Source organism: Lepidochelys olivacea, assembly GCF_965140295.1.
Source record: "Lepidochelys olivacea isolate rLepOli2 genome assembly, chromosome: 9".
In the NCBI taxonomy this organism is placed as follows: Eukaryota; Metazoa; Chordata; order Testudines; family Cheloniidae; genus Lepidochelys; species Lepidochelys olivacea.
This window is the reverse complement of record NC_140419.1, coordinates 101005979-101078067: the sequence shown is the minus strand read 5'-3', so window position 1 is coordinate 101078067 and position 72089 is coordinate 101005979.

Here is a 72089-nt window from a genome sequence, read left to right as displayed (position 1 = left end):
AAGCTGCAGCTCCAAATCTGGCATGTGCCAGCAAATTAATTCCTTGTGAAAGGGCCAAGTTCTGTGAAATAGTTGTGCCGTGAGGTTAAAAGGGCTGCCTCCTTGTATTGCCATTAGCCATCCTCACAAGGAGGTACAGGTCTACTTATTGACAAAGGTGCCCCAGCGTTATGAACTCATCGCAGTGAACCCCAGTGGTGCCAAACGAGTTTTCTAGCGTGTCTGCACAAATCTCTTTGAGCAAGAGGAGATGAATGAGAACTTGGGGCACTATGCAGGACTGTGACACTTAGCATAGATCATGGCTTTTCAGAGAGTGATTCAACACCTGGTATCCAGCGTTCATGGAGCGAGTCCGTGACTTGAAGTACATGGTCAGGGATACTGTTCCCAATAAAAAGGGGAAATGCTCGGGGCTTTGGAAATTCTGTCAGTATAGATGAAAGCTGCAGATTCAGTTGGTTTTTAGGATGAATTTTTATTTTGTATGGAAGATATTTGACTGAAGACAATTGTTTGTAATCCAGACAATTGTTTTTGTGAAATACCCAAAGACTGGGGGGAATTCCTGCTTTCAGTGACCCTTTTTCCAATCCAGAACGGGTGGTGAGACAGTCCTCACACCAGTATAAACCCCTATCAGTGCAATTGACACTGGGCCTTCAATGTCAAGATGCCACTCCAGTGTCCTCAGCAAGATGGCATTACAGTGGAGAGACTTGTCTGCAAAAGCTAAAAATCCCAGCGTAGGCCAAGAGCCTGGGTTCTTTGCATAAGCTTCTTGGTGACTGGGCCACAATTCTCCAGTCTCCTAAATTTATGCAGCAGAAAACTTAAAGGATCAGAGGCCAGAAGGCAAAGACCCACAACTTGTTTTAAAAACGTCATTTTGAAACCGTTTTCATGACTTTTTGGAGGAAGCCTGACTCCGGAATTCTGAACAGTTGGGGTTGGCCATGGGCTCTGCATGGGTTCCATCAACATGGAGTACACCCCAGGATCTGGGGCCTTGGAACCAGATTTCTTGTGGATTGTGACTTCACTAGTACAGCACACTATAAAGAGTAACTAAGATCAAAGGGGACTTGCAAGGTTTCTTTGGGTCCTGTTACTCAGCTGAGGGAAATCTTAATAAGGACTTCAGAATTTTAATGACAACAAGATGGAAAAGGTCCAGCAGTGGTGCTGTGACCTTACTGAAAACTTCTGGTACTCCAGAGTACTGATATTTGGTAGAACTTTGTATTTGGGTTCTACATCCTTTTTATCTCCTAGGGACAGAGCATTATCCTCTTCATGGCTACTAGAAATGTCATGACTGCTCCAATTTATGTTCTAATTCCATTTATGGTCTTTGGAGTATTTTGTTAGCCATTTCATACATATATTTAAATACAGATCAGTCTTCTGTAAGGCAACTTGGACAGAATCCTTTTAAGCATGAACTTCTCCTACTAGAAGCTTACTGACCTGTCAGTCAGTGACAGGTTACCATTGTGCACCTTTCTTCCTGCTTAGAATGCATTTGTCAGCTTCACTGATACTCTTTACTCTAGTCAGATTCTGACATCTGGGTATGATGACTTATAATATTTAAATGCATCTTTCAGTCCTTTAAAATGTGTCACTTTGCAAAGACTGTAATATAAGAAGTTTTCTCTCTTGCACTTTAAGGAAACTCTGTCTTAGGATCGCAAATGCAGCTGACAGCATGGGACTGTTTTTTCTCTTCAGAGAGTCACATCTGTTTGGAGCTACCATAGCTGGACTTTTTTCCTGTCAAGCCAAAGTAAGGCCCCTAAATTCTAGTCAGGGTCAGATCATACTCTGCTGGCTGAAGCCAGTCCAATTCCGAGCATCTTTTTCCCCTGCTCTTATAACAACACAGAACCATTCCAGGCTGAATTCTGCCTGCTCTGACTCCCCTCCGCTTCGTGACGTGAATGGAGCCCCATGGGGTGCAAAGCAGAGTGGTGCTGCCTCCATAGGACTGCGATGTACTTCCTTTTCAGCGGTGTTTCCTTCATACAAGGGTAACATTTTCCTCTGCAAACCAGCTATTGTGGCTGAACTGGCTAGACTATGAGGATGGCTATCCAGCTGGTACTTCAGGGAAGGTTCCTACTAAAGGGAAATTAGTTTTTATAGATGCTAAGCTTTTACTTCCTAATTTTAGCTACATTAGGATAGGGATAATCCTAATAGGATGGGATGGGGGGCAGGCATAGCTCAGTGGTTTGAGCTTTGGCCTGCTAAACCCAGGGTTGTGAGTTCAATCCTTGAGGGGGCTATTTAGGGATCTGGGGCAAAAATTGGGGATTGGCCCTGCTTTGAGCAGGGGGTTAGACTAGATGACCTCCTGAGGTCCCTTCCAACCCTGATATTCTATGAGTTTCAATTAGCTCTTCACATCCAGGGCTATCTGTCTTGTTTTGCTTAAGTGGACATTGGCTCTGATTTTTGTTCTTTTCTAAGAGCTGAACATGATTAAAAGGTCTCTCCTGTCTTCTGTTTTGCTTAGTATTTATACTCTGTGTCTCATTGTTTATCTGATTGCTCCAGATATTGACCTGACTTCTTGGGGAAGTGGTTTCTCCTTGATTAGCTTCAGCTACCATGGGGGGGTGGGGGAAGGTTCACTTCACTGTCTCTCCTATCACATCAGAATCACAACGCTTGGGTAAATGCATCCTCTCTCAGAATGACTACAAACGTTCCTATAAAGTTTTTCCTGCAGTGGTTACTTAGCAACAGTATCACCCTCTCCTGTCGCCAAGGTGATCTAGCAACTTGCTGCTGCTGGAAGGAGACCATTTTAGCAGCATCGAGACGGTTAAAAGAAGGAAACAAACACTAGGAAGCCAAGCAAATTACCCACGTCAGCAGCATTAGCCCATTGCACAAATTCTACAAGCAAATCGGAGTGAGGATTTACAATCCTTATCAACTACCTCCCATGTGGGAACGGCTGGTGCCAGGAGAAGCAGCCGGGCTCTTGGAAAAATGAGAAACCCAGAACTATGGAAAGGTGAGGAGAGTGGTAAACAGAGCAAAGACGGGGAAAACTGAATTGTGCTGGTCTCCTGGACTCCCTTGGGGTTTGTCTTGACCAGGATCCAAAGGTGTATTAATGTGTTCTAATGAATACCTTCTAAATATCTTCTGTAGACAAGGCAATGTATGCTTTAAGATATGGTAAACTAGTCAAGCTCAGACCTAGGTGTGAGCCTAAACTTCATCTTGACCAGCTTACTTTGTGTCAAAGTCCACACTGCTTCCCAAGCTGCACTACTGAGAGCCAGTGTCTCTCGCGGTTAGGGCAAAGGATTATGTGTTAGGAGAACCTACTTCTATCCTGACTCTCTCCCACTGATCTGCCAGTGACCTTGAGCAAATCTCTCCATGCCTGCTTCCCCAGGGATGAACTGTTGCTCACGAAGCACTCTGTACTTTAACTATTCCTTCCCCATGAGGATCTTGGACAGCAGCAAGGTTGGGTTTTTTACTATGTAAATAAAGCTGGTGGCCTTAGTCCAGTGTTCAGCATATTGCACAAACTTTCCCCCATAGTAACTGACACCAATGGACCCTCTTGCTGGCAATTTCAACACAGAGGTCAGGGACTGAATGAACTTTTCACCTTTAGAGATGGCCTCTGGGTCAGCGTTGCCTGTTCTGTGGGTAAATAAAGGACTTCATTCTCCAGGGCTCTACCCTGGCACCTGCCAGGAGCACCATAGACTCTCTAGAAACTAACTCACAACCTCTCTGATAAGGTTCTTGATGATCTTGAATCATTCTCCTTTTATTTCTGCCCCAGTGGGGACTATAATTGGTGAGAATTTCCCAGCATTCCCACTAATAGATTTACCATTGCACCATTTATCTGGGCCTCAGATCTCCCAGTCCAGGTTCCTCGCTGTGGCATTGCTGATCAGGATTCCTTGATGGTGCTTTGTCTGTTTCTCACGTCTGTCTCTGTTTCTCTGTGACTGGCTCGTGTTCAATAACCGGGCTGCTGACTCATCCTCCTCTGTCTTGTAGTGGGGCATGGACCAGTGTTAAAAGGCTGCACATCTGTGTCCCTTTGTTCTTCCCCCAGCATCTTCCCTGGTGGCCATATTTCTGCGTTTTCCACCTGTCCTGTTTCACTTTGCATTGTTTGGCATGCTACAGCCCTTGTGTGGGTACTGTCCCGTTTGGCTCCCTTTCTCATCCTTGGAGGCTCGGCTGCCATGCCGGTTACCTCCGGCTCTTTATTGCCGAGCAGAGACTGGCTTGTGCTAAGTGTGCAGGAACACTGCGGACTCCATTCACAGAGGGGAGCAGCGCTCTTGCTCTGTATTAGACACCTTCTGACCATGTGGCGGCCATTCTTCACAGCAGCTGTTTCTCAGCTCAGCTTGTCTTCCCGTTGGTTGGAAAGCGCAGAGACCAGCATTCTGCTATCTCAGGAATTGCTCTGTTTGATCTCTCCTGTGCAGTGTTAAAGCAAGCTTTGTGGCTGTCCTGTAATAACCTGTTCTGCTAATCAGTAGGTCTCAAACTCCCATTCATGTTCAGACTCTCTGCAACGACATTCATTTTGTGGCTGTTTTATTCCATTGCTTGTATCCGTTGTACCCAAAAAAAATTGCTATAGATCCCACAGAAAGTGTATATTCACTAGGTCTAGTCAGGATAGCCTCAACAAAATATAAGGAGGACTTGTGGCACCTTAGAGACTAACAAATTTATTTGAGCTATAGCTCACTTCATCGGATCAGAAAATGATGATCCGTCAGGAAGGTTTCTTAGGTCCAGGATAGAACTGAGAGACACACCATGGACTAGCCAATAGCTCAGTGGTTAGGTCTCTGTGTTACACCCACACCTTGAATACTGCATGCAGATCTTGTTCCCCCATCTCAAAATAGACCTCTTGGAAATGGAAACAGTACAGAGAAGGGCAACAGACGTGATGAGGGGACTGGAACAGCCTCCATATGAAGAGAGATTAAAAGACTGAGACTGTCAGCTTGGAAAAGGGATGATGGGGGGTGGGGGTGGGGGGCGGGGGAAGAGGATAGTCCCATAAAATCAGGACTGGGGGAGAGAAAGTGACCAGGGATGTGTTATTTACCCCTTCACATAACACAAGAACCAAGGGTCACTCAATGAAATTACTAGGCAGCAGGTTTAAACCTAACATAAGAAAGTACTTCATACAATGCACAGTCAGCCTGTGGAGCTCATTGCCAGGGGATGTTTGAAGGTCAAAAGTATACATGGAGTAAAAAAAGAATTTGGTAAGTTCCTGGAGGACAGGTCCATCCATGGCTATTAGTCAAGATGGTCCGAGATGTAATGCCATGTCCGGTGTGTTCCTAAACCTCTGACTGCCAGAAGCTGGGAGTGGATGAAAGGGGATGGATCACTCAATAGTTGTTCTGTTCATTCCCTCTGAAGCATCTGGCACTAGCCGCTGCTAGAAGACAGGATACTGGGCTAGAGGGACCATTGGTCTGACCCAGTCTGGTCATTTGTATGTTCTGTCTGACTTGGAGCAGGTCCTTGAATCTGGGTCTTCCAGATCCCTAACCACACTGGGCTACCAGCTATGCTAGCCTGGTCGTGGTCTCATTTTTTCACAAGTCTTTGATGAAAGGTCTCGGTTTTTTGGTTTTCATGGAAATGAAAACAAATTTGCAAAATATCAGATTACAAGGAACAGAATTCTTGTTTTCTGGCCAGTCCTATCTTCCCTGTCCAATTGATGCACTGTCTGGTGTCAGTGTTCGTCGATTTTTTTTGTTTGGTGTATATACCATTTTTAGTTTTATTCATACTTGGGTTTTTTTATTCTTTTATAATAAAGCTGATTGTGTGCCAGCCATGGAATGACAAATTATTTAAAATTCCATGTGGAATGGGACTGAACAAATGATCAATCTGCCCTGAAATGGCCCCTCTCTCCTGCTCCTAAGAATTGATAACACAAATTATTCCTGAGACATCCTTCTGTTGCTGATTGTATGCCTCATTGGAAAGTGGATCAATCAAAAATTCTCTTGGGAATGTTGCTATGGCTCTATTAAATTAACACTTCTACAGTAAGTGAGTGATATAGATGGCATTTCCTAGGGCTATGGATTTATTTTACAGTGGCCATTACTGCATGACATGCTAAGTTCTACGGGCACTGTGCTGAAATATCATTTTGTTCTCTAACTTTCCCTGCTAGATACACTGCAATCTCTCTCCATGCAGTCAGTAGGCCGAATGAAAATATGACCACTCTATGGTAGCCAACAGAAAGGGCCTAATCTTGCACTGAGAGATCCACTAATATGGCCCCATGAGCCCATGCAGTGCCTTATTAAAGGCAGTGGGATTTCATGCAGACATGGGGCTCATGTCACAACGTAGGATCTAAACCAGATGCTTAGTGTTTATAAACTCAGGCCTTAAGAGGCTACATGAAGCTCCAGAACACTGAGGAGGGAAAGAGCTTTACAATTGTTTAAAACCGCTGGTGCATTTAACAGCATATGAAATGGGCTTACCCTGCTTATTTCACACCCTTCTTACCACTCTGCTCCTCCACCCTTTTTCTCTGAAAGGCTGCTCATTGAAATAACTTATCGCAATCTGCCTGATTCACTCCTCTCTAGGTACTTATGTATGCAATAGAAGATAAAAAGAATTTGAGAGGAGCTTCCATGTTTAATGTAAACCTTCAAAGCATGCTGCAGAGCTTCCCCTCTTCCCCCCCCAACAATCCCTGGCAATTGGAGCTTGGAGACAGGGGGTGAGGTGGAGGAGAAGTGATGGAGGGGGAAGGTAACTGAGTTTGCCAGGAGCCTGGTTTGCTGGTGATGAGTGAAATGGTCTTGCACCACGCTCCCGCATGCTGGGTAGGTGTGTTGTGTATAGCCCTCAGGCAGCACTGGGCAGCTTTTCCAAACAGAGGCTCTCTTTTTTTTCCTTTCTGTTTCTGTGAAAGGCTGAAACATTCCCTGGGAATGTTTCTTTCACGCTTCTTCAAAAACCAGCTTTCCCCTGCAACAGCAAGGCTGGAGAGTGTGGTGGGGTTTTTTGTTTTGTTTTTTATCAGCTCCAATGTAATGAGCAGCTGGGTTGGGGGCTGGGCAGCTGGTTAACTATTTCACTGCTGGCTGTGTCTGGTGAATCCCTCTGCTGTCTCTCTGGGGCAGGGACCTGCTCTTTGTTATGTGCCTATATAGTGCCCAGCACAGTGAGGCCTCGTCCCTGACAGGGGACTTGAAGTGCTTCTCTAGTACCCATAATGAATACTGGGGAGCTGGTCGGTTTGAGTGTTCAACTCGGCGGCCAGGAAGAGGGAGAATGCAGGAGCACTCCAGGCACAGGCCTGTCCATCTCTTCCCCCCCTACAAGGGCTACATGTGCAGGGAGCCCAGGAGCCAGTCATTCTGCCTCTATCTCTGTCTGATCCCCTTGTGGGGCTGGAGCAGCGCAGAGGAAGTGGCTGGAAGAGAAGAACATGACCCTATATACCTGCCCCACGAGCCAATCCCTGACCCATCATGCAAGGCCAGATAACTGTGTGCAAACAGCAGCATGGCTAAAAGTAGCAGAAGGTTTAATGTGCTGTGTCCCAACAGGAGTGACCGCTGGCCGCTTCCAGGCTATGCCATGAAATGCCTGGCTTGGATACCTACAGAGTAATGAGAGCTGCTCATGAGCTTCTGTGTCTCTTCAGCAGTCAGGTTATACTCCAGCCCTGAGAAAAACATTCCCTCTGGCCCGGCCCTGTTGGAGAGTAGTGGGAAGTGACGCATGAAAGTGCAGGAGGGAGGCAAACCAAACCGGAAAAGGGGCGCACACAGCATCGGGAAAAGAGCTGTAGAGAACTGCACTGGGAACAAAATGGGCCCATCCTGCCACCTCTCAGCCTCAGGGGGTTATCGATCTAAGTTACACAACTTCAGCTGCGTGAATAACGTAGCTGAAGTCGACCTACTTAGACCTACTCACCCTGGTGTCTTCACCGCGGTGAGTCAACGGCTGCCGCTCCCCTGTCGACTCTGCCTGCGCCTATCGCGGCGGTGGAGTTCAGGAGTCGACGGGAGAGCGCTCAGGGGTCGATGTATCATGTCTAGACTAGATGCGATAAATTGCCCCTCCCCTTCCCGCCCCCCCCCCCCCCCGCTGGATTGATCGCTGCCCACCAATCCGGCGGGTAGTATAGACATGCCCTCAGAAGCCTTGTCTGATATCGAATGACAGCGACACAAAAGTTGTCCACGCAGAAGCTCTTTGTTTCTGAACTATCTGGTGAGCTAAGCAGAACAGGCACAAAATAAAACACCATGTAATTCAAATATCTGTAACCACTGTGGGTAACGAAATCAGAAGCTCATATGTCTCTAGTGATTCACTGAGAAAATGACTCCTCCATACTGAGCCTGGAGAATTACAGATGAACTATACTAATGTGATAGGTGGGGTAGGTCTGGTAGCAGCAAGTGGCCTGTGAATGATGGTACCTTAGAACCCTCATGGTCCCTCTGTACAGCATGTGTATTCATACTAGAATACATGATATAGGGTTAAATGAGAACCAGAAAAGTCTGGGTTTGCTATGGTTTGGTTTGCTGGATCTTTGCTCTCCATCAGCTGAGAATCTGGCCTTTAGTATTTAGGATGTATGCCATAAACTTTAAACTGGTCTCGTCTTATTTGGTGCGCATCACCAAAAGCCCTGTAAATCTACCAGAGCAGGGTCAGGAGTGGAAATACTGCAATGTGAAACATTAAGTTGCATGCATATATATATTGCAAAATAACTTCAATTCATTCAGCAGATGGGGAAGGTGTAAAGAAGTTGGCAAAAACATGCAACCCATAGGAACTGTCCCAGAAAACTTTCCTGTGGTTTCTCTGCTGAGCCTTACATTCATGTCCCCTTTTATGTAATGCTCCGTGTGTGCCTATATTGACATACAGGCTATGCAAATTAAGATGCTTCACACACCACCTGTACCCTAATATATCCTAGGACATTTTGAATCATCCGATTAATACCATTTTAGCTAGTTCACTTCATGATCCTTTCACATCTAATGTAGAGATTCATTTCTCGTTGAATTACTGACCAACTCTTCAATGATGTTTAAATATGGGTAAAGGCTTCTCTGAAGGAATTGTTGACAGTACAGTCTGCACAAAGCTCTGTCCTGGATCATTGTCTTGATGTTCAAATTCCAAACAGTACTTTGCATATCCACTATTACGCTCACACACGCAGTTTCTCACTTTGTTTAATTCTCAGATGATCTGGGTGAATCCTGGGTTTGGAGTCTGCATTAGTCACGCACAATTCAAGCACACGGTCCAAAGGAATTCCACTTCATGCAGAAACAAGCAAGCTGCTTCCAACATCTAGCAGCTTCACTTCAGAGGTTCACACAAACATTTTATATAGGGTTGATCCATGTGGTTTCACACCCCATAGGTTTCTCTTTCAAAGAACTCCAAGCCAAACTCAGTCAAGGGCACTGAATTTCACCTATTTGTCACAAGAAAAGAAACTGCCTGCCTGCTCTACCTTCAGAAGGTCATCCTCATTCTTGATGGTTTTGCCTAAATAGTGCTAGACTGACTTGAGATCTGGGTTCAGTTTCCAGTCTGCCACAGGCTCTGTCACCTTGGGCAAATCACTCAATCTCGGTGCATCTGTTTCTCTAGGTGAAATGATCCTTAGTTCTTCAGGGCAGGGACAGTCTGACCAATGTTTTATACAGTGCCTAGCTCAATGGGGCTCAGATACCAACTGGGGCATCTAAATACTACTCTCATACTGACAAAATAACATCAGCTGGGCCCAGATTTGCTTCAAATATTACGCAGACTTAGAACACTTAGCACCTGATGGCTCCCAGAAATGACACAGACTATCGCAGATGTCCTTCAAAGCTCTGTTTTTTAACTAGGTGTCCACGCAGCTAGATCTTGGAGAAATGTGGGTTGTGGTACAGCTCTTTTGTGAAGCTGAGCACATCCAAACTGAAGTTTAGTCTCGGACAGAAACTTTCTAGGTGAGCACTTCTGCCTGCCTGCAAAGAAAGCTAAAATTTTACATGCTGCCAAAGTGGTTATTATCTGAGTCTCAGATCTGTAATGAAACTCCTCTCCAGGTGAGTTTCATGTGGTCTGGGGTTTCATTGTGAACACATCATCCAGCTCTAAAAGTAGGAAAGAAACATGGTTTCTCTTAAGATTGGAATTCTTTCTGAGCAATGCAAAGGGATTTGTGGGCCAGCTCTGAGGTGATCAGCACTTCTGAAAAGCAAGCTTCTCAATTAGCTGCTGGGGAGGCAGGGGGAAGAAGGGAAGATTTTCTAAAGCACTGGTGGGATTTAGGAGAATGAGTTCAGCTGGCTTTTAGTGAGTGATGCTCCTAATTCCTTCAGACGCTTTCAAAACTCTTCCCCTAAACCTGGATTTAGGAGCTGAGCTTAAGCATCTACAAATCCTGGCATAATACACAACCCTACCTAGCTGCTGTGCTGAGGGGTGACTAGCACAAAGCGGTAACATTCATTTCCTGGTTTGCCTTCCCCACCCGGAGTCTGCAGCTGCATCTTGCTTGGAATTGCTGGGGCTTTCCTGCCAGCTTCCAAACCCAGGAGCCATGACGAGCAGGCTGCTTGCATGGGGCAATCTGCTTCATCCCCACCATTACAGAGGTGGGGAGAAGAAGGGGGCTGCCCTCCCCTGGGAGTCAATGGGTCATAGTGGCCTGGGGTGGCCAGAGGGAGAGGGTCCTGTTGTCACCACTCATGGTTGCTGTCAGTACACCTCCCACTGCTGAGACTGGCCTGGGGTGTCTGGAAGAGGCGCAGGCCGCTGCAAATGCTCCAGCATCTCGGCAGCTGGAGCCAGGGAGGATAAAGTTATAGCCGTTTTCCAGCTGGAAGCTCAGGGTGGTTTTGGCCTGGATATGCCACTGAGCTTCATTTTCTCTTGAAGTCAGATTAAGACACAGCTTTTGATAGGTCGCCCAAAAGTGAACCCTCCTGCTTTTTCCCTTGAACGTTTTCTGCTGACAGTTAATCAGGCATTTTCAGAACATTGGGAGCATTGCCAGTTGACAGGAAGTGACATGCAAACACTGCACTGCAGTGGAGGGAAATGGAAAGAATCTCTTGAAGATGATCAGACTGTCAGTTTGTTCATGTCCTCATCATCCCTTTCCCGAATCCTGACATTTGCTCCTACAGCCGCTTCTGTCCCTAATTGACCAGGACAAATTCTTTAGAAGCCATTAATTTCCCCTTCATTTGTGCAGCTGGACGGTTCTGCATTGGCGGTCCCAAAGTGATTTCAGACAGGTAGAGAGTTCCCAGAAAGAGGGGAGGTAGATTGCTGCACTCCCTGTCTAACATCACTTCCTGTCTAACATCCTCTGTCCCAAGCCAGCTTGCCTCAGCTGCTTGTTAATTAGAATCCTCCAGGGACCAGGAAAAGGGGAATCAGTGGGTGCAATTTTTCTTCCGACTAAGGGCCCAGTCTCTGTATTTCCTCCTGTCCCTGTGGCTCTCTCCTTCTGGCTGTCTATTAGAAATAGATTGAAAAGCCAAATCCTGCAAATGTCCTGCTTATTTGGTATGATGCCAAATCTGGGTGCTTTTCTCATTCCTCCAAGTACCATGCCCAGAAATCCATATTCATGGTGACGACATCAGACTCGGAGGATTGGCCCGAGATGACTGGCTAGCATGTAACTTCTGGAATACTGCTATGTGCTGTGAGAGAGCAGTGCCCAGCTACAGGGGAGGTACACTGAATAGACAAGATTTTTCAAATGAGTGATCCCTCCTCCGTGCACGCACACGCACCCCACCCACATGTCTGACTGTGAATCTCTGCATTGGTTAGACGTATGGTGCAGGGCCTCTCTCACAGTGACCAAAGAGCTGGCATGGTAACATGTCTGCACAGCTTGGCATGTGCCCAGCTCACTGCCAAGATTCTGGATCTTGACCATTTGGCTGCATGTAGGAAGGGACTGTAACATTTGCACACTGGACGGTCTGCAGAGACCCGTAACTGCCCACATGGAGTGACTCAGGTGTTGACTGTTTAAAATAAATTATTACTGTTCTTCCCATTAGCATGGAGCCTCATCACTTCTGTTGATACCAGTAGGGTGGCTGGCAAGCCCTTGATTATTTTTAGTAAAATGTTATGTTCCTTGCCTAGAACATAAGAATGGCCATACTGGGTCAGACCAGGGGTCCATCTAGCCCAGTGTCCCGTCTTCTGACAGTGGACAGTGCCCGGTGCCCCAGAGGGAATGAACAGAACCGGTAATCATCAAGTGATCCATCCCCGAGCACCCATTCCCAGCTTCTAGCAAACAGAGGCTAGGGACACCATCCCTGCCCATCCTGGCTAATAGCCATTGATGGACCTATCCTCCATGAACTTATCTAGTTCGTTTTTGTTTTTGTTTTTGTTTTTGGTTTTTTTTAACCCTGTTATGGTCTTGGCCTTCACAACATCCTCTGGCAAGGAGTTCCACAGGTTGACTGTGCATTGTGTGAAGAAATACTTTCTTTTATTTGTTATAAACCTGCTGCCTATTAATTTCATACCTGACTCCTTTTTCTCTTCCCTGACACTAAAATGGAAGCTGAGTGGGGCTTTTTTTAGTTATTGAATAGGAAGAATGTAATTAACTAGTCTGTCATAACTCTATCAGGACTTTACATTAGCTGTGATGACCCCAATCTATCCGTGTAATAAGCAGCCATTTTATTAGCTAGACAGATGCCTTTTGAGTCGCTCCTTACAAAAGTGCTGTGTTTGCTGAAATAAGTTTCAGTAGTTGTGATTTATTTTTTACATAAGGGAGTTTTATTTATATAGTGCAAATTTCTGGCCCTAATTATGCAACTACTCATCAATAACACCACACTTGCTTGCAGTTTCTTAATTTTTTCTTTGGTTCTGATCTCCTTTTGTGTTCTGTAGCTGCACAAATAGTTTATTTGGTGCAGTGTCATCACTCCTAAATTATAATATTAAAGATACCTTTAAATGTGTCACCACAAAGATAAATGTCCTCTAATTAGAACATACTGGAGCTGCTTGATCTTTCTTCTTGGTAGAGGCTGTTTTGGAATTGAAGTGAGAGCCAAAAAATAGGAATCGGGAGGATTCATTAAGCTTTATGCTTCACTTTGGCTCCGATAAAACTTTCTGAGGTATTTATAGTGTAACTTGCCTGAAGCTCTTGTGTAAGCGTCTTTCTTAGCTGCTAGCGCTTCAAAAAACTAACTCTGTTTAAATTTAAGGATTTTGTCTTCTCTGCTCAAGGCCATGTTCATAAAAGTGCATGATACAGTACCAGGGTGTCTGTCCCAGTAATTCAGTGCCCCACCCCATTCTACCACCATCTATATGGGATGCTGGACAACACGTGGAAAGAAATACAGTTAAATATAGTGAAACAATATTAAAAACCTGCTGAGGGTCTGGGAACCTGCCCACAGATCGTTGTGCAGAGAACTGCACCACTTGGGATGCCAAAGTCCTGGGCAAGAAATGTGTTCTGTGGGAGTCAAAGGAGGAATCCATTGTAAGTGAATGTCTCCTCTCTTTAATTACAGATTCCTTTCTATTTTCAGGAGTTGGGATATGTACTTTTGCAGAGTTAATCTACAAAAGAGAATAAAATGTAAAACTATGGCTTGTTTTCCTCATCAGTCCTACCTTAGTATAAGTAGGTTTGCACATTTGGTATTTAATATGCTAGGATGCTGAATTCCACAGTTAACAGGAGAATCATGAGTATCATTGACTCGTCAGAAAATGTGGCTTCTCTGAAAGGGGAAAATGTTTTTCAAACAGCTCCAATTGTAAGATTCCTCTTGTGAGATTTACCCCCCGGTGAGCTGAAAGAATGTTAGTTTGTCCCATCAAACCAAAACGGTAATGTCCCTGCTGCTGTTCACCCCAGAATATTGTCTGCGGCACAAGAGCCTGGCTCAGTACAGTGCAAGATATAACTGAAGATGCAGAGAGTAAAAGTGACAGCCTTCCACATCCACACCATACAGAAATATCAGGGCACCCCAGCCAGCCAATGCTCATATCAGGCTTGGAATGCTTAGTTGCATGTTACCCAGAATGCTCTTTGAGCCGCTTTACGGCCATGCAGTTGTCTGAGCTATGGGAACAATAGCAGGATCTGGGCTCATAGACTCATTGATACTAAGGTCAGAAGGGACCATTATGATCGTCTAGTCCGACCTCCTGCACAACGCAGGCCACGGAATCTCACCCACCCACTCCTGCAATAAAACCTCTCACCTCTGTCTGAGCTATTGAAGTCCTCAAATCGTGGTTTAAAGACTTCAAGGTGCAGAGAATCCTCCAAGTGACCCATGCTACAGAGGAGGGCGAAAAACCCCCAGGGCCTCTTCCAGTCTGCCCTGGAGGAAAATTCCTTCCTGACCCCAAATATGGCGATCAGCTAAACCCTGAGCATGTGGGCGAGACTCACCAGCCAGACACCCAGGAAAGAATTCTCTGTAGTAACTCAGATCCCACCCCATCTAACAGGCCATTGGGCCCATTTACTATGAATAGTTAAAGATCAATTCATTGCCAAAATCATGTTATCCCATCATTCCATCTCCTCCATAAACTTATTGAGTTTAGTCTTGAAGCCAGATAGGCCTTTTGCCTCCACTGCTTCCCTTGGAGGGCTGTTTCAGAACTTCACTTCTCCGATGGTTAGAAACCTTTGTCTAATTTCAAGTCTAAAGTTCCCGATGGCCAGTTTATATCCATTTGTTCTTGTGTCCACATTGGCACTGAGCTTAAATAATTCCTCTCCCTCTCCGGTATTTATCCCTCTGATATATTTATAGAGAGCAATCATATCTCCCCTCAGCCTTCTTTTGGTTAGGCTAAACAAGCCAAGCTCCTTGAGTCTCCTTTCATAAGACAGGTTTTCCATTCCTGGGATCATCCTAGTAGCCCTTCTCTGTACCTGTTCCAGTTTGAATTCATCCTTCTTAAACATGGGAGACCAGAACTGCACACAGTATTCCAGGTGAGGTCTCGCCAGTGCCTTGTATAATGGTACTAACACCTCCTTAGCTCTACTGGAAATACCTCGCCTGATGCATCCCAAGACCGCATTAGCTTTTTTCATGGCCATATCACATTGGCGGCTCATAGTCATCCTGTGATCAACCAATACTCCAAGGTTCTTCTCCTCCGTTACTTCTAATTGATGCGTCCCCAGTTTATAACTAAGATTCTTGTTCTTAATCCCTAAATGCATGATTTTACACTCCTCACTTAAATTTCATCCTATTACTATTACTCCAGTTTACAAGGTCATCCAGATCCTCCTGTAGGATATCCCGGTCCTTCTCTGTATTGGCAATACCTCCCAGCTTTGTATCATCTGCAAACTTTTAGCACACTGCCACTTTTCGTGCCGAGGTCGGTAATAAAAAGATTGGTCCCAGAACTGATCCCTGAGGAACTCCACTAGTAACCTCCCTCCATCCTGACAGGTCACCTTTCAGTAGGACGCGTTGTAGTCTCCCCTTTAACCAATTCCTTATCCACCTTTCAATTTTCATATTGATCCATCTTTTCCAATTGAACTAATAATTCCCCATGTGGCACGTATCAAACGCCTTACTGAAATCTAGGTAAATTAGATCCACTGCGTTTCCTTTGTCTGAAACATCTCTTACTTTCTCAAAGAAGGAGATCAGGTTGGGCTGAGCTTGTAGGACCTTAACGCTGAATAGAAAATGACTCACTTATGTGTGGTCGATCAGGTGAAGAAATAGTGTGTGTGTGTGTGGTTTCCTACATTTCTTAAACAGGAGTCTGTTCTGAGTATTCAAGCCCTCTCAGCCCTACTGCTGTCACTGTGCATATATAAAGGGAACTGTAAATGTTTTTGAGACTTGTCATCAGCTATTGCCACATATATTGGCAGATACTAAGCCACAGTGTGAACAGCATCATGTGTCCTATGAGCAGCGCAGCCAGCACCCATAACCTATTTCTCCTGGTTCCACCGCACCTTCTTCTGGAGTTCTGAGAATTCTGGGGTGCTATTAGCTTAAAAGGCATTAACACAAACATTCATTCTCTGTACATCAGAGAAGCTAGGGCGGGAAAAGACCTAGTCTAATCTGTCCTCCAGCTGGAGAGAGTGGGTGTATTGGCCAAAACTTAAACTAGGCACCTATAATGACCTGACTGTTGTTTTTTTTTTTTTTTAATCAATGTTGAGTGCTCAGCTTCAATGGGAGTGGCAGACAGTTGGCACCTCTGAAAATTAGTCATTTATTTTTAGGTGCAGCATCATTTTGATGTTACAATGTAGGCTGAAGACAGATTTTGGAGGGTCCGGAAGGTGGCGTTTGGGACTAAAGGAATCAATCCGTTGCTTTTCACAACCACCCCAACTTAATGAAAAGCAAATTAAGGAGTGTTCCTGTTTCCCACTGGCTAAGCAAGACATGACATGACATCCTGCTTACCAAAAATAAGAGAAAACTTTAAAAAACCTATAGCTACTGTATTTCCCTTCCATTGGTAGGTTGGTATGGAAAGACTCTGTGGGTCAGATTATTAAGCTAACTATAGAATGGTCTTCATGCAGTTATTTCTATCCTTCTAAAAATGGAAATCAGTCAATAAATATCCAATATCCAATTACATGATTTTTTCCCCTCAATGTTTATAAATTTGTATCCATTCCTCTTGCACATCCCTGATACATGGTCTTGGCATCAGGTAAAAACTGCCTTTTCTGAATGCTGCACAGCAGCTGTATTTCTATTCAGCAAACTGGCTTAAATACAGTGACAACTGTTTCAAGCAATCGTCGCAAGGACCAGCAAAAACAAGGCACCAGGTAGAGGTGATCTTTACAGTGCAGACACCATTATACAGGAAACCTAGGGAATGCTTTAAAGTAGTTGCTGGAAGCTAGGGGCTAACTATTTTAGACTATCCTAATGCAGGTTCTGTTGTAATATCTCAGAGTAATTGACTACAGTATTGGCCTGTCTTTCAATTCCCCTCTGAGTAAACTGCTTTTGTGTTGCCAGAAGTAAAGCAAACATAAAACACAAATAATTTGAAACATCTTGTTTGTTTTTGGTAAGTTGATTTTTCCCCAGACAGCAGCTGCTTAAACACAAAATGGAGGCAGATGCAGGCATCTAAGGATGATCTTGAATGTTACAAAGGAAGTCTAAAGGATGAAGGAAAAACCCTCATTAGCTGTCCTTGCAATCAGCCCTATGAATTTCTGCTGTGAGCAAGTGAGTGCAAAGAAGTCTCCCTGATGTGTGTTACAGGTTTGCAAAGATCTGTAGGCTCATTAGTCAGATTAACATGCAGGAGTAAAAGATTACAAAGGGAAACGATGGTTAGAGATGAAAAATTTATTTGATGGATGCAGCCAAATAAGTTTAGGCTTCTAAGAAGTAGGACACCTGTATAGCTGAGAGAATAATTCAATGAGTTCCCTCTTAAGGATATCTAGGAACCAGAGGTGCCGGAATAATTTGCATAGTGGGAGTGCTGAGAACTACCAACTGTAAACCCTGTACATGAGGGAAATCACTTCAAGCTGGGGGGGGGGGAAGGGGGAGCAGCTGGGTACCTCTCACTCCCTAGTCCCAGCACCTGTGCCAGGAAGTGCCATGACTTCTTTTTTTTTTTTTTTAAACATTATGGCTCACTTGAAATCCAGGCTGTGTGCGTAGCTGTGATTAGTTAGGTAAGTTTCACAGTATTTTCTAGTCGCTGGCTGGATGAATTCTACTCTGGTAAACAAACTCTGATGCATGAGCGCTCCTGGGAAGTACGTTGACTCACGCATGCATTCTGAAAATTCACCTTCTGCAGACATGTTGTGCTCATAAAATACAGTCACACAAAAAGAAGGCAAGTGCGAAAGAAAGGCATACTGTATCAGAAGTGAATTTACTGTGAAATTCAAGTTCATGCATCTGGAAAGCTCTCTGCATCTTGCCGAACTCTGAACAACAAAACAATTCCCCAGCTCTTGACACAATATGCAGACAAAACCAAATAGTCAAGCACTGTACTTGGCGGCTGCTTAACTTGCTCCTCTCGCCAGCCACTTCCACAGCTCTGCAGGGTCAAGCCCACCTGCAGGTCGTCCATGGGGTTCTGAGAAGCACGCTGAGCTGTGTCACTTACACCTCCTGCAGAAAAGGGAGAATGCAGTCCCCCTACCTGCAGTTTGTCTGTGCACCAGCTGCAGGTGCACAAGCAGGGACCAGACAGGCCAGTCCTCCAGCATGCCTGGTTGTGTCCCCTTTGGAGCAAGGAATGCCGCTTGGAACACTGACCACAAACTAAAATAGCGTAAGGCTTTGTTCAAGCCCAGTGAAGTTGATGGGAGTCTTCCCACTGATTTCAGTGGGATCAGGACCCTAGTGCTCAAAATGAACCCTGGGCCTGTATTGTCTCTGCACCTTTTATGGCTATGGGAGAGAGAGACACCCTGCCCCAAGTTAGCTCTTAATTCTTTAAGAGCTAGATTGAGACTTGGGTCATGCACTTGCACAAGGCAGGATGAGGGAACAAGGTCTTCCTGGCACCCTGTGCAGCTGACCCAGAACTTGCTCTGGGCCGTGCTTAAAGTCACCACCTCACCCTAAGGAATCAACAAAATCTTTGTTTGCTAAAACCAATAGGCGGCTTCACGCATCCTCCCAATCTGGTCTCCTCTGTAAACGTCTGTCGACAAGTTACATTTTTAACAAGAGTGCTTCAAAACCAGGGCCGGCACCAGCTTTCCAAGCAGGCGCTTGGAGCAGCATTCAAAACGGGGTGGCAGTCTGTGTCCCACAGTGGGAATTTGGCAGCAGCCCCGCTGCTCTTCCCGCCGTGGCGGCTTTTGGGCGGCAGCTCCACCGGTCCTGAGGTGGCGGCGACTGCTTGGGGCAGCAAAATTGGGAGAGCCGCCCCTGTTCAAAGCAGTTCATAAAAGTGCCTTTGACACAAGCACAGCCTCTTCCATTGTTTAATTCTGCCTTTTTTGTCTTCTGGAGCTTCGCCATGGGCCAGATCTTGCTCTGTGCCTCCTTACTTTAGAATATTGCAGCAATGAGCCCAATAGTGGGTGTGATGCTGCACTGAGATGATGGCTGAGATCCACGAAGCTACAGAAAGATGATTCTTCAGAAAGAGAAATTGAAATACCCTTTTTACAAGGCATTTTTCCTAGGGGGATTTTAAAGTTATGTCAAAACCGGCTAAGGGCAGAGAGAGGCAGAAAAGGAGTGAAAATGTTACAGAAAGCACAGAGACCAAATGTGTGGAGTGGCTCTCTGAAATGTGTCAATTATTTCAGGCCTAATTGCCCTTTCTGGGATGCAGGTGGAAGTCTTTTGCTGGTCTTCAAGTCCCCCACACTTAGATAATCTAGGGGAAATATCTTATTTATCTTTGGTCCAAATCATTAAAATCAGCATAGTGGACAAAGCAAAATGAAAAGCAAGCTGAACAATTCATTTTTTTTTTAAAGTTGGAGGTGGGGGATAAAAGATGACGGAAGCCAAAAAACCATTCTCCTTCCATCTTTAGTCTCTTTCATCACCACAGCAAATGAGCGTCTCCCAAGACAAGAACAAGAACCATTTTAGCTGTGTATGGCCTCTGGGTTGCTTCTGCTCCTATGTAACTAGGTAAAAGGAAACCTAGTGAGCCTTGCCTGTTGTATCTCTTTTGGTTCTTGTTTCACCTTTTTCAGAACTCCAGTTATTTCTGTCACCCATTTCTTTAAAAAAAAAAATCTGTATTTTGTTTCTCTTCTGGATAAAGAACAGATTTTTTTTCCTTAGGTTCTAGTTCATAACTGACTGCTGTTAACAGCATCTCCAGGTAAGAGACTGCCTAGCTCTGTAGGATTTTTCTCAAAGTAAGTGACGGGAGGAAAATCTTAACTGTATCCTACACTTCTGTGAAACTTTCTTCTCACTGGTGCATTTAACATATGTTTGTCCCTTCAGAACTAATCCAGGCTCTTTCAAAACCTTATCTGATTATTAGTTCATACCCTGTAGCTGGTATGACTTCTAACTTCCCTCTTCTATAATTCCCACAAAATTCTTGATTAACTTCTGACGTATTCTGCATAATGTTATCCCATGACTGGTTAGTTAGTCTCAGAATTTCTTTAGTAAGCCCTGCTGCCTTGACAAAATTAATGTTCTAGTGATGTTGCATTCTGATGATAAACCTTCTTTTAAAGAAAAACCCTCAACACTGAGCATACATTTTGATCAGGCTAACACTGATCTTCCATGTATTAATATGAATGAGTAGGATTAGCATGAGAAACTTTGCAGTGTCTATAAGCTCTGGAAGTCTGTGCTAAAAGTTTTAGTGTTAAAAGTTCACCTCAGTTTGCTCATCCTTGAAGCATTTATTAAGCTACAATGAAGGATGCCAGCCCAATACCTGAGTGAAAACATGAAATGTACTTAAAAAATTGGAGATAATATTGATGTAGAAGATTTGGAAGCCAGCAGGAATTTCTGAACTTGGGCTTCCTTTTTCCCCCTGTAAAATATATTCCTGACACCTTTCTTACTTACCTCAAGGTAACAAACATGTTGTCTTATTGTTCAGGTTGACCCCTAAAATCATACACAAGCCTAATTAATCTATACTTTGTTGAATTAAGAAGTTAATTGAAGAGACTGGACCTCCATAACCTCTTTTTTAAGAGGGGCAATGCAAAGGAGGGCAAGAATTGCCTTTTTTGTTTGTACAGAGCCACGTACAATGGGGCCTGCATCACAATAGTGCGCTACCGTAATAAAAATGTTCCTAACCTTTTCCAGGCTGTGGCTCCATGTTAAAACCATTTCAAGATACAATTCTCATGGACTTAAGACAAGCCTGCCCTCATCTCCCTGGCAGGTCATAATCGTAAAGGTCCCGCTGGCCTTTAAAACTGATGAATGAAACAGAGGATGTCTCTGCCAACTTCCGAAGGCCCTGTCCCTGTCTATGACTCCTGAGTTCAGAACCCAGTTTACTGCCATACCGGGCTGAAGTAGCAGCAAAATGTTACACAAATACCATACGTGTAATTGCAAACTATGAAAGAGAGATCCAAATCAAAATAACCGATCTGAACTGCAGGGAACCATCAGACCTGGGTGTGGATCTGCAATTTGACAGGCCACCTTCTCTCTCTGATGCATTGTCTTTAAACCTTGGATCTTAATGACTCAATTTTATGCAAATTCAGACCTAGAACCACTCTTTGTAGCCTGTGCCGATTGGTACAAATCAGACCTACGTATGGGCCCAGTTCTCCTCTCACTGACACTGGTGTAAATCAGGAGTGACTCCATGAAAGTCATTGCAATTATGGCTGAGCGAAATAAACATCGGCGAGGATAGACTCGGACCCATGTCTTGCAAAAATTGGGCCTCTTACCAACTGCCAAACATTTTTCTGTCCCAAGAAGCAGCCCATGACTCTGATGTCTCCGTAACTCACTGCAGCGCTATCTAGTGAGCCAGATGAGACTTGCAGATTAGTTCCTCTTCTCTACGTGGCTTGGAAATGTGACTTTAACCACAAGGGCTTTCCTGGGTTGGCTTTCTTTCACAGCCAGCATGGCCAGAGACAACTGCTACAGCATTTCTATCGGATGGAAACGTCAGGGAGGTTTCTGGAAAAATTGCACTGGTGAAGAGTGTTTTTTTGTTTTTGTTTTTTTTCTTGACAATATCCTCCTCTACAATTCTCAGCAGCTGTGGATTCCTCGGAGGCATTTTAATTGCTAACCCTCTGCTGCACTGAATGTTTCTCTTCAGCCCGTGACAAGAAAACCCATCACCAGGAGCACCATGTGTTGGGAGTGAATGCAATGTTACTGACAGCTCATAAACAAAACAAGGTTTGCTAATGCAGTCTGCTCACTTCCCAATACACTGAAATGTATTTACTGGGCTGTATAAAGGACTCCCCGTCCTAAAATGCATTAGTTAGTAGGTATGGCCCCTGAATGTAGATGGGGTTGCAGCAGATAAAAAGACAAGTTATTGAATTTATTTGATCACTGGAACCCATCTTCCTGTGATCAGTGCCTATTCTTTGTGTACATGTGTTGCATTTTACCAAATATAGATCAAAGTATTATGTGGTGAGACCAGCCATAAATATTCTCTCTCATTATTAAACAGACTAACTCCCATCATTCTATAGAGTTAGTCTGTGTTCTGAACAGAGAGAAATGAAGAGGATAAATCTCTTTTTGCCATTTGTTTCTTAGGGCAGGCACAGTGGCTAAGTAGGACATGGATTTTGTTTTCATTACCATGCATCACAGACTTCATTGACAGGAAGTGCACATATCCCAAAGGGCCTGTGAAGACAAATGAAAAGCTTGTGGCCCCATGTCAGACCTGCCAGAAGCAGACGCAGGTCCCTTGAAAGCAGTGGGCTGACACACCTATGTACACATCTGTATTTGATCTTGTTTTAAGTTCTGATGAATGTCTGGGCATATTTCACATCTCAGCACAGTCAGACATCAAAAATAGAATCGGTGCTGGCTGCCACATGGCCCCCTGTCTGTGCCTCGCATGTGGGAGCCTTGTGTGGCCATGGAAACACAAGTGAGTGTGGTGCACCAGCACCATTCAGGCAGAGATCCTGCCACACTCTACGAAGGTGAAGCTAAACTCACACACGGGCCTTAGGGGAGTGCTTGTTATCCCCATTTTACAGATGGGGAAATGTGAGGTCCTGGAAAACGTGGGCCCAAATTTTCCCCTCTGCTTTTGCAGATGTGGAACGAAAAGCCAGCAGCTCTAGCTACGTAGCATGGAAGGGGAAGGTCCAACATGGCTGTGCCCTCTCCAGTGGAAGCCTCTCACTATGAGCTGAATGAGGGAGAGGGAGGTGAAGCTACAGCAGAGAAGAGATTGATGCTGTGGGAGTGTTTGCCTTCTGCTTTATTCAGTGCCCTTATCTCTGCTTAAGTGGATGCTTAGCCAGGTCTGGTTCAACATTATCTTAGTCTCTTCCCCCTCTCCACTGTATGGAAACCTACTGCACCCTGAGGGACATCCTTGACAAGGCTGCATCTAGCCTACCATGGAGCTGGAGAAGAGATACAAGTCCTTCATGTGACTGAGCCATGCTTCTGGTGGCTTTCCTGGGATCTGCAGACTTAGGAGCAATGAACCCCCTGGTCATTCTGCAAGGAGCTGACATAATTCCCCACCATCCTTCAGGTCCTGCAGGATCTGGGGTAAATTCTGCAAGACTTTGTCCAATTTCCCCACACAGTAGATAATTGGAAAAACTTTCCAAGGGTCCTGGCGGATTCTTTATCCGGGGCAATTTTTAAATCAAGAGGAGGTTTTTCTCAAAGTTCTGAGCTCATTCAGCCAGGAATGCATTCAGGGAAGCCGGAGGGTATGCTTTCTGCAGAAGGTCGGACTAGATGAGCACAGTGGTCTCTCTTGGCCCCGAATTGGTGAATTTGCCCAAGCTCACATGGGGCATTTGAAGCAGTCAGAGCCCTGTTCCCTGAGTCCCAGTTCTGAGTTTTAGCCATCAGCACAGTTTTCAGGCCCTACTTCTAGCCACTGTCCTCACCTTGCTGCTTAGCAGCTGCAATCCCCCATTGATATTCTAGCTGAGCACTATCTGAATTGTCTGGATATCAATTTCATCTTCATTTCACCACTGTCTGCACGGCTCATGAAGTTGCCTATCCCCCACATAACCTGAGGAGGAAGGTCATGAACGTATCTCTTTTTATTGGATTTTAAAGTAATTCCTGGGTATACTGAACATGCTTTTCATGTAATAGCAAGCCCCCCATGCAACAGAGACGATGCTAACATTGCCTTAAATTAATAAACTACAGTATCACAACCACGTCCTTTTGACTTTTCACATGATTTTGGAGAGTCTCAGACAAGTGAATAGACTCATCTCCATCAATCCTATTTCCAGTAAGAATCATGCTAAAGAGAAAATACAGACACTATGGAATCTTCTGCAGAGCTCCTTAGAACCACCAGAGCTATGTCCCATCAGACGCAATCTCCCATCTTGGTGTGAGGAGGTGACACAGCCTGCTAGTAATTGCAGACCCAGCAGGCACAGCCAGCTCATTAAAATGCTGCAGCTGGTTAGAGTGAGGAGTGATTCACAGAGACAAGGGACACGATCACTTTCCTCTTTGTCTGGCAAATAGTTGTCAGAGTTTAAGGCTGGAGCCGATCACCAGATACCTGGTGGGTGGCCTGCATGACAGGCCACCCAAACCACCTACCCCACTAAACCCAACAACGAAAATTAGACCAAAGTAGCACAGCCCACAGGAGATTACACTGTTATGGGCCACAGGCAGAGAATAGGAGGGACTAAGGTGCACCAGTGCCTGGGGCTCCCCAAAATGGCAGGTAAACTGTTAAATGAAAGATACCCAGATATTTCTGGCAAGTGACCCACACCTCATGCTGCAGAGGGAAGTGGAACCCCCCCCCCCCCAATGAGATTACTTGTTTGGTTGATGAAGGTAATAGTGTTGATCTAATATACTTAGACTTCTGTAAGGTGTTTGACTTGGTACCTCATGATATTTCGATTAAGAAAACTAGAACAATATAAAATTAACATGGTATGTATTAAATGTATTAAAAACTGGCTAACTGACGGGTCTCAATGTAATTGTAAATGGGGAATTGTCATTGAGCAGATGCATTCATAGTGGGGTTCTTAGCCCTATACTATTTAACATTTTTATCAGTGACCTGGAAGAAAACAAAGTTTGTAGATGACCTAAGAATAGGTAGAGTGATAACTAATTAAGAGGACAGGTCACGGACTCCAGAACGATCTGGATCGCTTCGTAAAGGTGCACGCAAACACTATGCATTTTAACATTGGTAAATGAATTCATACATGAACAAAGACTGTCAGCCATACTTAAGAATGAGGGAAGCAGTGACTCTGAAAAAGGTTTGGGCGTTGTGGAGAATCAGCTGAACATATGTGACCAATGTGACACTCTGGCCAAAAGAGCTAATTTGATCCCTGTGGTGCATAAACAGGGGAATCTCGAGTAGAGTACAGTGCTGTATTTGGCACTGGCGTGACCACTGCTGGAATCCTGTGTCCGGTTCTGGTGCCCACAGTTTAAGAAGGGTGTTGATATATTGGAGAGAGTTCAGAGAAGAGCCCTGAGAATGATTAAAGGATTACAAAACATTCCTTATGGTGATAAGCTAGTAGATTGCACTCTTTCAGCATAACAAAGAGAAAGTTAAGAGGTGACTTGTTTATGTTTCTGTGGGGAAAAAATATTTAACAATGGCCTCTTCAGTTTGAGCAGAGAAAGGTGTAACACAATCCAATATCTAGAAGTTGGAGCTAGACAAATTCAGACTGGAAATAAGGTGTTTGTTTTGCCAGTGAGGGTAATTAACCATTGGAACAATTTACCAAGGGTCATGGTGGATTCTCCATTGCTGAGAATTTTTATATCAAAATGGTTGGCTTTCTAAAAAGCTCTGCTCCAGGATTTATTTTTGGGGAATTCTATGGCCTGTGTATATAGGAGGTCAGACTTGGTGATCACAGTATCAGAGGGGTAGCCATGTTAGTCTGGATCTGTAAAAGCGGCAAGAGTCCTGTGGCATCTTATAGACTAACAGACGTATTGGAGCATAAGCTTTCATGGGTGAACAACCACTTCGTCAGATGCATGTAGTGGAAATTTCCAGAGGCAGGTATAAATATGCAAGCAAGAATCAGGCTCGGGATAACGAGGTTAGTTCAATCAGGGAGGATGAGGCCCTCTTCTAGCAGTTGAAGTGTGAACACCAAGGTAGGAGAAACTGCTTTTGTAGTTGGCGAGCCAGTCAGTCTTTGTTTAATCCCAATTTTGGAATCTGTGAATCATTCCAGAGGATGACCTCTTCAAGATCATGATGACGTTGATCTGATTGTGAATCTGCAAACCTGGAGCTGTTCAAGTCTATCACCTTGACGGTTTAGGCTTGAATACGGTGTTTATTAATACTAAATTGTTTCCAATTGCAAATTTCATGGGTTGCAGTCCTTTGCTGTTTGTCTTGCCATATCCAAGCTTCCCAACACAATTGGGCCATTCTGGGTGGCGCTCAGGACCAGCCCATACAATCCAGTTACCTTGCGTGATTAAAATGTCTTTGTTGTAAACAGATATTAGCTTCTTCTTGATGCCTTTTTTCCCTTATTCTGTCATCACCACTTCAGAACAGTGAATTTCCTTCTGCAGTAACCATCATTCCATTCCCCATCCATCTGTACTTTCACAAACCAATCATGTCTCACTTAAGCGTTAAGATCTCATTTTGTAGTAGCTGGTGGCGGCCTACTTTCATGCTATGAACATTCCAAGTGCCAAGGGAGAACAATTGCTTGGCCAATTTAATTTGCTCAGAATCCAATCGCCCCTTCTTGAATACACCTCCTACAATTACCAGTGATCCATCCCCTGTCACCTATTTCCCACCTTCTGGCAAACAGAGGAGAGGGACACCATCCCTGCCCATCTGGGATAACAGCCATTGATAGACCTATCCTCCATGAACTTATCTAGTTCTTTTTTGAACGCTGTTATAATCCTTGACCTTCACAACATCTTCTGGCAAGGAGTTCCACAGGTTGACTGTGCGTTCTGTGAAATATTTCCTTTTGTTTATTTTAAACCAGCTGTCTATTAACTTCATTTCATGACCTCTAATTCTTGTATTATGAGAAAGGGTAAATAACCTTCCTTATTTACCTTCTCCACATCAGTCATGATTTTATAGAACTCTATCATATCCCCCTGAGTCATCTCTTTTCCAAGCTGAAAAGTCCCAGTCTTATTAATCTCTCCTCGAATGGCAGCCGTCCATACCCCTAATCAATTTTGTTGCCCTTTTCTGAACCTATTCCAATATATCTTTTTTTGAGATGGGGCAACCACATCTGCCCTCAATATTCAAGATGTGGGTGTACCATGGATTTATATAGAGGCAATATGATATTTTCTGTTTTATTATCTATCCCTTTCTTAATGATTCCCAACGTTCTGTTCGCTTTTTTGACTGCCGCTGCACATTGTGGATAATTCTCTGAAAACATCCACTCAGTAACTCCAAGAGCTCTTTCTTGAGTGGTAACAGCTAATTTAGACCCCCATAATTTTATATGTATAATTGGGATTATATTTTCCAATGTGCATTACTTTGCATTTATCAACACTGACTTTCGTCTGCCATTTTGTTGCCCAGTCACCAGGTTTGTGAGATCCTTTTGTAGTTAGTTCTTCGCAGTCTGCCTGGGATTTATCTTGAGTAGTTTTGTATCATCTGCAAATTTTGCCACCCTCACTGTTTACCCCTTTTTCCAGATCATTTGTGAATGTTGATCAGCAATGGGCCCGGTACAGACCCTTGCAGGACATCACTATTTATCTCTCTCCATTCTGAAAACTGACCATTTATTTTACCCTTTGTTTCCTGTCTTTTAATCAGTTACTGTATCTATGAGAGAACCTTCCCTTTTATCCCATGACTACTTACTTTGTTTAAGAGCCCTTGGTTACGGACCTTGTCAAAGGCTTTCTGAAAATCTAAATACGCTATACCCACTGGATCCCCTTTACCCACATGCTTGTTGATCCCGCTCAAAGAATTCTAGTAGATTGATGAGGCATGATTTCCCTTTACAAAAACCATGTTCACTTTTCCCCGACAAATTATGTTCATCTATATGTCTGACAATTTTGTTCTTTACTATAGTTTCAACCAGTTTGCCCGGTACTGAAGTCAGGCTTACTGGCTTGTAATTGCCAGGGTCTCCTCTGGAGCCCTTTTAAAAAAATATCGTCACATTAGCGATCCTCCAGTCATTTGGTACAGAAGCTGATTTTAATGTTAGGTTACAGACGACAGTTAGTAGTCCTGTAACTTCACATTTGAGTTCCTTCAGAACTCTTGGGTGAATCCCATCTGGTCCTGGTGACTTATTACTGTTGTTCCAAAACCTCCTCTAATGACACACCTCAATCTGGGACAGTTCCTCAGATTTGTCACCTAAAAAGAATGGCTTAGGTATGGGAATCTCCCTCACATCCTCAATCATGAAGACCGATGTAAAGAATTTATTTAATTTCTCTGCAATGTCCTTATCATCCTTGAGTGCCCCGCCCCTGTTGACATTTGGTCAGCTCCCTGGCGGAGGAGGAGTGTATTAGTGGCTCCATGTGCAGGGTCTTCAGCCTTTGCCTGTGGTGGTGACCAAATCCATGCAGGCTCAACCTATATCCCGTGCACCTGGGTTTGCTGGACAGGGGAGAGGCTATCCAGGGGAGAAGAAGCATCTGTGGATCTATTGACCTCAAGTGCCACCCCTGTGGATCCCGTGCACTATGCTTGTCTGACCCTGGCTTGCTCAGGAGGGGCTGTTAATGCTAATGAGTATTGCCAGGAAAGCCTCCAAGTACAAACTGCACCAGGCCTTCAGGATTTGGCCATATGATTAGTGTGAGTATCATTCAGACTCAACAATGAGCTTAATAAAAGCTTGGATGTATTTCCACCCTTTTCCAGTGTCAGACAGCTCTAATTCTACTTGCCCATTCAAGGGAAGTGTGTGTGTGTGTAATTTGTATCAAGAAAAGAACACTAACAAAAATAAACTTTGTTCAAACAGCACAGTATGAATCCAGCAAATGCTACAATGGAGTGGCCTTTGTTGAGCAAGGGGCAGAGTGGAATGCCATCCTAGGAAAAAGAGGAAGATGATAATGAGACCCTGTTATTTCTTGGCTCTGAAGCCTTGCTGAAGAAGTAGATAGTATGCAAAGCTAGCGTAACTAGGTGAAAAAGAGAATCTCACTCTTCTGTGCTCCTCAGGAAATAGCCAGCCATGTGTAGTGATGGTGAGAGGTGGAGAACTTTCTGCTTTGCAACAGTTGCTGACACAGATCAAATGGAACTTTCTTTGGACTTAATTTTAACCTACTCAGATCTTAGTAAATACATGTGAAGTTAGGATGGGCAAACTTTTTAAGCAGGGAACTCACACAAATAACAAATGATGAATAATGAATAGCAAATATGTAGTGCACATCCAGTATGAATTTTCAGGCAAATAATAATGAAACTTAGATCCATGACCACTTCTTTGTACTCTTTAAATACTCAAGAACGTCTGATTATATGCCCCGACAAATAGCAACAAATCAAACTAACCGTTTTTATAGTGAATTATTGGACCAGCTCAAAGAGCAGAAGTTGCCTCAGATATTCTAGAATAACAAAATAGATTAAAGTGAAAGAGTTCAGGGATCTCATACCATAATGTTGGTAGAACAAGAAGTACACTGCATGCAATCTATATTCCAATATTCCAAGAATGTCTCTCTGTGTGGCACTCTGAAACCTAAAATGTCTGAGTCAGAGAAGTGATGGAAACAACCAGAAGCATGCCCGACAGCTCTTTTTGTTCAGAATATCACCGGCTTGAATCATCACTGGGTTATGCAGTTTTTAAGTTCTCAATCCTTTTGAATCTATATATTATACCCATGCAGTGTACTGCTACATTAATGCATGTATCTATGCCATGCCATGTGAGATCAGAGAGAACTCAGTCAATCACCATCGTTACTCCACAGCTAATTTCCACTCAACAGTTTAATTGGTTGTATGAGGGAAGCTGCCACAGGTCTACAAAACCATCCTCGCAGCCAGCACACACAATCACTTCAAACACACCTTAAACACACACAGCCCCTTGCGGATGTACATACCTCTGCACAAATCAACACAAATCTCCTAGCACAACCCTTCGGAGACACAAAGCAACACAAATCTCCTAGCACAACCCTTCGGAGACACAAAGCAACACAAATCTCCTAGCACAACCCTTCGGAGACACAAAGCAACACAAATCTCCTAGCACAACCCTTCGGAGACACAAAGCAACACAACCAGCATGCACAATAATCCAAATGTCACTTTGAAGCCTAGAATGTCTGCTGAGTGAGTGTGAAGTCATAGAAACAGCTACAAGCATGGTTGAGAGCTTTTTTGTTCAGAGTATCACCAGGTTCAATCATCACTGGGATTTGAGGTCTTTTACCTCCCAAATTTTTAAGTTCTCAGCCATTTTCAGCGTTTCTGTACACATATGACTTTATGAATTACATCCATGTGACAAAAAGAAAAGGAGGACTTGTGGCACCTTAGAGACTAACCAATTTATTTGAGCATGAGCTTTCGTGAGCTTATGCTCAAATAAAATGGTTAGTCTCTAAGGTGCCACAAGTCCTCCTTTTCTTTTTGCGAATACAGACTAACATGGCTGTTACTCTGAAACCTGTCATCCATGTGACAGGCAGGCTTTCTTTCAGCTACTAGTAGCCATATGCTTTTCTATTGTCCTTAGCAAGGCTCAATTTTTTTTCCACATGCCCCCCATAGTTAAGGTTCTCTTTGCTTTTTCATTTAAAGCTGCAATCCAATGTCTTTCTCTGCTACAGACTTTCTGGATGACTTTCTGAAGGTCGCTTGATCATTGCTCACTGATAAAATGCTGTAAATTTAGGTAAGATACACTCTATCCTTTATACAGGGCAGACACCTATCCCAGACCTCAGAATCCCAATCCAAGCCCTTAACCATAAGAAAAAGGCTAGAGAAGAGAGCTCTGGAATCTTGAGTTGATTTGAGGAGGAAATTACGCCTTCAGCTATTCATTAAGTAAATTGCTACATTGTGTATCATTTTGAAGTTGCTACACACATGACATACCCTACCCAAAACACAATGGAGCTCTGACCCAGTTGGCCTGCAGGCACCACCGCAATATAAATGCTAAAATAACAATAGACTCCAAAGCAAGGAAATGAAAAGTGAAGACCTCTAATATTACACCCTCTACTCCTCCACCCCAAGAGAGACACCTCACCCCCAGCATAAGCCCTGCTTCTGCACTGACATTGCATCACAGAAACTGAACTTGGCCCCAGCAGGGATGCTGGCTTTTCAGCATCCACTTCCACAGTTATGGATGGGTGTGGCTACCCAGTACCGTTCAGAAGGGCCAGCAGATAGAGGGATCTTGTCTATTTGTGCGGGATGAAGGGGAACAAGGCAGAAGGAAGATTGGGGCAGAGTTGGGGACTCATAACACCACATGAGATGGGAGGTGGTCTCTAAATTAGGCTGAGCCCAAATTATCTTTATGGCTAACCTAGGTTAAAATATGCTCCTTAAACTTCAGCTGTAAATCAACTGGTGACTAATAAGGATCAGAAGAGAGAGGAGGGGAAGGTTGCATTTTGTACCACCGTACATTTGTCAGTTACACTGTTTGGTAAGTCCTGATTCCCTGGACCTTATGTACAACTACGGGGCCCAAGCCTGGTCCCCATGTGGAGACTGGCAAACCTGCCCATGGCTTCCTGAGAGCAGCACTGAGCTGGCTGTTTGGGTGCTACTCTTGCCGCTGTTTTCTGAGGATCCTTTAGGCCTGGTCTGTTCAGTAGAGCCTCGCCTGCATAGCTATGTCAGGTAGGAGTGTGACGCCTGGCTGCCATAGCTCCGCCGGCAAAGACCGCAGTGTAGACACCGTTCGACCAGCAAAAAGTGTGTTGCGGCTATAGCTTTATTTCATTGGGGGAGTTGCTCTAAGGTACACTAGCAAAAGCGTTCCTGTGCTCGTATAAGTCTTGTGTCGACCCTAGGAGGGTTTGCCAGTGTAGCTAACCATTCCAAGCGGAGGCACATAAAGGCCGCGTAGCAGCAGAGGTGCCAAGATAGTTGTGGTAGTCGGTGTAGTAGTATGAAGATATTCTGAGTTACCTCGCTAGCAAAAAATGTAACACACACGGGTAGCGTAACACCATAGTTCCATGGGGCTTTGTCCAGTATCAGCACGTTCTCACATGTTTTCAGCCTTGGTCCCAGAATGAGAGAGAGACAAGGTAGGTGAGGTAATTTTGCTTTATTGGATGAGTTTCTGTTGGTGGAAGGTATAAACTTTCCGGCTACACAGAGCTCTTCTTCAGGGCTAGGGAAGGAAGCAGGGTGTCTGTCTGAGCCCAAACAAACAAAGTTGGGACACATTGTTCAGCAGAAGGGGTAACATGTTGGAGGCGGTCACTTGAAATGAAGTGTGCAACTGGGGATTTCATTGTTAAGCATAAAGGGTTTGAAGTGGGCAAAGGGTAGGAGGCAGTGGGATGTGTGACAAAGTGTTGTAATGAGCCATAAAACTGGGGTCCCTGTTAAGTCCATGGCTTTTGGTGTCTAGCAGAGTTATGAGCAGAACTCCCAGGGCTCACCTGTTAAAGGTGTTATGCAAGTTTCCTTTGGGGACAAGTACTGAAAGATCAGATAGGGAGTGATCCCAGGGGCGAACACTTTTCACACAACAATCACTCCCTATCTGACCTTTCAGTACTTGTCCTCAAAGGAAACCTGCACAACACTTTAGGAATTCCCAAATTAATAATAAAAATAACCTAACCAATGACTGTGTAGTGACTGCATTTTGTGAGGAGCTCCCTCAATAATCTCCCATGCCAGCATCTATACACGAGCCGGTCATCAAAAAAATGGCAATGCCCCATAGCAAGGAATGTCGACCTTCCTCATGAAAATAACATCTAAAGCTGCTGAAAGGTAATGAGCAAACAGTGATTATGTGGTGAATTAGTTTGCTACTAAAAAGACTTTCTCACAAGGTTTGCTGAGACAGAGAGGAAATGTTTGTTTAGCTTCTTTGATCTGCAAGTGCTGAGTTGTCTAGGAATGGGAATAGCCAATTCTAGTTACTTAGAATTTCAAAAGAGTTTGATCTGAAAAGGTATTAGAGATAAATTCTTAGAGGTTCAAAGGGTTCAGATAACACATCAGATGCAGTGGGAGATGCCACTGTTGTTCTTTAAAGGATTAGACAGGGCTAACTTGATCAGGGAATTTTAAAACAGGCATTGAAATGTAAGGTATTTGTTCTATCACTTATCAGATGAAGCCTGTTTGATTTGATCGTCTCACCACTGTGAGCTCATTTATCTAATTAAGATATTGACCAGTCGTACAGAATATTTTAATATCCATGAGCTTAATTAGATGTGCATAAGGAGCATCTGGGAGAGATGTGTGTGCCTGTTGTTCTGGGTCTTTTTTTGTATTGTTTTGAGGAGAAAGCCATACGAGAACATACCCAAAAACAATCTAAATGCTGTCTCACTGTTGGTTAGTAATATAATTAGATATAACCTGAAAGGATTCCAGTTCATATCTGTACTTGATCTGTGAGTTAGGAAGTCAATACCGAGGTTAGATTAGGGTTTTCTTTTATTACTTTTAAATATAAGCTCTAACCATAAGATTTTAACAGGTTTGTGTTTGTCTCTCCGTCTTCCCCCTTCCCATCCCCCACATAAGGAGTGGAGGACTTGGCTCAACCTGCCATTATTTTATGGTTGTATTGTCCTAGCTCAGAGAATACCCAGTCAATCGGGGCCCACACTGTGGTATGTGTTAGGAAATGCAGGATGAGATGGGTGTTCTTGCTGAATCAGTCTGTGAAAACACAGTCTGGTTAGTTTGAGGAATATGTTCTTACAGGAGATCTTCAAGGCACTTATAACATTATTTTTGAGACAAGGAGTGATCATATGGCTAGACTTGCAAAATAATACACATCAGAGGCTTCCACCATGCAAATGTGGAGCGCAGCGTGGACAATGGCAAGGTCAAAGCTAATAAGCAGAGTGGGTTGAAATCTTCAACATTTTTTTCTTAACAAACTTTTAAGGAAAAATTGTCAAGATGATCAATAAGTCTCCTCTCTTTGCAAATTGTCTAATTTTTAAAATAAAAATTTGTATAAAATTTTATTAAACTTGTTTCCAAAATCACTATTGAAACTCTTCATTGAAGAAAAGGGTGGTGGTTTTCAGTCAGAAAACAGGGTTTTTCGGCAAATGAAAAGCTTTGATATGATCTGCAATGAAGCTTCATTTGAAACATCATTACGAGAATTGCGGGAAATGGAAAATGGATTCATACAGAACACTGCAAGATGGAACAATCTGAGATTTGATGTTTCTCATGAATTCACTTTGCCGTGTTTTTGATCAATGTTGTAGGCAGGGCAGGGAGAGTAAAGGAGACCACAGCCTGAATGAGGTCATTACTCAATCAACATTTTCAGATCACATTCATTGCTGGCACACACTGAGCTGTTGATTTTGTGCTTGCTCTTTCCTCTGTCAAAATTTAAACAAAACCACAAAGAAGCTAAAAGCACGAAGCGGCAGTTGTCTGTTTGCATTCCTTTGTCTTGATCTCAGAAATAGTGACTGTTGTATAATTTAAATGTCTTACTCATCACATTTGTTAATTTGTTTTTGGTATTTGTATTGAAATATCAATAAAGAATATATTTTTACAACATTGGCTTATAAACACAGCTGACTGAATTCTTTTGGCTGAAAACTTTTTCAACTGAAAAAATAGAGTATTATTGAAAATTAAATTTAATTTTGCTAATGTTTCTCAATTATTTTTATTGGAAAATTCCAGTATGAAATGAAACAAACATTGTAATTTCATTTTCAATTGACCTTTTAATTTCCTTGTTTTTTCCTTTTTTTTTCTCCCTTTTTTTTTTTGGCCACTGAATATATTATAATGAATGACAGCTAGGACTCCCACCACCACTTTTTCCTCTCTTTTTTCCTTTCCCCACTTTAACTTTTGAAATCTTCTTGGTTTGGAAAAGCAACAAAGTGGCAAAAGGGAAAATGAAATGCTGTACATCTGCCACTTTGCAGCTTTTCCAAAGTTGAAGATTTGAATTTTTTTTTTTAAAAAATGGTCTCACTTTTAAAAATCAAGATTTGATTTTCAGTGTAATTCTTTTTTCAGCAACACAAAAGGACATAATGATGCCTAGTGCTTTGAAAAAATTGTTTATTTGCTCAAGATAATGTGAAGTACGGTGATTTGGATAAAAGCAATACGTGCATGTTATATAATGGCAGAGCATTACATGTGACTTTGCACAGAATAAATAACCATTTAAAGTTAGGATGGCAAAACATTGTAATAATATATCTATTAGCTCTACTGAAAGATAATAAATGTTGTAGCAGACTTCCAGCTGGTATATTCTGTTGTTAAAGTCTATCTCCAGTCCATGGTTAACAGTATGCTAAGTACTTGCTACTGTTTTATGTATCCTGACACCATGTCTTCAGTAACATTTCCTGAGTCTAATTTACCTTTGTTTCCTCGGGAGATCTAACTAATCAAATCTATGTTTGTGTGGTGTATATATGCTGCTTGATGATACCCCTGATATAAAAGAAAAGGCACTTTTGAATACTAGTGCATTTATTTTATTTCTTGAAAGTAAGCAGGGCCTGGGAGGGCGTTGGGGGATGTTATGAAAAACAGTTTGAATTTGTTCAATAATTTTTCAATGTCCATAAATCCCCATTTGTAATGTACTTCTTTGGGGAAGGAATTAATGCTGTATATTTCCTACCTTCAGCATTCTCAGAGCTTATGAATATGTAAGAGGGAATTACAGTAAGGAAATGATACCTTTATTAATGTATGCAAAGTCTTTTCTAATAGCCACTTAAAATAAAATGATCATTTGGCAGATTCACAGGCCAGAAACAACATTATTTCTGAGTTAATGACCTCACTGTAGGGTAAAAGCTCAGTGCCAGTTCTCCACTGGCCTGCTACTTGCTGGGCAGTAGTGAATTGGCACTAAGGAGATAAGTGACTTGCTGAGTCACTAATCCTTGTGCAAAGTGGGTGGCAAACACTGCCAGCTCAGAAGGATCGCACTTTGCACAGATGTGAATGTCTCCAGCAGGTGTAAGGCAATATAGAATCCGACCCTCCACTTTTCTCCTTAGAGGGGCGCTGTCACCGTGCCTCAGTGGGTCACGACTGAGGATATCAAATTCAGGACAAACTGCTGGGAAATAGGATAGACACACCCCAAAACTGGTGGTTATTCTCCCATAAGATATACCAGACCAGCAACAAAAGTAAACTTCTGTTTCACTACATTGCTTTTCTGACTTGTTAGCCAGTCTTTTTAGGTATCCCAGTCCTTGTATCACCACCAAAAACACTAGACTTAAAGCTGAGTGGTTATTTAAAACCAGTTTCATCAACCAAAGGGTTCTTCTGGTCCCAAAGGACCAGCCAAATACCCAGGTCAATATATAACTCAGATCTTACACAATAATCACGCTGTTGCCAATCCCTTTAGTATCTAATATCTAAAGGTAGAAAGAGAAAAAGAAATATAGTTAAAATTGGTTAAAGGAGTCAAATACATACAATAATTGCAAGGTTCTTGGATCAAGCTTAAAGCAGTGATGGCATAAACTGCTAACTGGTTACATCTCTGGTTTCTCCCAAATAATTAGAATGTCCTCAGTCCCTTGGTTAGAATGCTCCCATTGGTATAAGTTTATAGTCCAGAGATTAGAGCAGGAAAGATGCAAAATGGAGATGTTTCCAGGGCCTTTTGTAGTTCTTGCCACGTGGAGGGAAATGCATTGTCTCAGTTTGTGGAAAATTACAGGCACAAGATGGAGATTGGAGTCACATGAGCAAGTCACATGTCCATGCATGCTTTGAGTCATAGCAGAGGCCCTTACTCATACTCTAGTGTCTAGTTTAAAAGGTCACATGAAAGTCCATTAGGTGTGAATAGGCTTCTTCTATGGTCCATTGTATTAGTTGATGAGCCATCAACTTGAATAACCCCTTCACAATGTGCTGGCTTGTTACATGTAAGTACCTTGTGGGTGTTACCACAGGAGTGAACACATTTGAAATACAGATGCATAGTCTATATTTATAACTTCAGATACAAAAACGATACATGCATACAAATAGGATAATCATATTCAGCAAACCGTAGCTTTTCCATTGACATCTTACTTGACACACTTTGTACAAAGAAAAGGAGGACTTGTGGCACCTTAGAGACTAACCAATTTATTTGAGCATGAGCTTTCGTGAGCTACAGCTCACTTCATTGGATGCATACTGTAGCTCACGAAAGCTCATGCTCAAATAAATTGGTTAGTCTCTAAGGTGCCACAAGTCCTCCTTTTCTTTTTGCGAATACAGACTAACACGGCTGTTACTCTGAAACCTGACACTTTGTACAAGATTTGTTGCAATTATATAACAGTGGTAGCAACAATGATCTGCATCATATTTTAATCATATAACATCACTGGGGCCTCACAGTTCTGACAGGGAAAAAGAAAAGAAAAAGCAAACCACCTGCACAGGGATAACTGTGCCCTTCCTGAGCCCATTTTAAATGTGATGGCTCACTGAGCCTTCTCCTCTTAAGCAGGATTCTCCTGTACATGCCCAGTGACTTCCTCAAAGCAGGAATGGCAGGGGATTGAGTTCTGCCTTGGGTTTGGAGGGGATGAATTTACCCTTGGGTTTAACCCCCTCTTCATATAGTTGGGGCTCCTTTGTGGTGTTACCAGGCTTGAATGGCCTCAGTGATGACAGGGAGTCATCTCTTGTTTCATTGTCTCGGAGTTGCCATGGTCAGAAGATGAGAGCCCCTCTTCCCCCCCCTCCCCTTTTACAGGGAAGGTCTGGAGTTCGTGGAAGAGGATGAGGTCCTGGGATGCTCTCCAGCCTTTGCCTCAGGCTTGTCTATTCTTGTTTAGATGGCGGATTCTTCTCCCTTCCAGGTGATCCCACCCCCTTCCCTGTGCATCTCAGCCTGTGGAGGAGATTCGAGTGCTGTGACTCTTTTCATCCAATGTGCAGTTTGAGAGTAAACATGGCGGGGGAGGGAGGGCATCCTTGGAGGACCTCCAATCCTCCTCCTGAGAGGGGTGGGAATCTGACCAGATACCAGGCGCCCAGCCATGGGACATTGTGACCCTCCCTAGAAAAGATCTTGTCGCCTTGCAGGTTGATGGGGCCAGGGATCTGGGGGGAAATCTTGGACTTGTTCCCAATAGGCCTCGGATCTGAGAAGACTCTTCTGCCTGCTGGGCTCCAGTGACTAAGGAGCAATGACTTACCCACGGGGAGGTGTTTCACCTGGTGTGGAGGGAGGCTGAGCCCCCACAAAGCCACACAGACCCTGAGCCCCTTCTCCTCATTCAGGAAGGCTCTCTGGGCTGGGGGCTCCCATTCTGTGACGTGTGTGACTTTCCTCACAGAGGAAGGCCACTGTCAACTGGAGCTGGCTTCATGCTGGGCTAGGGAGAGCAAATGGAGAGAAATAGTTTGGTAAGTGGTCCTATTCCAGGCAAGGAGGTTCCTCGCTTTTTGATTTCTCTTGTAGGATGGAGGCCAAAGCCCCCTGCTGTCCACCTGTACTAAACTATGACGCGTGTCTTTTTTTTAACAAGGACTTCACTATATGTACATTGAATGTCTGATATCTGGAAATTAATTGTGCCTGCAGCTACTTGTTGGTGGGCTCATAAAAATTCCTTTTTACTCTGCAAGGCCCGTCAGTATTCAGAAATCCTCCAGCACACCATCTGTTCAGGGTTTGTGGACATCTGCAAGTTCCTTCTCTGTGACGGGGATATCTGCAAGCTATGCAGCTTCAGAATATTTAACAAGATTGAAATATTTCAAAGCCAACTACTAGTGAGAATTCAGATAATGATTCTAGCATAAAATGAGTGCATGTTACTAAATAAAATGAGGTAGCATATTTGCAATTGTTTATCTTCTGTTAGTCTTGTAGCTGCTAAATTAACGGTCTCAATTCTTGAAACATGATCATTTCAGGTTTCAGAGTAAAAGCCATGTTAGTCTGTATTCACAAAAAGAAAAGGAGTACTTGTGGCACCTTAGAGACTAACCAATTTATTTGAGCATAAGCTTTCGTGAGCTACAGCTCACTTCATCGGATGCATACTGTGGAAAGTGTAGAAGATCTTTTTATACACACAAAGCATGAAAAAATACCTCCCCCCACCCCACTCTCCTGCTGGTAATAGCTTATCTAAAATAACCACTCTCCTTACAATGTGTATGATAATCAAGGTGGGCCATTTCCAGCACAAATCCAGGGTTTAACAAGAACGTCTGGGGGTGGGGGGGTTAGGAAAAAACAAGGGGAAATAGGTTACCTTGCATAATGACTTAGCCACTCCCAGTCTCTATTCAAGCCTAAGTTAATTGTATCCAATTTGTAAATGAATTCCAATTCAATAGTTTCTCACGGGAGTCTGGATTTGAAGTTTTTTTGTTGTAATATCACAACTTTCATGTCTGTAATCGCGTGACCAGAGAGATTGAAGTGTTCTCCGACTGGTTTATGAATGTTATAATTCTTGACATCTGATTTGTGTCCATTTATTCTTTTATGTAGAGACTGTCCAGTTTGACCAATGTACATGGCAGAGGGGCATTGCTGGCAGAGGGGCATTGCTGGCACATGATGGCCTGTATCACATTGGTGGATGTGCAGGTGAACGAGCCTCTGACAGTGTGGCTGATGTTATTAGGCCCTGTGATGGTGTCCCCTGAATAGATATGTGGACACAGTTGGCAACGGGCTTTGTTGCAAGGATAGGTTCCTGGGTTAGTGGTTCTGTTGTGTGGTATGTGGTTGCTGGTGAGTATTTGCTTCAGGTTGGGGGGCTGTCTGTAGGCAAGGACTGGCCTGTCTCCCAAGATTTGTGAGAGTGTTGGGTCATCCTTCAGGATAGGTTGTAGATCCTTGATGATGCATTGGAGGGGTTTTAGTTGGGGACTGAAGGTGATGTCTAGTGGCGTTCTGTAATTTTCTTTGTTAGGCCTGTCCTGTAGTAGGTGACTTCTGGGAACTCTTCTGGCTCTATCAATCTGTTTCTTCACTTCCGCAGGTGGGTACTCTAGTTGTAAGAATGCTTGATAGAGATCTTGTAGGTGTTTGTCTCTGTCTGAGGGGTTGGAGCAAATGCAGTTGTATCGCAGAGCTTGGCTGTAGACGATGGATCGTGTGGTGTGGTCAGGGTGAAAGCTGGAAGCATGTAGGTAGGAATAGCGGTCAGTAGGTTTCCGGTATAGGGTGGTGTTTATGTGACCATCGTTTATTAGCACTGTAGTGTCCAGGAAGTGGATCTCTTGTGTGGACTGGACCAGGCTGAGGTTGATGGTGGGATGGAAATTGTTGAAATCATGGTGGAATTCCTCAAGGGCTTCTTTTCCATGGGTCCAGATGATGAAGATGTCATCAATATAGTGCAAGTAGAGTAGGGGCGTTAGGGGACGAGAGCTGAGGAAGCATTGTTCTAAGTCAGCCATAAAAATGTTGGCATACTGTGGGGCCATGCGGGTACCCATAGCAGTGCCGCTGATTTGAAGGTATACATTGTCCCCAAATGCAAAATAGTTATGGGTAAGGACAATGTCATAAAGTTCAGCCACCAGGTTAGCTGTGACATTATCGGGGATAGTGTTCTTGACGGCTTGTAGTCCATCTTTGTGTGGAATGTTGGTGTAGAGGGCTTCTACATCCATAGTGACAGGTTTCAGAGTAACAGCCGTGTTAGCCCAGTCACCAGCAGGAGAGTGAATTTGTGTGGGGGGTGGAGGGTGAGAAAACCTGGATTTGTGCTGGAAATGGCCCACCTGATGATCACTTTAGATAAGCTATTACCAGCAGGACAGTGGGGTGGGAGGAGGTATTTTTTCATATTCTCTGTGTATAAATAAAGTCTGCTGCAGTTTCCATGGCATGCATCCGATGAAGTGAGCTGTAGCTCACGAAAGCTCATGCTCAAATAAATTGGTTAGTCTCTAAGGTGCCACAAGTACTCCTTTTCTTTTTACATCCATAGTGGCTAGGATGATAACTCACCATAGTTATCAGGAAGATCACCAATGGATTGTAATCTCTTACTTAGCTCATGTTAGGTATATGTCCTTAAAGGTTTAGATTGTCTTTAAAGGCTTTTTTTCTTAATTGATTATCTAGCTCCCAAAAAGTCTTAATTTGTAACTTTTCTACTGTGAAATCACCACGTCTAGATCACTGAAGTGGTTGTAACTTCAGGATTTCCCTTATGCATGAGGCAATAGGCTATTAGAAAATTGCTTTACTGTAAAATGTGCTCATGGAAATTCATTGGGCCCAATTCTACTTCAGTGGGCTCTGTAAATCATTAGTGACTTCATTAAATAGTCACCGCAAATGATTTGATCGCTGTTATCTAATCTTCTGCTAGGCAGATTTGCAGATTCCTAACATTACTATCTGTTGCTACTCTCTGCTTGTATGAACTCTTTCTTGGAGAAACCCTGCACTGCGGCTTCATAGCATAGCATAGTTGGGATACTGTGTCTTTAAACAGTGTTGTCAGACCATTGTTTTCACCTTCCATCTCATCAAGCAGGAGAGCACAGATCAGTTTAAGTTCTGTAATCTGTTGTTGATAGTTGAGTGAAGTTTTTGGCTCCAGAAATGAGTTCACAGCAATTCTATTTTTCTGCTAAATGTGGTGAGCAGAGCCGGTGCTTCGCTGAATGCCCTCTTGCAAGAAGGCCGGTAAGTTGTTAAGGGAAAATGTTTGAGAGATGCTATTAAAAGTGCAAGGCTTCTGCCTATTGCTTATTGATGAGTTCTAAAATGAAATGATTTTCTCTCAAGCTTGAAGGTCAGTGCAGCCACCCTTCGATACGTGTTTTTGCATTGAATACAGGATCATGTCAGATTAAATGCCAAGAGTTTAGGTGAGAAATTAAAAGTTTTAAAGAGCTTAAATTTCAACAAACAAATAAAAGAAGCAAGTTTTACCTAATAAGATCCAGAATAAAACTGCAGGATCCAGTTTTGCCATCCTTACTCATGTTGAGTAGCACCTCACTCTGAGTTCTCCTACTGATATTCTAGCTATTTTATAGTGATGCAGTTGTCCGAGAGGAAACCTCTATCTCACTAATGCTCTTGGTGTCTATTCAAAATAATTACATACAATGCAGTATAAAGCAAAGTGGATTCGTAATTAGAAGTCTCCCTTGGTGCATACTCAGTTTATAAACTCAGAGCCCTTTTTATTTTTAATATTTCTAATGCCATCTGGAGGTTACTCTAACCCAAAAAAATAAGAATCCCCTTGGTACAATGGCTCGCTGAAGTAGCTGCTACAACAGGATGGGCCCTTAGGTTCAATTATCATGCCTGGTGTAATGTCATAACTCATTACCTTGCAGAAATATACATTCATAATGTAATAGAACAGGCAGAAATGTTTTCAGCATTTGACAAAGAGGATTAAAATGTGATCAGAACAGAAGTTTGGGTAGGATGGCCTGTTAGGAAATCTATCTACACAATGCCCCCTGATTAAGAAAGCAGCCAGCTACAGGGCATTGATGAGTTCATTGCGTTGTATCTCCGGGAGGTGTTTTTCCTCTGACTCTGCAAGCTGTACAAATACCTCCTATGAGTATGAATTCAAGCTTCATGTGGTAGCAGTGAATTCCATTAGTGCAACAGGAAACTTGCTGTTGCAATGTGGAAAGCTGGAGCAGGCTATTTCTCTTTGCTTTATTTATTATAGTTATTGTGACACTGGCAGAACAAGTGCCAGGTCATGCCAAAGCCCCAGGCCGCACTGAACACTGACAAATGTATGGCTGGAAACCAGTCTGGCTGGCCTGGGTGTTTAGTATTTGTTAGACTAGGTATTTGATTTATAAAAATGTGTTTAGTGATTAGACTTTATGAAATGCTGAGAGTTGCTGCCTGCATTAATCTCACTTATGATATCTGTATCCCACGTCATACGGTAATATTTTAGTGTTTGCTCAGTAATTATAAAAGTATTTGTTCTGCAACCCAGTCAAGAGAGAAGCATTACCAAGTGGGAAACACTAGTTTACCACAAGAGGGGTCATCTCCTTTCCAACAAAAGGAGACACCTAGACACTGGACAACCGTTGTGGAACATAAGTCGACAAAAGACTTCATTGATTGTTCCCCCCACACTCAGGAAAAGGAAACGTGTACAAGCACCCATTCCATCAGCTTGAGCTCTGGAGGAAAGGAATAAAAATCCTTGTCAAGAAGTTCTCTCTATGCTGCTTAAATGCTGAGGGGTGAAGATTTCTAAGCAAGAGTTCCCCAGTGTTCGGCCTGGGTTTGCCCTATAGGACATACAGAGCTCCTATTACCTTTTGGAACCCAAGACCGTAACTCATTTGTGTGTATGTTTGCCTGTGTTAACCTTGTACAGGACTCTCATTTCTTTTCTAAGTTGTTAAATCTATAGTTAGTTTATTCCCAGGCTGTTGTGATGCCTTGGTGGTGTGCCTTCAGGAATGATAATGCTCAGAGGGGGGACTAGACTTTGGCTTTTTGAGGGACAGGTACAAATCAATTCAACCCCAGACCCTCTCTGCAGACGTCGGAAAGGGGGACTCTGCCATGAGCTCTTCACCCTTAACTCCCCAGGCCTCCGGCCTGGTTCCTTACCCATGCCCAGATCAGACCATAGATGAGGCTGCTGGGTCTTCACCCCCATCCCTGTGGTGAGATTGATACTCAGAGTCCCTTACAATCATTCTGCTGAAGTGGGTGTGAAAGGATCAAACTTACCCCATGCCAGGAAATCCCCCTGCCCCATTAGTTTCCTGCTTTCTCACCTGATTTATCCTACTCTTCTGTCATTCCAGGGTCATACACAAACCTTTCACACTGCCACTCCCTTACCAATGGGATGCCCTAGTTTTGTGCTATGGACTGTTCTTTGCTTGGTGATTTATGGTCTGTACAATAACTGTCTCTGTCTATGAATGGCTCTAGAAAAATTTCGTAAAATGTCATGCATAAAAAAAATTCCCTCCTTTTTCTATTGTAGTAAGAAACAGTGAAGTGCGGCTGTGCTTTAGCGTGTGTGTTGCAACTGGGCGCTGACACTTAAGAGGCTGTAAATAATATATGGTCTTCAAAATGATGCAACATTAAGGACCCTGAAAATACGCAGCCAAAGAACAAGGTTGTTCTGAAGCATTTTAGGAACGTGGACCCTGGATGAAGAGGCGTGTTATTGCAGGTGCTGCTGCTGGTTGGTAGTGTGGCATTTCATGTTGATTTCAGGTCAGGTTTCTCAAGGTGATTTACTCTCTAAAGGCTAAATCCAGCAAAAGGATCCCTGCAGGCACAGGGTCCTTCAGAGATGTGGACCAAATGCAGCCATGGTGTAAGGGAGTGCAACGCCAATTGAAGTAAACATTCACTGCCCCCATTCTCCCTAGCTCTGAGCTCATTCCCATCCTGTGCTATGGAATGCACCAACTGGTATTTTGGTATATCCATCAACGCTGTATTTGACAGTGCTCTCAACGATCCTGAATAAACAGGCTCTCTGTTTTCTCAGCAATATGCAGTCTCCTACTAACAGAGAAGTGTCACATTCCAGGACACAATCCAGCCTAGTGCGAGGCTCTGTCACCACCTGCCTTGCACCCCTGGGTGCCTCACAATGCTTTGCTGCTGTAGCTACCCTTGGTCCCCTCACAGACAGCCTGCAGGTCCCACCCTGAGTGTCTGTGTATTGCTGCAGCCCGAGTCCAGCACACTCCAGTCACATTCTGGCTTCCACCAGCCTGGGTTATCACTCACAGGGTGACCCCAACACACTCCCAGTCCTGGATTTCCCCCCAGAATGTGTGTTCTGCACTGTCCAGCCCTTCCTGTACATTCCAGATGTTAGAAGTATGTAGCCCCTCTAAGGGGTCAGTGCACAACAGTTTGCTGCTTTAATTGGAGTTACCCAACATCCAGTTTAAACACAACACTGGATTAGTTTTGATTAAAGAATAAAACAAGTTTATTTAACTACAATGAGATTTGAAGTGAGTACAAGTAAAAGCATTAAAGTCAGAAATGGCTACAAGAGAAATAAAGATAACATGGTTTCTAGTAGCTAAAACTTAAATTAGACTTGGTTCAAGTTCAAACCCTTATCATATATTCCCAGCAACATTACTGACCAAATTCTCAGGTCAAGATGCCTCCCACCAAGTCAAAGGTTGGTTCCCTTGTTTTCTTAGGTGAAAAGAAGAAGGAGAAAAAGAAAGACAGAGTACCTGGGATGTTTTTTGCCCCTTATTTTTATAGCCCAGTCCCCTTTGAAATGCATTTTCCTGAGGATTCCCCCTAGATAAAATCTCTTTCCACTATGAGGACAAAGACATGGAGTCTCAAGTTGAAAGAGGTTCCATGTGGTTGGGTGTTAAAATGCAAATTGATCTATTTCTGCCTCTCTTTGTTGCCAAAAATGGCCACTTACCAGGTGATTGCCAATCAACTTTGACACCTGGCTAGGGGCGTTAGCTTGTCTTTTGTATTTGAGAAACAGGTTTTCCCGACCTCCCCTGGAGGAGGGGGAAGAAACATTTCCCCATCCTGGGATATTCTATCTACTACCCAAGATCCATAAACCTGGAAATCCTGGGTGCCCTATCATCTCAGGTATTGGCACCCTGACAGCAGGATTGTCTGGCTATGTAGACTCCCTCCTCAGGCCCTACGCTACCAGCATCCCAGCTACCTTCGAGACACCACTGACTTCCTGAGGAAACTACAATCCATCGGTGATCTTCCTGATAACACCATCCTGGCCACTATGGATGTAGAAGCCTTCTACACCAACATTCCGCACAAAGATGGACTACAAGCCGTCAAGAACACTATCCCCGATAATGTCACGGCAAACCTGGTGGCTGAACTTTGTGACTTTGTCCTCACCCATAACTATTTCACATTTGGGGACAATGCATACCTTCAAATCAGCGGCACTGCTATGGGTACCCGCATGGCCCCACAGTATGCCAACATTTTTATGGCTGACTTAGAACAATGCTTCCTCAGCTCTCGTCCCCTAACGCCCCTACTCTACTTGTGCTATATTGATGACCTCTTCATCATCTAGACCCATGGAAAAGAAGCCCTTGAGGAATTCCACCATGATTTCAACAATTTCCATCCCACCATAAACCTCAGCCTAGACCAGTCCACACAAGAGATCCACTTCCTGGACACTACAGTGCTAATAAACGATGGTCACATAAACACCACCCTATACCGGAAACCTACTGACCGCTATTCCTACCTGCATGTCCCCAGCTTTCACCCTGACCACACCACACGATCCATCGTATACAGCCAAGCTCTGCGATACAACTGCATTTGCTCCAACCCCTCAGACAGAGACAAACACCTACAAGATCTCTATCAAGCATTCTTACAACTAGAGTACCCACCTGCGGAAGTGAAGAAACAGATTGATAGAGCCAGAAGAGTTCCCAGAAGTCACCTACTACAGGACAGGCCTAACAAAGAAAATTACAGAATGCCACTAGACATCACCTTCAGTCCCCAACTAAAACCCCTCCAATGCATCATCAAGGATCTACAACCTATCCTGAAGGATGACCCAACACTCTCACAAATCTTGGGAGACAGGCCAGTCCTTGCCTACAGACAGCCCCCCAACCTGAAGCAAATACTCACCAGCAACCACATACCACACAACAGAACCACTAACCCAGGAACCTATTCTTGCAACAAAGCCCATTGCCAACTGTGCCCACATATCTATTCAGGGGACACCATCACAGGGCCTAATAACATCAGCCACACTATCAGAGGCTCGTTCACCTGCACATCCACCAATGTGATACAGGCCATCATGTGCCAGCAATGCCCCTCTGCCATGTACATTGGTCAAACTGGACAGTCTCTACGTAAAAGAATAAATGGACACAAATCAGATGTCAAGAATTATAACATTCATAAACCAGTCGGAGAACACTTCAATCTCTCTGGTCACGCGATTACAGACATGAAAGTTGCGATATTACAACAAAAAAACTTCAAATCCAGACTCCAGCGAGAGACTGTTGAATTGGAATTCATTTGCAAATTGGATACAATTAACTTAGGCTTGAATAGAGACTGGGAGTGGCTAAGTCATTATGCAAGGTAACCTATTTCCCCTTGTTTTTTCCTAGACCCCCCTCCCCCCGACATTCGTGTTAAACCTTGGATTTGTGCTGGAAATGGCCCACCTTGATTATCATACACATTGTAAGGAGAGTGGTCACTTTAGATAAGCTATTACCAGCAGGAGAGTGGGGTGGGGGGAGGTATTTTTTCATGCTTTGTGTGTATAAAAAGATCTTCTACACTTTCCACAGTATGCATCCGATGAAGTGAGCTGTGGCTCACGAAAGCTTATGCTCAAATAAATTGGTTAGTCTCTAAGGTGCCACAAGTACTCCTTTTCTTTTTGCGGATACAGATTAACATGGCTGTTACTCTGAAACATTTCCCCATCTTATTCCTCCCCCCCCTCCCGGTTCCTCACACGTTCTTGTCAACTGCTGGAAATGGCCCACCTTGATTATCACTACAAAAGGTCACCCCCCCCCCCGCTCTCCTGCTGGTAATAGCTCACCTTGCCTGATCACTGTCATTACAGTATGTACAGTAACACCCATTGTTTCATGTTCTCTATGTATATAAAATCTCCCCACTGTATTTTCCACTGCATGCATCCAACGAAGTGAGCTGTAGCTCACGAAAACTTATGCTCAAATAAATTGGTTAGTCTCTAAGGTGCCACAAGTACTCCTTTTCTTTTTGCAGATACAGACTAACACACCTGCTACTCTGAAAATTGACCAGTGAGTTATTAGTTTTGAAATGATCCCTCACAAGGCATATTTTGTACAAAGAGTGTTACAACAGGGTATAGGTTGTGAATACAGGAGTGCATTTGGTCACGAGGCAGTACCCCATTCTTGCTGTTCACTGGAAGATTTCATTAATCTCCAGCACACAGACTATTGGAAAGGAGCAGATCTTTGGCTGGAAAACCTTTGTACATGTTACCTCTGCTATATTAGTGACTTAGGGCAAGACTGAGTAGCTGGGAGTTTGTGGGACAGGTTAGCAGATGGCTGGTGTATTCTCTGGCATTTATTGTGAGTTGCCACTCCTGATGCTGTGGTGTATGTAGGTGGCCAGTGGGGGGGAAATAGACTATCATGTGTATGATAGTCAAAGTATTACAGGACTCCTACATGATGCTAATTGTAAAACATCATTTTCAGATGATATGTGTAACTAGTAGAGTGCCATGCAGGGGCCTTCCCTCTGACAAAATGAGAAAAAGAAAATCACCAGGCCCTAAAAGCACAAAGCAACAGAAGAGTGTGTTTGCCTCCCTTTGTCCTGCTCTCAGGGAGAACGATTGTTGTCATTTACAGGCCTTGCTCCATGTATTCAAATTTGTTTGTTTTCTGTATTTTCCCCTGAAAAATTAGTTAAGAAAGTGAAGCAAATTAAAGGCCAAAGGCTGCCTCCTCCCGCCCCTTGCAAAGCCCCAGGAAACAAGCTATGCACAGGAGATTCACAAGAGGGAAAAGATCAGGAATTCTAGCCCCCCCCCCAACCCTTTGCCAATCCGCCTTGTCCCGCCTTGGGTCAGAGCATCTGTGCAGTTGATCCATTGGAACTGTAACAGCTCATGGGCTGAAGTGGCACCCAGGTTCCTTGTGCAACCCTTACGGCAGCCTACAGGTCCCTTTGCTCCAACATCTTCCTGTCATGCCCCAAACCTCCTGCCATGCCACTGTGGAGAGACTCAACATGAAACAGTCCCATGGAGTGCAGAAGTGTCTGCTGTCTCCCTGCCCAGCCTCCTCCCCCCCGCCCCCCATGTGCAGCACCTATCTTGTGGCAGAACCATAGCAATTCTGCTGCGTTTAGGTTCTCTCACACCACATTGGGGGGCAGAGGTGGGCAGCATTTGAGCCAGAGGAGTCGTGGCTGATAAAGCATTTGACCTTCTAAATCACTGATCCTAATGCCAGTGAACATCTGCATTCCTCCTACCACCAATGTGTTTAACATGCATAATTTAAAACTTTGTATTCTGCTGTAGCCAATTAAAGGCTAAGTGCACTCTACGTGTAAGATGGTTTTCTTTGAGTTGTACATGACACGTTTCCTGCCTTGGGTGCCCTCTTCAGAGAAATGCAAATTACCAATGCGCAGGGATCAGGAGGAAAATCCAAGGATCTGCATAAATATCAAATAATCTTACTCTAAGTCACTAGACCAGGTCTGGATGAAATTCCCAGGGGAGAGATTTTGATTTCCTTTATTCCCTAATACTGATTGTGTCATGAAGGGGCCAGACTTCCAGGAGCTTAGCACTCCTTACTGAGCCAGATTTTCAAAGGAGGTCAGCTGCTTTTTTAGTACCCAAATAAGGCCTAGATTCTCCAAAGAGCTCAGTTCCCACGGTGACCCTGAGGGCCAGGTTTTTAAGAGAGGTCGATGCTCAGTGTGCCAACTCAGCTCTCTTAAAAGTCTGGACACTGGTAAGGTGCCTGAAAAGCAGCTGAGCTCTTGGGGCTAAGATTTTCTAATTATAGGGGCTGAGCACATTTTAAAACCTGTCCCTAAAAGTTTCACAAAATTACAGATGAAGCCAAAATGCAGCATACGGCAATCAACCTCAGCCAGAACCCGGTGCAGTGCCCTGCTCTTGTAGCATTCAGAAGAGCGAGCTGTGTGAATGGCTGCAATTGTTCAAAGGTTCTGTTGCATTCCAGCATGACTGGAATTGAGGCAAGACTGGAACCAGCCTGCTGAGGAAAATAGAAAGGAACATAAATGCTGGGAAGTCAGTCTCTTCAGGAAGGCCAAGAAAGAATTTCAAGAGGAACTAGCAAAAGATTCAAAACCTAACAACAACAAAATTAAGTACATCAGAAGCAGGTAGTGCGCCAAATAGTCATTGGGGCCACTGGACAATCGAGGTGCTCAAGAAGCACTTAAGAAAGTTAAGGCCATTGTGGAGAAGCTAAATGAATTCTTTGCATTGATTTTCACTGCAGAAGTGTGAGGGAGATTCCCACATCTGAGCCATTCTTTTTGGATGACAAATCTGAGGACATGTTCCATATTGAGGTGTCAATTAAGGAGTTTTTGGAATAAACTGATAAATTAAATGGCAATAAGTCACCAGATGGAATTCACCCAAGGGTTCTGAAGGAACTCAAATATGAAATTGCAGAAATACTAACTGTGGTTTGTAACCTATTGCTTAAATTAGCGTCTGTACAAGATAACTGGAAGATAGGTAATGTAATGCTGATTTTTAAAAAAGGCTCCAGACACAATCCTGGCAATTACAGGCTCGTAAGCCTAACTTCAGGACCAGGCAAATTGTATAGTAAAGAACAGAATTATCAGATGCATAGATGAACACAATATGTTGGGGAAGAATCAACAAGGCTTTTGTAAAGGGAAATCATGCCTCACCAATCTATTAGAATTCTTTGAGGTTGTCAACAAGCATGTGGATAAGGGTGATCCAGTGGATATAGCGTACTTGGACTTTCAGAAAGCCTTTGCCAAGTTCCCAGACCAAAGGCTCTTAAGCAAAGAAAGCAGTCATAGGATAAGAAGGAAGGTCCTGCAATGGATCAATAACTGGTTAAAAGATAGGAAACAAAAGGTAGGAATAAGTGGTCAGTTTTCAGAATGGAGAGAAATAAATAGCAGGGTCCCCCAAGAATCTATACTGGGACCAGTGCTGTTCAACATATTCATAAATGATCTGGATTTTAGGGGTAAACAGTGAGGTGGCAAAGTTTGCAGATGATACAAAATTACTGGCAATAATTCAGTTCAAAGCCATCTGTGAAAAGTTACAAAGGGATCTGAGAGCTGGTTCTTGAGTCTTTAGGTCACACTCTGGTCACACTGTCGGCAAATGTGCGGGCTAGAAACTTACTTTTTTAACTGAAAGCCGAGACCCCACATTGTAGTGGGGTGGCAGTGATGCCACTCCCGTTACCGCTGAGACGAGCTTACGGTTTAACAGCTGGTTTTTCTAAGTGCTCTAATAGCCACACCTTTAAACAGATTTTCCTTGAAAGGGGCTCTGGCTCCTGGGGATCCAGGACCGTGTTGGTGATCAAATTTGAGGTCATTCAAGCAAGGGATTCCTGAGATACAGCACACGGCTTCAACGTTTAAGAGTTCTTATAACTTTCTGTGCACATACTTCAGGCTCAAACTATGGCTCTGATCCTCCCCAAACTGAGGAGGCTGCTTGGCTGCTTGGGATTGATGGCTAGCATCTGGCCTGCGCTGCCCCTCTGGGGAAACAGTATTTTTAAAAGCTAATCTGTATGAGGAGAGATTACCAAAACTGGGACTTTTCAGCTTGGAAAAGAGATGACTAAAGGGGGATATGATAGAAGTCTATAAAGTTATGACTGGTGTGGAGAAAATAGATAAGGAAGTGTTATTTACTCCTTCTCATAACACAAGAACTAGGGGCCACCAAATGACATTAATAGGCAGCAGGTTTAAAACAAACAGAAGGAAGTACTTCTTCACCCAATGCACAGTCAACCCATGGAACTTGTTGCCAAGGGATGTTGCGAAGGCCAAAAGTTTAACCGGGTTCAAAAAAGAATTAGATAAGTACATGGAGGTTGGATGGGATGTCCACCCCACACAGGAGTGGACAGAGGCCAGGTAGCCTATTAATGTCACAGGCTGCACCTGGAGGAGGTGCCAGGGAGCAGGGAATTGATGACAAGCAGGTTCAGCTGGGCAGGAATAGGTGGGGCCTATAAAGCCAGGAAGCTGGCAACAGACTGAGGCAGCAGTCACTCCCTGGGAAGAGGGAGGAGGGTTTGGAGCTGGTACTCCCAGAGAAAGGGAGGGAACCAGGAGTGGTAGGAAGCAGTGCAGGGAAGGAGCAGTGAGGGCTGGGTGAGTAAAGACCAAACTGCTGGGTTGAGGGTCCCTGGACTGGAACCCAGAGCACAGGGCGAGCCCGGATTCCCCTATCAGCCACTAGGGAAGTGGCACCGGTGGGGCAATGAATGGGAAGATTGCCTGGGTCATAGTGGGAGTGGCAGAAGGACTGTACCCTGGACAGGGGAAATGTGAAGTGATCTGGCCGGAGGGCCAAGTCACAGAGAGGACACTGCGGTCGGTTCCTGGCGTGAGAGAGGAGCTGCAGACCCAAGAGAACAGAGTAACAGCCTGGAACTGCAGGAAGAGATGTTGACTTTGAGAGCTAATCCCCAGAATTACCAGCCAAACGGTGAGTGGAGCACCCTGTGATAGGAGGATTGGTCCATCAATGGCTATTAGGCAAGATGGTCAGGGACTCAACCACATGATCTGGGTGTCCCTAAACCTCTGATTGCCAGAACCTGGGCCTGGATCCACTCCTGGACTCCATGGAATGGATCATTTGATAATTGTCCTGTTCTCTTCGTTCCCTGTGAAGCATCTGTCTCTGACCACTGTTGGTAGAAAGGATCTGACCCAGTCTGGCCATTCTTCTGTACTTAGGTTCTGATGGTTGGATGCCATGGTCTAGTCTGCTCCATTCATATATGGCGCTTGGAGCCAGAGCACCTACACGGTACGTTCCAATCCGAGGGCCGGTCTACACTGGAACCACTGCAGCGGTGCAGTGGGAGCACGTTTGTGGTGACATTACGATGCCAGTGGGTCATTAATCCATCTCCACGAGAGGCAGTAGCTATGTTAACGGAAGTAGCTCTCTCGTCGACAGAGCGCTGTCTACACCCGGGGTTAGGTCGGTCTAACAGTAGATCTAGCCCCAGATGCACTAATCAGTGCTACGGACACCTTGTTGCATTGCAACTAGGAGAATATTTCCATTATGAAGAGAATACTCAAAGGCACGATGGGAAAGCGGGAATGACCCTGGGCATCGTGCGCTGTGCGTGTGCTCGCAGGGCTTGTGTGGTAACGTGAGGTGATTAGCTTTGTTATTCATTGCAAAGGGAGGCTGACAGCATCTGGAGCCATGGGAACTGGCAGAAGTACTGTACAGCCACTGGACCAGGCTCACACTGAGAGGGAGCCTTCATCTGGCATTACGGCAAAGGAAGGAACACCGTTCCATGCGCCAGTGTGCACTTCACCTGGGACAGTATCTCCCAAGGCAACTAGAATATAATTTTTAAGCTACTGATTAATCTTGACCCGGTTGAAGTCTCCATTAGACACAAAGGGCCCAGTGCTCTTCTCAGGTTACACTACTGCAAATCAGGTGTAATTCCAGTGGCTTTTAATCCTTCTCTCTGAAGCTCCTGCAGATGTCAGAGAGGCAAGGTCTGAGCCCTGAAGGAAACCACACCAGGCACTGGCAGACAAGATGGTGTAACCCTGTGAACTCAGGGGCAAGTCTGTATCCCAAAAGGGTATCCCAAAAGGGTTGGGTCCTTACCCAGCTGCATTGAACAACTGGGGCAGAGCTGTATTAGGTCTGTTGTTCTCAGTGGTGTTGTACACAAAAGAAGTTACTCACCAGACCTGCAGTTCTTCAAAGGCTGTCTCTGTGTGTTCCCATTTTGGAGTATTGTGCTGGCCCACGCCACAAGCTTCATACACCCAGACGGTGGACAAAGAACACTTAAATCAGATACTTCACTACCTTCAGTGCTGTTGCATTTGTTGAGACAGATGCCAGAGAAGCACAAACAGTTCTCTAGGATATCCTTTTCTGTCTAATGGCACATACAAGCCCTTGGGGTTGGGCTAGTTTGTGCGTGTGACTGGGATGTCCCTTTCCCCAGCTTATGAGAGCGGTAGACAGCAGCACACAAGGCCGCACTCGTTTCAGTGAGGATGAAATTCGCCCCAGAACAGACAGTGCACACAAGATGCTGTGTTTGCTTGGGGTGTGAGTGGTGTGTGGGGCCTTGCATGGGCTGAACCTCACCCTCAGAACCCAGAGACTGGTGAGGGGATGGGGGATGTTATTGGTTATTACGTTGTGAGTGCGGCGGGGGAGGCAAATAAGGGGTTGGGTTCCACCTGGGACAAGGCGCTTCCCCCTTCCCTTGTGCACTCCATGCATATGCAAGACACGGTAGCCCCTCCAGAGGAGCACAGGAAGTAGGATTTGGGGGAGCACAGCTGCCTGGTTACAGTGAGAACACACAGCAACACCCCGAGGTATAGGACAGCACGTGCAATCTGGGGCAGCGCCGAGCTGGAATTGTTGCCTGTGCAAGTCTCTCTCCAAACTCATTATCCTGATCGCTCGCTGTTGAGGTTGGATGCAGAAAAAATGTCTGCTTTGATTAATCTAATCACTTCTCAGAACTCCTGCTGGCGCTCCTGCTGCTGGTGGTGGTTTCACTGATTTTAACCAACAGGTTCAGTGGTGCGCAGCCTGGAGCCCCTCCTGGTCACGTGGAGGGCCGCTGAGCCGTCACCCAGCGCTCAGCAGAGACAGGAACGCGGAGTCAAGGAACAGCTGGCACAATGGGGGAAGCAAGCCTAGGGAGATGCATTCTCTCACCCGCACTTTTCTAAGCCAGGCACAGAAACAGTGCCTTGTAGCTCATTCCTCGTAGAGCAGCCTTCTTCTTAGCATCTGCGCAACGTGCCTCAGGGGGCACCTGACCAGGATTCATCACCTCTGGTTGGATCATGACCTTCCCCGGGCAGGTACTGACAGGGAACGTGATGTGAACGCTGATCCATGCCCCCCATAGAGCAGTGACTCCAAGAGACCGAGGGCCCAGGTTTCCTTGTTTGTTTTGCTCATTCAGCAGGATAAACTACTCAGCCTTGGGAGTCAGCTTGTACCCGCATAAACTGGACTAGTGCCTTTTAGAATGGAGTAGCCAAATTCCTATTGCATAAACATATAGATGTGTACATAACAGAGCACCGAAAAGCAGTAATTAACATAATTCATCTTGTAATGGCTTTACAGCAGGGGTGGACAAACTTTATGGCCCAAGGGCCACATCAGGGTTGCAAAACAGTATGTAGGGCCGGGTAGGGAAGGCTGTGCCTCCCTAAATAGCCTGGCCCCTGCCCCCATCCACCCCGTCCCCCTGACTGCCCCCCTCAGAACCTCTGACCCATCCAACTCCCCCACTCCTGGTCCCCTGACCACCCCCCCAGGACCCCCCACCCCTAACCACCCCCCAGGACCCCACACCCTATCCAAGCCTCCCTGTCCCCTGGCTGCCCCGCCCCCTGACAGGCCCCCCAGGACGCCCATGCCTATTCAACCCCCCCGCTCCCTGTCCCCTGACTGCCCCCTGGGACCCTGTCCCTAATTGCCCTCCCAGGACCCCACCCCCTATCCAACCCCCCCGTTCCCTGTCTCCTGACCACCACCCCCAAACCTCCGCCCCATCCAACTACCCCCTGTCCCCTGACTGCCCGCCAGGGCCTCCTGCCCCTTATCCAACTCCCCTCCCCCCTTACCCACTCAAAGTGGTAGGACAGGCTTATTGGAAAACCTGGGAGGTGGGTGGGCGCAAGCCGTGCTGCCCACGTGACGGCGTTGCTGCAGGGAAGGGGGGACAGCGTGGCGGGGGCTGGGGGTGAGCCCCCCTGCCGGGAACTCAGGGCCTGGGCAGGACGGTCCCCCGGGCCGTAGTTTGCCCGCCTCTGCTTTAAAGTTATGTATAGTTCCATTCCTTTGTCCCTCAGGAATTCTGTTTACGTTGTCAGGTTCCCAGGCAAGTCACTGTGTCAGCTAAATACAAATGAAGCCTCACTCTAACTTCTACCGTTGTCGACTGCAGTTTAGGATACAAAATTCTCACTGTATAATCCCGGGTTACAGATGCTTGTTTTCAGAATTTTTATTGCACTTGAAAAAGAAATGTTTACAATCCAAGACACTGTGGAAGGAAAAGATGCATTAGGTCATTTAGATGTGCCTTACACAGGATTGGTCTGTAATAAAAGAAACTCATTCTTCTAAACACATTGCAACATAGTCACTGGGGATTATCATCCTATCCAAGGTCAAAACTAGGGACGTCTCCAACTGCTCGGTTCAGAGCTGGACTTTGAACATGGTGAAGTTGAGGGACATTTGGCTCCAGGGCTTTGGTGTGAATAGTCATTATCGAGGTAGGTCCCAACTGAAAATTCCCATCTGGATGCAGGCTGAGATTTCAGAACCTACTCCAGTCAGAAGCGAACTTTGTTTCTTTGCTCCAGTTCTAACATCCAGAATAAAAGGCAACCTAAGCTGGCTTTAGGATATATGTGTATTTTGTTCTCCTATTGCCAGTACCACCAAAAGTAATACGGCTTTTGGGTAATGTATTGATCTGAGACGAGTCTATAAGATCAACATCAGGCTGCTGCTCGTAGCTAAATTCAATTTTGTCTCCTATGAAATACAGATTTCATAAGAGGCGTCAAGGCTTAGCCAAGCTGCTTCAAGTTTCTTAATTTAATATTGACAAAAATATGTTTGCTTCTTCAGCTGGTCTGTCTGCTCACCCTGGTGAACTTTAGCTTCAATCTGTTGTTCTCCAATTAATTGGGTCGAACACAAAATACATTATACATAATTTCATTATGAGCTGTTAGGCCTTATAGAAGCAATGGGTCAAATTCTGCTTTCAGTGTAAATCTGGAATAATCCCTTTTTCTTCAGTAGCCTTACTCTAGATTCACACTGGTGAAACTGAAGTCAGAATTGGCCCATGCTGTTGGTTTTGTTGCCAAATCATATATAATGTTTTATAAACTGTGACGTGCCAGGACATCAAATCCTGTAGATATATATATAGATATATATATATCTATATCTCTATGATAAATAGAATGACCAGTTATAAACGTGTAACAGAGGTAGAGTGCAACTAAACGTTGAGGGTTAATATTGCAGACTGTTGTGTTAGAATGTACTGCATCTTTACAATCCACACACAAGAAATGAGCGTGACTTGTAGCTCATGGTTTCTGAAGGACAGTGTGTAATCAACTTTGCTGTATAGTTAAATGTAAAACTAGCAGTAGTGTGCAGTATTGCCTCTGAACAACATTTCAGAGCTGGTGAAGTGATGTGATTCCTATACAATGGGGCAGATTATCCCACATCTGCCTAATGTAAAATTCTTGTACCTTCCTCTGAAGTGTCTGGTGCTGGCCCTGTCAGAGACACGATGCTAGACTGGCTGGCCAATGGATCTGATCCAGTTGGGTTATTCCTGTGTCCTTGTGTTCAGTATAAGCCAGATTCAATCCTAGCATCAAACTCAGTTGTGGGACTATAGAGTTATCTATATCTGTAATTCTGTAAAGCACCCAGATTATTTTGAAAGGCTCTGGATAAATAATGGATTTTAAACTGCTTTAGAAGCTTCACAAAGTATTTATAACCAGGGAAACTTCTTCAACGTTTAAGATAAATTGTTCTATTAAAACATATTTATTACTTTTCATATTACAAGAGGAAATTGTAACCTACAACATGATAGAGTCCCAACAGCAAGAACAACGAGCCCTAGAGAGCCCAGGGGTGAAATCTAGCCTCCCTAGAGGTCTATGGGAGTTTTCCTAAAGGCTTCAACAGGGCCAGGACTTGGCTGCAGGTGTCCAGAAATGTGTCATTGCATCACTTGCTTTGGACAGACACTTTCCATCAGGGAGCGCGGCTTTGTGAGGAATGTAAAAAAGGGCTCTATAACAGATTGGCAGAATTCAGATCTCAAAAATGCAAGTGTCTGCCTCTGATTCTGAGACTCAGGAGATAAAGCCAGAAAACTTCATGAACTACTTAGATCTCCTTAGCCCCTGAGGTGGGACACCCTGGTCACTTCACAGAGCTGAATGTAATTTAACTGAGTGTTTGATAGTCAGTGCTCAGAATCCAAGGGCCAAATTCTGCCCTCACATTAATGTGAATCCAGGGGACCCCTGTGGCAAAGGAGCCATGTAAGGCGCTGCAGAGTCTGCTTCAATTCTTTGCCCTGCATAGATGCCTCAGCCACGTAGAGGGGAACCACGCTGAGGGGATTCTCCCCCTTCTGCAGATCTGCGCAGTGCTACTTTATCTGGGGTCACATTTTGTGCCTTGTTGCCAAGGCAAATCCAACGCAACAATTGACAGCGTAGATCAATGTAGAATCCCAGCTGTTTTCTTTTCCCTTTTGGGTTGGAGGAAGGACTGAGGTGTGCTCTCTGAACCTTCGGAGGCTCATCACTCTGCTCATTTATAGTCCAATGAAGAGAATAACATACTAGACAAGTCAGGGATGACACAATAAATGTTGCAGACTTGCACTCCAGAGAGGAGCAATGTACTGAACATTTAAGGCTCTGAATAAACTACATAAAACAATCTTTTTTTTTTTTTAGTCCATGTTTTTGGAGCACAGCTAAGGTGCGAATTCATCCAGGTTCAAGCCAGAAGATCAAGGCAAATAGTGTGAGTTGCATTTAATCTTTCCAGCTCACTCCTAAATCATGTCATCAATCTATTTGATTCCACAGGCATAATCCTTTACATGCAAGTCATGCAAGTGCCAAGCACAATGAGCCAGGGAGACTCACGGTTGCATTCAAGGGAAGTAAATTTAATTATAAACACATAATAGAGTTGAACGTTTCCTGAATCTGGATTTCAGTGTCTTGTCAGCTTTCCAGACGAGAATACTATCAAACTTTTATAGGAGAGCCGGCTCTGCCCTGAATTTGTAGGTATTGGGCAAGCACATTACCCAAGGAAAGCAAAAACTACAGCTTTTTACCAGCTTTGCAAATTAAAGCTACTTTACTCTTACAGCAGAACAATTCAATGTGTGAGAACAACGTTTGTTCATAGCTTTTGTTTTTAATCCATCTTCTGATAAAGGGAGAAATATAAATAACTATCAGGTTTAGATAGTCAAAATATCACAGGCAAATCGTCAAAGCCAGCAGCTAATCTGTGTATCTGGAAAATTCCTGTTGTTGCTGAAGTAGTCCCGAAACACTCCTTTGACAAAATCTGTGTGTCCATTTCTCCTCATCCTTTGGCCAGTGACTCTAAGAGAGCTCCACTGGTGAGGGTGGAAGAGAATCCGGCACTTTGTGTCTTTTGTGGTGCAAATTCTTCCAAGTTCTTAGGCTAGCAATCTGGCATTTCCTAACCGCTCCGCTTTTGCAGGGTGTCTTCAAAGATTTGTAATTTGCAGCCCATGTTAGCTTCTACTTGCATTTTACAGTGTGCGTTCAGATCCTTGAAGAACATTATGGGCCAAATCCTGCTCTCCTTTAGACGGGTGCAGTGCAATTCCTACTGAGAACAATGGAGGTTTTGTTTATGTAATGGAGGATGGACTTGTGCTCTTTCAGTTGAACAGTCCTGCTACAAAACATGGCAGAGTGACAAGTTAAGATAGGGAGGATTATGAGATGACCCAACACTTTGTTTTCAGTTTGACTATGTGTAAATAACCCCAGAAAAAGAAAAGAGGACAAATACAGATGATGTTTACATTGTTAATGTAATGAAATGGGAGCCACATCCCGACCACATATATGAACAATTATGAAAATTACCCCAAAACAGCCCTGACCCGGAAACTCAGCCTCTCCTTCTGTTATTTATTTACCAGAAGAATGTCCCTTTAGGCACCAGATGTTACACTGTGATATTCCGCGACCCTAGTTCTGTAGGACTGCTGGGTTCTGTGCTCCACTTGTCTGGCGCGGAAGAGGCGGTGAGAGCGCATTTCCCCTCATTTTTTACTAGGCTGGTGCAAGAGCAGAGAAAGCCCCGTTTTAGTCAAATCCACCAGGGTTCCTTGTAAAGTCTCGGTCGCGTGTCTGCTCTCCCAGCATGGCAGCACGTTCTTTTTGAATGTGATTAATGTGACTCGATAAGATGTGGCATAAGCGAACCTGAAATAACCCACTGCACCATGGTACAGTGTGCTAAGATGGATGCTTGGGAAAGTATGCGGCTCAACAAGCTATCAGGCCATCCATCTGAATGCTTCGATGTGTGAAGAAACCAATCTCGAGGCTTCAAACCTGATGCTTACATCCAATCTAGAAATAACCCTGGTTTGCCAGCTGAGTTTTGTTGACCTATTCAGTACTTCATAGCCCCAGTAGCTGTAACACTAGCTGAGTGGCTATTGAGTAACACCGGTACCTTTGCTCATCTGCATGGAAAAAGACTTTTCAATAGCCATTTGACTTCTACATGGTCATTCTTGTTTGAACTGCAATTCCTTTTTTAAAATCCTGCTGGTGTGGTTGAATGGCAAACGCTGTGGTGCAGAACTGATTGAGTAACTTGATATCACAAACTAAGCATTATCTGAATGACACTGAAGAAATGTTCCCCCCCCCCCCATTGCAATTAACATCCACCAAACCTGTTTATAAATTTCATAATCCTGGGGCACAAAAGTGTGAAAATCTCTGGGATCTAGACATATCGGTATTGCCAGACTACATCAGACCAGGAGCCCGTTTGGTCAAATATCCAAATATCCTGACCCTGACCAGTAAGAGAGGAAAGTGTGAGATGTAGGCAGTAGTGGAATAGCCTGTCCATGGAGAATGTTTCTAATGCAGAATACCTAGACAGTTAGAGGTTGTCTTATTTGCTGAAGATGACAGGTTAGATCCATCCCAAAACTCTCCCTTCTTTTATCCTTACTATTATAACTAAATCTTCTCATTATCCATATAAATACACAATCCTGCCAAGCTCTTGGCAACAGTTACATCTTGTGGCAGTATGTTCCAGAGGCTAAATGTTCTACGTGGAACTTAGACTTAGTGCAGAAAACAAGTAATGGACCCCATCTGCCAAAGGGTGCTTGTGTAGCCCCTTTACAATACACTGCTGGTCTGGCCACTGGGAAGAGGGCACAAGCAGGCTTTTGTCTACCTCTTCCCCATCCGTCCTCCATGCCATCTATGCTAGGCCTAGGGAAAAGTGCCCTCCCTGCATTCAGCCATACATAGGAGGATTTCCTTCTATGCAGTCCCAGGCGTGAAAACTGCACAGTCTAAGGACCCAGTCTTGCAGTCACTTGATGCTGCTACCTTTGCTCATGTTGAGACGCGCCTTACTCCACCAGTAAGGCAGGAGAAGGAACTTCCTCGGGGGCAAGTCTGAGACTGGGTGAATGAAATCCCACAGGAGCGAGGGACTATCCCAGACCACCTCACCTTCCGCGCCCAGTGCAAGGTGTGTTCCTTTGACTTTGCCTTCTCTAACATAAACACAGAAGAAACGTGTTCATATGTGAAAAGAATGGTAGACCACGAGCTCCCAGTGCACACTGTCCTCCCCCAGGGAGAGGATGAGAGGACAAGTACGCCACGGACGTCAGTGGTGGATTTGGTGCTCAGTGCACGGGGGGACGGCGTTTAGATACCATAGTGGAATGAGCGTGGTATAAGAACTGATCTGAACCAAAGCAGGCAGAACAGAATACAGTACCACCTATAGTAAGTGTGTGCTGGCTCGAGATTGCTAATCTTAGAGTGACCGCTGTGTCGCGATAGGGCGTGGCTGACGGGGCAGCTGGTACTGTGCTAGGTATGGAAATGGAGCTTTGCGTTTGGTTAATTGCTCCATGTTCCAGACTAAAAGTGAATTTAAGGAGAGACGCCCCCATTTCAACGTGGCCCAGAAGCTGCAAGGGCCCTGAGCTATGAGGGAGCAGCGGCTGCAAGTGCTTGGAATGTGGGGCCCGGGAAGTTTCCAGGCGAGTAGAATGGCATCATTGCTCGGTGTTTTCAGAGAGAAAACTTTCTCACTAGTAAATCGTATGTTCGAAATGGTAAAATGGAAGAATGAGTTGTTCTGCTAAAGCTCCATTTAGCCCAGAATAAATCTTTCATCTTCCCTCTTTGTAGGATGAATTATTAAAGCTATTTTCACACTTGTTAAACCCTGGATTTGTGCTGGAAATGGCCCACCTTGATTATCATACACATTGTAAGGAGAGTGATCACTTTAGATAAGCTATTACCAGCAGGAGAGTGAGGTGGGGGGAGAGAAAACCTTTTGTAGTGGTAAACACCCATTTTTTCATGCTTTATGTGTATAAAAAGATCTTCTGTACTTTCCACAGCATGCATCCGATGAAGTGAGCTGTAGCTCACGAAAGCTCATGCTCAAATAAATTGGTTAGTCTCTAAGGTGCCACAAGTCCTCCTGTTCTGTTTTCACACTATGTGTGCTGTTTCATACTCATGTTTGTCCTTACGCAGAGACACCACAAACCAAAACGGTGAGGCATTCCAGCAACCTGCCAGCCCCCAGCCAGCTTACTGAGTTCCCTTCCCCGTAGGCGGTTACTCTCAAACAGGTGTTTTCAAGCAAAACCAAAGGTTTAAAGAAAAGGAGGACTTGTGGCACCTTAGAGACTAACCAATTTATTTGAGCATAAGCTTTCGTGAGCTACAGCTCACTTCATCGGATGCTCAAATAAATTTTAGTCTCTAAGGTGCCACAAGTCCTCCTTTTCTTTTTGCGGATACAGACTAACACGGCTGCTACTCTGAAACCAAAGGTTTGAAAGTCACAAAAGAGACCGCAGCCAGTCCCTCCAGCTGCAAAGGGAATCCAAAATGGCTGACACCAATAGGGCCTCCTTTTGATCTCTCTTGCGCTGATGTAATCAGGAGTCATTCCAATGCCACAGTCAGTCAGATTTTCAGCCCCATGACAGCTTTGGCACTGCAACCTCCCCCCCCCCCCGCCGGTACAGCAGCACATCCAACACTCTTGAAGCATGGGAAATCCTCAGGTGAGCTAGTGTAGGTTACATCCCACGGCAAAGGGGGCATTGCCATGTCCTCTTATGCCCAAGTGATCCCTGGTGGCTGTAATGGCCCCTTGGCCAGAGTCCAGACTGGCATAATATTAGAATAGACCCACACCCAAAGAAAGCCCAGGACAGTGGTGTGAAACCAAAGGGATATCAGAATCAGGCCTTCATTTGTGCAGGACACCCCTGGTTTAAGACAAGATGCTTGGAACACCATACTCAGGTGCCTGGGTTTGCAGGAGGCCCCTGACGAGGAGACCAAGGATCCTGCATGGGAGGTGTGGAAATAGCAGCTCTCACCTGCCCGACGTTTGCCGAGAGATCTGCTTGGCCCTGGGCACCTCCTGGTTGAGAATAGGCAGGGCGAGCTGAGCGCTGGTCAGTGAATTCAGCCCAGAGTCACAAAGACAGCTGAGAGGCACCAAATCTTCTCCTGGTCACCTGGGAGGCCCCAGGAAGGTGCTGCTGTGGCCCTCCCCTCATAAGCAAGTAGAAAGCTTTGTTGGTGGAGGCAGAGATTCTGGTGGGCCCAGGCCTCATTTAGTCTCCATCTGCCTGTAGGGAGGCAATTTGTTAATCCAATGAGGTTGCATGGGCCCGAGGGGTTCCTGTACTTAGACAATGCTGTCTGTAGATCACTTTCTGTTCCTCGCTAAGAGGAGCTCGTTACTTGGATAACCTGACAACATACAAATATTTGTGTGTCAAAAATCATTTGCTCTAAACAAAATTATAAGAATAGGGCAAGACTCTGCCTGGAAGTCACCTCCTGCAGCCCCAGTGAGGTTATTTACGGTCTTGGTGTGAATCAAAGGAGAATTATGCCCCAACGCACTCCCCATGGGCCGACCTGTGCTCCCATTGGAGTTAATGGGTGGTGGGGAGGGGCTGTTGTCATCGTCTCCAATGGGAGCAGAGACAGGCCAATGCCGGGTGCTGTTGTGACTCCCACCCAGATTGCTGACAGCAGCATTGCTGCCGTGGTGCTTTAAAAGGAAGATTCTTACTCGGGGCGAGTGGCTCTAGGGGAGGTCACAGTACCATGAGCCTCCCAAGCGGGTTGTGGGGCTCCCAGTGGAAACCATAAGGTTCGGCATTGCTCTTGCACCGTGTCAACACCAGCGTGTGATGATCTGGCCTCTGCTGAAAGGTTTTGGGAACAGGAGGCTGTGCCACAGGAACTTAAAGCCAAAATTATCGCACCTTTGCAAAAGGAAAGGCAATTGCGCTTCCTGCGGTAACCATTGTGGCATCTCGCGCCTTGCCACTGCAGGAAAGCTACTCACCTGAGTCATGCTAAAGTGGCTAATTGATCCACTTGCAGAGAAGATACTGCCTGAAAGCCAGTGTGGCTTCCATCCTGGGCATGGGACTTCAGACATGATGTTTGCACTCCAGCAGATTCAGAGAGAAATGTCATGAGCAGAATCAAGACCTAGATGTAGTTTTTATTGATCCACAGGCTTGGTTGCCCCAGTAAGTTTGTCAACATTATTCAGTCTTTTCATGCAGAAATGCAGGTTTGTGTCCACCAAGGCTGCTTCTCAGCTCCCTTTGTTGTCACCAATGAAGTAAAACCAGGCTGTGTTCTTGCTCTGACATACTTAGCATAAAGTTTGCAGCTGTTCTAATAGATGCCTTCAGAGACCGCTAGAGCACTGATATGCAGTACTGTAGAGGTGGAGGTCTCATGAATCTGCATCACATCAAGTTCAAAGACAAAAGTTATTAAGACAATTAGTCATTAATTACTGTTCGCTGATGATTGCACTTTATTAGCCCGTTACCTCAGGGACTCTCAGTTGCTCATAGACTGCTGTGCATGTGCAGCAAAACTTCCTGGCTTTACGATCAGCCAGAAGTCATGGTCCAGCCTCAACCGGGAAGTACTGCAACTTCTCCAGTTGTGTCCGTTGACGATGCACCACTCAAGGCAGTGTCATTTCATGAGATGCACTGGTTGCCGATGACATTATGAAGCCCACTGGGGCAGCCAGCAATGTCTTCGGAAAGCTTCAGAGTCATCTCTGGAATGAACATGGTGTCAGGTCGCATACAAAAATTGATGTTTACCATGGCATCATCATCACCCCTCCTCTCCATGGCTGCGACACGTGGACCACTTATTGATGGTGCATAAAACAGTTGGACCAATTCTGCTTACAATGGCTACAGCAGATAATGGGAATTATGGGGCAAGGTTTAGTCCAAACACTGAGGTCATTGGGTGCTACAACATCACAGGCACTGAAAATTTTATAGTGAGAGCGGAGCTGAGATGATGGGGTTATGTGGTTCACATGTCTGGCCATGGAATACTGAAGGCCATCTTCTACGGAGAATTGCAGAGTGGAACTCGTTTTAGGGGCAGACCAAGAAAACATTCTAAAGACATTCTTAAGGCCAATCTCATGATGTCAACCTTAACACCTGGAAGCTTATGACAAGATGAGATGGTGGCAGCTCTGTAACCTTGGACTGAAAGACTACAAGAGCTTGCGGAGTGCTGCAATCGAGGAGAGACGTGCAAGGTGAAAAGCTAAAAGCACCGCACATTCATCTGCAATTTTCTTCACCTGTGGCACTTGCAGACCACACTGAGGTCCTCAATTGGTCTTTGGTCTTAGATTAGGACCCACAATAAGTGACAGTAGCTCACCTGTCAAACTCAGCAGGACACTCCATCATCATCAATGGAAAAATAGGCCATGTTCTATCCTGCACATAATATTTTACACAACTACCTTCCCACACAGCCTGCTAATTGTTTTCCATTAATAGTAGATTCTCAGTTAGGTTAAATATGCTTATGAACATAGACACAGAGTGATAATTATCACTGAAGTTCACCCCATCCCAGCCTTCTTAGCCAGACTTACTGCAAGACACAACAAAACCTCAAGGATTAAGCCCAAGGAAACTTCAGACAGAACTGAGTAAACAGGAATTGCTAATTGGTTTTGCTCAATGTATATCATTATACTTAATAAGCAAAATAACTGTACACATCTTATTCCTGGTGCTTTTTCTGAGTTAACTGTAGGGGTGCAAGCAAGATGGATGTGAGATGCTGAGCATGATGTTTTGAACCTGCTTGTTTAGATTATCAAGAACCTTTGAAATGAAGACTCTATCTGGGCAGATCCTCAGTTGTTATTTTTATTTTTAGATGACAACTTTAACTATAATGATATTGACTGTGTATCTCAGCCAGCACCAAAACACAGAGCTAACAAATTCAACCATTTCCAATTTTTAGCTAACAGATCTGCTTTGCTATTTCATACCCGTTAGTTTTAAAAAAGTGTGAAGTTTCCAAAGGTCAAACATCCAGCAATTAGGAAACAATCCTAAAAGATGCCGAGAATTTGCTGGGGTGAAAACAACTCTTTTACAGACTTTAATGACTTTGAACAATCCCATCTTCTAATTTATGTGTTAGTATCAGACCTGGTACAAAAAGGGAAAGTGTTCCAGTTTTTCAGGGTTCAAAATAGACCCATACCACTTGAACTTTTTTGCAATACTTTTTACCAACATTTCATTGAAATTGTTTTTGAAATCCATTATATAAATTTATCATTTACCAAAAACCGTGTTTTTTGCTGTGAAAAATAGGTATTCAGGAAAAAAAATATTTCAGGGGTGATTTAAAAACATTTTTGATTACCCCAGTATTTGGCACTGCTGGGACCACTGCTGGAACACTGTGTCCAGTTCTGGTATTAACATTTCAAGAAGGATGTTGATAAATGGGAGAGGGTTCAGAGAGGGAGCCACAAGAATTATTAAAGAATTGAAAAATATAGCGATAGACTCAAGGAGCTCAATCTGTTTAGTTCATGAAAGAGAAGAGTCGGGGTAACTTGATCACAGTTAATAAATGTGCTCATGGGGGATCGATGGATGCACCCAGGAAGGTGCAGCATGACACGTGGATGTGGGAGGGAGTAGGAGTGTGAATGGCTTTGCGTGACCATTATATGCCATCGATGGACTGACTGGGTGATTTCCCTCCTTCCAGAGAGTAACTCTGGGAGGTTGGGGTGCAGCTGCTCTTTCCAGCATTGCACTGGCCCTCAGTGCGCAATCCAGGGCAAAGTGACCCAGCTGACCACATACAGAACACTGGATTTTCCCGTGTGTCCCAGGACTTCTCAGAGGCAGTTTCCCTCCCTGCTGGGTGAGGGTCTTGCCTTAGGTCCAAAAGCTGTCCTCTGATGTCATTCCACCCTGTCAAACCCAAGCCAATTAGCCAAGTAATGCTGCCAATTCTCCAGCTATAGTTATATCTCTAGGAACTTTATCTATTAGCCCGTGAGTTTAGGTCAAGGTGGCAAAGTTAATGGAATTGTTCTATGCCTGTTAATTCATAGGTGATATCAACTGTTCTAACCTCCCACCCAGTTCCCCATTTTCTTATGTAACCCCTAATTTGGGCTGACACCTCTGCATAGCACATAACCCTTTTTTCTGAACTCCCCAAAACTTTCTCCAATGTGCTTTCTCAGTTTTGGGAACAATCTTATTTAATCTTTTTATTACTGACCTCGGCACAAAAAGTGGGAGTGTGCTAATAAAGTTTGCGGATGACACAAAGCTGGGAGGTATTGCCAATACAGAGAAGGACCGGGATATCCTACAGGAGGATCTAGATGACCTTGTAAACTGGAGTAATAGTAATAGGATGAAATTTAACAGTGAAAAGTGCAAAGTCATGCATTTAGAGATTAATAACAAGAATTTTTGTTATAAGCTGGGGACGCATCACTTGGAAGGAACAGAGGAGGAGAAGGATCTCAGAGTATTAGTTGATCACAGGTGACTATGAGCCGCCAATGTGATATGGACATGAAAAAAGCTAATGCGGTCTTGGGATGCATCAGGCGAGGTATTTCCAGTAGAGATAAGGAGGTGTTAGTACCATTATACAAGGCACTGGTGAGACCTCATCTGGAATACTGTGTGCAGTTCTGGTCACCCATGTTTGAATTCATCCTTCTTAAACTGGAACAGGTACAGAGAAGGGCTACTAGGATGATCCCAGGAATGGAAAACCTGTCTTATGAAAGGAGACTCAAGGAGCTTGGCTTGTTTAGCCTAAACAAAAGAAGGCTGAGGGGAGATATGATTGCTCTCTATAAATATATCAGAGGGATAAATACCAGGGAGGGAGAGGAATTATTTAAGCTCAGTACCAATGTGGACACAAGAACAAATGGATATAAATTGGCCATCAGGAAGTTTAGACTTGAAATTAGATGAAGGTTTCTAACCATCAGAGGAGTGAAGTTCTGGAACAGCCCTCCAAGGGAAGCAGTGGGGGGGCAAAAGACATATCTGGCTCCAAGACTAAGCTTGGTAAGTTTATGGAGGGGATGTTATGATGGGATAGCCTAATTTTGGCAATTAATTGACCTTTGACTATTAGCGGTAGATATGCCCAATGGCCTGTGACTGGATGTTAGATGGGGTGGGATCTGAGTTACTACAGAGAATTCTTTCCTGGGTGTCTGGCTAGTGAGTCTTGCCCACATGCTCAGGGTTTAACTGATCGCCATATTTGGGTTCGGGAAGGAATTTTCCTCCAGGGCAGATTGGCAGAGGCCCTGGGGTTTTTTTGCCTTCCTCTGCAGCGTGGGGCACGGGTCACTTGCACCTCAAAGTCTTTAAACCACAAGTTGAGGACTTCAATAGCTCAGACATAGGTTAGGGATTTGTTACAGGCGTGTGTGGGTGAGATTCTGTGGCCTGCATTGTGCAGGAAGTCAGACTAGACTATCATAATGGTCCCTTCTGACCTTAAAGTCTATGATTCTATGTTTCAGGAGTCAGTTTCAACTCTAGCAACAAAGCTTCTTTACATGGCCCATAATCTTTATGGTCCTCTCTGCTAATCTGATCATTAAGCCCCATGTGGTGAAACCCCATCAGATTCTCCCAGGGTGTGAAATGTGGGTTAAAATTCCAGGTGTGAAAGCCTTCGCTCTGCCTACAGCCCAGATTTCCTACACAGACCCAGGAAGGGTCGGGAGTGTTGGCTGTTGTGTTGGCAGACAGTCCATTATCTCTGTTGTTGGGGAATGACGTAGCTTTAAAAGCCACAGAAACCTTCTGTCCAAGATCCCCAACTCCTGCAGAAGTGTTGGAAAGACTTTGGCCTACAAGGGCCCCATAGGGCTGCTGGGTGATCTCTGGTAAGCTTTTAACATGTGTATGGGAACTGCTGTTGTTTGTTATATGTTTTCTCTGTAATGCCTTGACCTTCCAAATAAAGGTGTTTGCTTAGAAAGAGCTTGGTGGTAACTTGTAGCCTCTGACAATGCCCTGCTGAGAGCCCTTGGAGGGAGAAAGCTAAGCACAGGGGCTTGCCTGTAGGGAGTCTGGCTTGCTGGGGATATACAGTGTAAGGCAGGGAGCTGTGCAGGCCAATCAGAAGAGAGAGAGATGCAGGTCTCCAACCAAGAGAGGTGAGAAACAGGAACCTTAAGCAGGTGCCCAGAAGGAAGACTGGAAAGGGGGACCAAGTGGGGCAGTTTATCCTGAAACTGCTAATTACTATTTAACAGATTTATTGCAGTAACACCTAGAGGCCAAGAAAGGCAAGGCCCCATTGTGCCATGTGCAGTGCAAACATCTAGCAAATGGCACCCCTGCCCCACAGAATGTGCAGCCTAGAAGAAACGATATGTGAGGGGATGAGCCCAACAGGTGGGTCAGGCACAGAGCAGGGGAAAGACAGGCTAACACAACAAGAGGAGGGGTGGAGGTTCTGAGCAAATCAGGCAAAGCAGGGGCTGGGCTCTTAGTTTATATGATGGAATTTTTAAAACATCCATGTCCGGTATCCTCCTCTTCACAGGTGTAGCCAGTTGGAACCTAGCAAACAGTGATGTTGACTGTGCACAAGAAGGGAAAGATTCTAGTGCAGTCCTTTGCTGAGCTGATTCTGCATGGGATCACCTCTTACCTTGGTTACTGCAGTCAGCTGATGGGATCTGAAAATGCTCTAGGAACAGATCATCTCAATCATGAGGGGCTGTTATGTTGCAGAGTCACTTTCCAGAGTAATTCCCCCCAGAACCTCACAGAACCATGAAGCAAATCTACATCTTCCAAGGCTCAGGCCTGAGCTTGGAGACAACCTGTTTATAATCTTTGGAGTGAACTGTTACCCCAGTGGAGGTGTTCAGATTGCACAGAATGTAAAATCAAGGTGTAATTTGACCCAGTTGTCTGAGGGTGTAAACAGGTTAAGCTCCACTGAAGTCAGGGGTGTTTCACCCCTTTACCCCAACTGAGTATTTGTTCCTCAGTGTTTGTATAACGGTAGAGTAGGTGTTTTCAGCATTAACCATGCATTTCCTGGGCTCTACACTGACATCAGACCCTTCACATTATTGGAATGCAGTTATTTGGGGTTTAATTATTAACAACCAGGCCCTTTATGTCATGTAAAATTAGGCTCTCCCCAAGTATATCTCTGTGCTCTTGGAGATAGCAGCATGCTAATTAGCTTCTCAACTGGTAATCACTACTTGGAGCAGGATAATAAGTCTGTTGTTTGGAGCGCTATAAGGTAGGCACAAAGAACTAATCTCTTTGACATGTATTTAACTGTAACTGTTTATATATCACAGAGGAAATGCCAAGGAGGAAACCAGTGAAGATTGTGCATGAGTTGCGAGACATTGTATCCAGTGCAAACATTTCCCTGGAAGAAGGGGGTTGTGATTCCGGTTATTTAAGATGGTGAATGCTTTTAAAACAACCAGGTAGCTCTGAGCACAGGGACACATTTAAAGGCTTCACCTCTGGCTGTGACGGTACTTTCGACATGATCAGCATTCCTGGGGGGCATCAGCTGCCAACAGGTATCTTCATGTAGCAAACATTTCAGTTCTTTACCTGCTTATTCCCTTCCCTTTCATGAACTGTGAGCAAGAACAAGGTGTTCTGCAGAAATACCCATGGGGAAAAACCCTTTGGGTTTTCCTTATGGTGGCAGCAAATGTTATGGCCTCAGCACCTCCTTAACTATACCCAAGGCTGTTTCATACTCATGAAGACAGACACACAGAGACTGAGCCATTTTCAGGAAGATAGCATGGTCCGTCTGGATGAGAATCATAGAAGATTAGGGTTGGAAGAGACCTCAGGAGGTCATGTAGTCCAACACCTTGCTCAAAGCAGAACCAACCACAACTAAATCATCCTAGCCAGGGCTTTGTCAAGCTGGGTCTTAAAAACCCCTAAGGATGGAGATTCCTCCACCTCCCCCAGTAACCCATTCCATCACCCTCCTAGTGAAATAGTGTTTCCTAATATCCAACCTAGACCTTCCTCACTGCAACTTGAGACCATTGTTCCTTGTTCTGTCATCTGCTACCACTGAGAACAGCCGAGCTCCATCCTCTTTGGAACCCCCCCTTGAGGTAGTTGAAAGCAGCTGTCAAATCCCCCCTCACTCTTCTCGTCTGCAGGCTAAATAAGCCCAGTTCCCTCAGCCTCTCCTCATAAGTCATGTGCCCCAGCCCTCTAAACATTTCTGTTGCCCTCCGCTGGACTCTCCCCAATTTGTCCACCTACTTTCTGTAGTGCGGGCCCCCAAACTGGACACAGTACTCCAGATGTGGCCTCACCAATGTTGAATAGAGGGGAATGATCCCTTCCCTCGATCTGCTGGCAATGCTCCTACTAATGCAGCCCAATATGCTGTTAGCCTTGTTGCCAACAAGGACACACTGTTGACTCATATCCAGCTTCTCGTCCACTGTAATCCCCAGGTCCTTTTCTGCAGAACTGCTGCTTAGCCAGTTGGTCCCCAGCCTGTAGCGGTGCATGGGATTCTTCCTTCCTAAGTGCAGGACTCTGCACTTGTCCTTGTCGAACCTCATCAGATTTGTTTTGGCCCAATCCTCCAATTTGTCGAGGGCCCTCTGTATCCTATCCCTACACTCCAGTGTATTTTCCCCCGCCCCGCAGCTTAGTGTCATCTGCAAACTGCTGAGGGTGCAATCCATCCCACAATCCAGATCAATAATGAAGATGTTGAACAAAACTGGCCCCAGGACAGACCCCTGGGGCACTTCGCTTGATACCGGCTGCCAACTAGACATGGAGCCATTCATCACTACCTGTTGAGCCCAACAATCTAGCCAGCTTTCTAGCCACCTTCTAATCCATTCATCCAGCCCATACTTCTTTAACTTGCTGGCAAGAATACTGTGGGAGACCGAATCAAAAGCTTTGCTAAAGTCAAGGTAGATCACGTCCACTGCTTTCCCCATACCCACAGAGCTAGTTTTCTCGTCATAGAAGACAATCAGGTTGGTCAGGCATGACTT